Below are 72,089 nucleotides of genomic sequence, written 5' to 3'. Positions count from 1 at the left end.
ATTGGCAACAATCGGTACAGAACACTTCTGTGTGAATGCAAGTGGGGGATACTTGCCTAGACGTGCTATAATCTTTGTGGTTCTTACTTTTATTAAATTGAGGATTTTAATCTCACAATTTCATCTCCATCATAGCTTAGATGTTTTTTCCTGTAAATAAGATTAATTTAGCAGCAAACCAAACTTATCTTCTGCTGATAAGAGCTAATGAGTTTGAAAGAGCTGTACAGAAGTGGTTTTCGATTTTGATTAATTTACCCCATAAGGGGATTTTGTTGTCAGACACAGTATGGAAACAAAAACTGTGAGATATTGTGTATCTAATTTGCATCTCTTACTCAGAAATCTCTGGTGCAATAGTAACAATATATACAGACCACTTCTGTGGGAAGGCAAGTGGGTATACTTGCCTAAATGTGCTAACTGGATATGCAGTAATCTCTTTGTGTTGTTTCAATATAAAGATTCACAACTAAGTGCAAAAAAAAAACAAAAAAAAACAGTGATTATCCCTTGGGATACTTCAGGGTCTCCTACATGTGAGGTGATGAAGTCAGAGGTACATAGTATAAGTATGGGGTAGATTATATTTGAGTTAAAAATGTATCACAGAATTCTCAAAATTCTCATAGATTAAAAATGAAAATTTTGTAAGAACAATGTTGAAAAGCCCTAAAACTGGAAAGAAATATACCTCATTACAAACAGCAAAATATCTATAAAATAGATTGCATCTCACACTGCTCAGAATCAACCTACATCTGTGTTATTCTAAATAATACATGGCAAAAGAGAGAAGCGCGTATCCAGGGAATGAAGAAATACATATGAGTTTGTTTATGGCTGGTAGACATGATTTTTTTTTTTTTTTTAAACAATTAACAACAATTCTCTATTTTTTGCATTATTTTGAAATACAATAAACGAGAAGTCTCTCTAATGGGTCAAAGAACTAACAAATGCATGTGACATAACATTTTGTTTATGAACTTAAAATCTCTGCACTGAAGGCTAGAATGGCTTCAAACTTACTCTATTATATTATGTATAAGCTTTACTTTTATTCATGGCCAATCCTCAACCCATTAAAAAATATTATAATAACAATCTTTTTTTGTGCTGTTGCTGGCTTGTCACAGTAGCTATAGATACTACCTTAACTTTATTTCAATTAAAACTGCTATCCAGGTTTTCCCCTTCTGCCCTGATGGAAATATTGAGTGTATGGGTTTTCATTAACAAACAAATTATAAGCAACATCATAAAATATTTGAGGGAATGAAAGATTTTTTTGTTTTCTTGGGGCTAGTCATAACTAGGGATGGGTGAATGTGTTTATATTCGAATTCGAATGTTAGAACAAATGTTATTGTAGAAATTCAATTTACATAATCGAATGTTGACAAGAACGAATATTCTCAAAAATTCTATAATCAAATGCTATTTACAGTTTTCGAATGTCACTTTCAAATTTTCTTAATTAGATTGAATGTCCACATTCGAAATTTCAATACTACTATTACAAATATATAAATTCAATTTTTTCGAATTCGTATATTGCATAATTTGAATATTACATTTAAAGAAAGCATTAGAAATACTATTACAAATATATAAATTAAATTTTTTCGAATTCGTATATTGCATAATTTGAATATTACATTTAAAGAAAGCATTAGAAATACTACTACATATATATAAATTTGAATTTTTCGAATTCGAATATTGCATAATTCGAATACATAAAAAACGAATGTCAGAATGTTGTACATATATTCGAAATTCAAAACGAACGAACTAATGGTGTTAAAATTCTTTCATTTTTCATGACAAATAAAAAGAAAGAAAAAACACAGAGAAGATGGAATCTGTCAAGCTGGAGACCAGCATTCATGTGCTATCCAGTATTCCACTACCCTGAGTTTATTATGTTCTGATATGTAATATAATGACTGTCAGTGGAGGTTCATTAATAAAGACGGCATGGGCTCAGCCACACCTATAAAAAAAATACTACAAAGTAAAATTAATCAAATAAATTGTATTATAATATTTTAATTTAAAAAGCAAAATCTATATGTGCAGGGCAATACAAGAGATAGAAGTGGGTTAAATACAACAACATAATATATCCTACAGCTTGAGGGTTACTGCTTTTGAGTTAAAATTATTTTGTAAAATATTACGGGGAGGTTTGTTTGAGTCATGCATTAACTGAGACAACATAACATGGGCATGGGTACGTGCTGACATTTTGAGGGAACAGACTTTTCACTAGATTGTTAATTTGGATCTGCCATTTGGTGGACACATTATACAAGGTGATTTTTATTTCTCTTTTGTTCGCTCTTGCTTTTATATTTACACTGTCCATTGCACTATTTTTGTAGCACTCACCGGCCACTTTATTAGGTACACCTGTTGAATTGCTTGGTAACACAAATTGCAAATCAGCCAATATATATATAAAACAAGACAATGTTATCCGTGCTGTAACACTAACAGCAATATATGTCACTTTAAGGATACACGAATCAGTACCAACATAAAGTATAACAAATTAGAAATCACATTTATATCTGAATATGATGTACTGAGTTCATAAAGTCAGTTTCCAGAGATTTGGGCAGCAGAAACAAGTGTGGTGTGAAGATACCCAAAAACGTCAGCAAGGAAAACAGATAAAAATAAGGTTTGCGAGTCTGCGCCTTAAAGCCGAGGTATGATATAATATAATATAAAAGAAAAAAAAAAAAGGAAAAAGCACTGAAATTATGGGGTATTAGCCCCTATAGCAATGCACTTACTTCCAATTACCTCTATATAAGGTAAGTAGCCGCTGTAAGATGATAAAGCACAGCTCCGACCGGTCTCCACACTGTTCAATGTATTTAGACAATAGGTACTTAAGGATGTTCAGTCCGCTGTGCTGCTCCTAAAGTATGGTAGTATATACTTCCACTGGACATCCACACTTGTGCCTCTCAAGATGTAAAGTGTATATGTAAAAACAAATATACACTAATATAGTGAAGTACATATTTATTAGTAACACAAAACACTTAATTAAGAAAAGTTTGCACTGACAAGCATAACTTCAATCAAAATTTCACATTCATAATTTTTTTATGATTGAGGGCAAGTATTATCTCCAGAGGTGTGGCACTGCTATGGGGGCGAAATTCGCCCCTTCCTATGCTAATCTCTATATGGGATTATTGGAGCGGTGCCACGTCTTTGGAGATAACAATCCCTTTCATGAGAATATTGTTTATTTTGGCAGGTACATTTATGACTTGCTGTTAGTGTGGGATGGAGACCAACAATCTGTTTTTCGGTTTCTTGAGTATGCTAACTGCAACAAATTTAATCTTGAATTCACTATGACTGAGAATGTCAACACTATACATTTTTTGGATGTCACTTTGAATTCGTGTATTGAAACACATTCTATTGAGATTGAACTCTATAGAAAAAGTACAGCAGGCAACACTATTTTGCACTTCACGTCTTGTCACCCTAGACACACCATTGAATCAATTCCATATGGACAATTACTTAGAACCAAACAAAATTGCACAACAGAGCATAAATATCAGTTAAATGCGTCACATACTAACCAGAGATTAAAAGCGTGTGGATATAATGTCAATCTCTTGAATGAAACCAAATCCAGAGTAGACACAATGAGTAGGGAAGATCTGCTACACAAAGATAAGAATAAAAAACAATCAGGACAAAGAACAGGTATCAAGCCTACTTTTGTTACAGTAAGGATTATACGAAAATATGTGGCACTGTACGTAGTTGCTTGCCTATTCTTAAGAGTGATGCCAAACTAAACAAAATTATTGCTGAAGGCTGCCACTTTTCTGCCTGTAGAGCAAAAACTTTGAGAAGTATGTTGGCCCCTTCAATGCTACCTCAGAATAAACATCAGACGTGTCTCACTAGAAGAATAGGCTGTAATAAGTGCAATGGGAAAATTTGTAAAACTTATTGAACAAGGGACCAAATTTAAGTCAAGTACTACAAGCAAAGAATTTGACATACGCTTTAGAATTACATGTAATACAACACATGTAATCTACTTATTAACGTGTCAGGGAAGCAAAAAAGCAGTACGTAGGGCGCACAAAACGTGCCCTCCGGGACAGAGTATTACATCATCTGAGAGATATAGAGAATTCTGAGAGTACTACCCCTATAGCAAAACATTTTAGGCAGGAACACAACTCAAACGATTCCCTGTTGACTGTACAGGGCATTGATCATGTCCCTAGACACAGAAGAGGGGGAGACAGGGAGAGACGTTTAGACCAGAGGAAGGTGTTTTGGATTTCTAATCTTCAAACAAACCACCCCTCTGGTCTAAACTCAATCATAGATGTTGATTTGTTCTATTGAAAATTCTAGGTTTTTAATGTTTTATATTAAATAGAAAGTCTATATATATCTTAGTGTATGACTATGTCTCATCCCATTTTTTTCTATATTTAGCAACTTCTGGTTTCAAACAAGGATGCTTTCATCATTTTTGTACATGTATTTATATATACTATATGATCTATTGGATCAAATCTTTATTGTCTTTACTTAAAGAAATATGTCATTGGAGTCTCCTTTTGGTAAAGGGTTAATAGAGAACAGGTGTCTGCAATTATCAGATAACTAAGCCTTTAAATAGAGCTAGTAGGTGGGAACACAGGTTATGCCAGTGAACAAGGGCTGAGACTTGGCCAGAAACATGTTTGGCTGTTTGTTCTTAACCTCGTTGCAGGCCTGCAATTGAAATTTTGGATTTCTACATGTTTTTACATGACTTTTAACAAGTTTTTCCAATAAAGTTTTTTTTTTCCTTGCCTTTTTTTCTGTAGCTGCGGGATTACAGAGTGTGTTTACTCTCTCTCTCTCTCTCTCTCTCTCTCTCTCTCTCTCTATATATATATATATATATATATATATATATATATATATATATATATATAAAAGATAGCTATGTATATGAAGGGCACTCACAGGACTTGTAGAACAAGTAAAAGAATATAATCTTTATTTTCCAAAAGTAGTAATAAATCAAACATTGTCGACATTTTGGCCCGTTCAAAGGCCTTCTTCAAGACAGATTTTTATCTGCAAGATACAAAACATATAATCAGAAATAAAAACAAGAAGCCTCAAAAAAACACCAGTGACAACCCTCCACCATTAATGGCAGCATTATACCACCGCCATACCAAATAATATATATTCCGCCTTCCCGTGGACATATATTTAATAATAAAAGCCAGGGAAAAGAAGAACAAAGATAAGAAAAGAAGAAATAGAACAGGGTGCAAGAACATCAGACAAACAGGAGATGGGAAAATTAAGTAGGACATCACAGCACTACAGGGCATTAGAACAATACACTCCCTACATGAGAACCAGTAAAGGCTGATAAGAATATTCATAATCAGGGTATAATATTAAAAATTATCCAATCCTCTAAGTCACCAAGGGGTACACTGCACAGGTGGGAACCTGATCATTAATCATACTGTGACAACTCTTAGCACTTTAAACAATCAATCCAGATATGGAAAAACATAACAGGATATCACAACACGCCAGAGCATTTCATCATTAAACATACTGTGGCAACACAGCATTTTAAATAATCAATTCAGATGTGGAAAAACATAACAGGATATCTCAACATGCCAGGGCATTTAAAGCCAAATGCTCACACCCTGAGAGAAGGATACACCCCATCTTAACGTGATAATTCAAGTTATACAGTCAACAGATCACCTAAGAAAACACTGCACAGGTGGGGTCTAACCACCATACATAATAAAGCACCACTTGACAGCCAAACTCATCAATCCAGAAATGTCTCCAAGGTGTCCTACAGACTAACCGCCATATACCATAGAAATAAGTATCACCTTAAGGTGACCACTAACTGGGGGAACATTAGAAAAACTTATAAAAGCCTAAGGGGACAAAGTATACCCATAAAGAACATCCTGCAGCCCCTAATTCACGCTGCATAAAGACTAGATATACATAAGAACTATATACACAGGCATGAACCAACCAAACCTCAAAGATCCCTAGACAAAGGATGAGAGCTCTGGGCAACAGCCGGGGTGTATAAGAAACATTACTGAGAAACAATAGAACCGTGAACCGCTGAAAACACTTATCCAGGCACCAGCACATATAAGCATATCCTACTCGTGCACACCTGTGCGTTAAAACACCCGCTGTTGCGACCAGTATCGGAACAGTATAATATAGTCCACCCAGCTAGGTGGATATAGGGATTGTGGAAGTGCCGGCTGTTGCGCAAAAATTCAATATAACCATCGTACACAACCTAAAAGGCATGAAAATTCTTACCGGCATAGGTGCACGTAGCACAGAGAAATTCCTAAGGCTCCCAGTGCCTAGAAACGGAGATGCTGGAACAGGAAATCAGGAGCAGTTAAGAGGGGAACTCCCCTCGCTGCTGACCAATCCTGGGCGTGTAGTCGCACCCCCCCCCCCAAAAACAGCTGAAACACATCATGCCCAAACAGCCCGAAACGGAGCTCATATACTGTATATATATATATATATATATATACTGTCATGGCCAAAAATATTGGCACCCCTGTCAGATAATGCACAACTTCACCCAGAAAGTTGTTGAAATTACAAATGTTTAGGCATTCTCATGTTTATTTATTTTGTTTGTATTGGTATGACACAAAAAAGTAGAGAAAAAAAGGCAAATCTGACACATTCCCCACAAAACTCCAAAAATGGACTGGACAAAAATATTGGCACCCTCAATTTAATATTTGGTAACACACCCCTTGGAAAAAATAACTGAAATTAATCGCTTTCTGTAACCATTAATGAGTTTCTTACACCCCTCTACTGGAATTTTGGACCACTCTTCTTTCGCCAACTGCTCCAGGTCTCTCAAATTGGAAGGGTTCCTTTTCCCAACTGCTGTTTTGAGATCTCTCCACAGGTGCTTTATGGGATTGAGATCTGGACTCATTGCTGGCCAGTTCAGTACTCTCCAGTGCTTTGTCTTTAGCCATTTCTGGGTGCTTTTTGATGTGTGCTTTGGGTTATTGTCCTGCTGTAAGACCCATGACCAAGATCTCTGGAGATGGACTTGTAACCTTGAGATTGTCCATGCTTTTCCACAATTTGTGTTCTCAAATCCTCAGACTATTCTTTGCTGCTCTTTCTCTTCTCCATGCTCAGTGTGGCACACAGATACACACAACAAAAAGGTTGAGTCAATTTTTAACCATTTTAACTGGCTGCTGGTGTGATTTCTATATTGTCAGCACCTGTTAATTGACAAAGGTGAGTTTAATTACAAATTACAAAAGCATCACAAACTTGGAATGTGCTAATTTCTTACACTTTTGAGAAGGTGCCAATAATTTTGTCCAGTCCATTTTTGGAGTTTTGCATGGAATGTGTCAGATTTGGCGTTTTTTTTTCTCCACTTTTTTGTGTCATACCAATACAAACAAAAGAAATAAACATAAGAATGCCTAAACATTTGTAATTGCAACAATATTCTGGGCGAAGTGGTACATTACCTGACAGAAATGCAGGGGTGCTAATATTTTTGGCCATGACTGTATATATATTAAAATATATATTTGTATATATTGTATCCTAATGACACCTTTCTGCATGTTTCCTTTGATGGTGCTTTCTAAAAGATTAGGTTCAGGAGCAGCAAGAGGCTTATATATGCTGCCACCAATCAGATATTTCCGGGTAGTGCATTATTGCTCCAGAGCCTACCTAAGTATGCTCTTCAGCAAAGGATACAAAGAGAATAAAGTCAATTTGACAACAGAAGTTAATTGTAATCTAGGTGACAGAGATGCACTCAACTAGGCTTAGAACTGAAGCTGGAAATATTTCCTTGCTTAGTCTCTCCTTACTCCCATGGTACAAACTCTTTCTACACACTTTGCCTTTCACAAAGGTAAAATCTCCTGTAACATATCAGTCTGACCCTGCCAAATGACAGTCCAGCACCAAAATAACAGGCAAATCTCCTTTGAACAAGGGAAAACAAACCCCAGACATACGTTTGGCCTCTATGGGCTTCGTCAGTGAGGTGCAGTTGCATCCCTCTAAGGCATGTGTGCAAGGAGGCCATGTCTGGTTACCCCTTTTTCTCTTAGGGTGACCTAAGAGATGTACATCTGGGGTTTTGCTGTTTCTCTTGTTCAGAGAGGGATTGCCTGGTATTTCGGGCTGGACTGTACTGTGAAGTCAGGATCAGACTGATATGCTTTAGGAAAGTTCTTCTCTTTGAAAGGCACATATTGAGCAAAAAGAGGCTGCTTCTAGGGTGGTAACTAGCCATAGAACAAGCTATTATGCTATTGTTCATTCCCAGGTTGATCGCCTCTCCCTTTTTATTTATGCAAATTATGACACTTAGGGAAGTCTCCCTAAGTGTGATGCGAGAATCCAGGGGTGGACCCGTTGCTCAGTGTGCCTAGAGGAATATGGCTGCCCCTCACTGACGAGGCCCACAATAGGCTGAAACGTACATCTGGGGTTTTGCTGTTTCTCTTGCTCAGAGAGGGATTGCCTGGTATTTCGGGGATGGACTGTACTGTGAAGTCAGGATCAGACTGATATGCTTTAGGAAAGTTCTTCTCTGTGAAATGCACATATTGAGCAAAAAGAGGCTGCTTCTTGGGTGGTAACTAGCCATGGAACAAGCTATTATGCTATTGTTCGTTCCCAGGTTGAGCGCCTCTCCCTTTTTATTAATTAGTGCCTGAGCTATGGTAGTGTTGGGTATATATGCGTCCCAAATATTTTGGCTGGTGAGTTCTCCTAAAGTAAGTTTCTTGAAGATACACTTTATCAGCTTGTCATTTTGTGATGTCAGATAGCGCTTTAGAGCGCTTGTTCAGGGAATTAAAACCCTTAACATTTTTAGTCCATATAACCAGGGGTAGTGGCTGCTTAGGGGTGGTAGGGATCATTAAATATTAAGTGAGTACTAAGATATAGTTAAAGGGGTAACCTGAGAAAGTGATGGTGTTGCATGTGGGAATTCTTAACTACTTCTTCTACACTGCTTGAAAAAAAGTGTGCAATGTGAACTATTTTAACCTGAACAGAATATAATAATAACACAGTAAAAAAGTCTAGAATAAGACATATATCAGAGAAAAGTTGGGGGGGGGGGGGAGAGAAAAAACAAGAATCTCTTTATATGTCTGTATACATTGGCATCTCAGTTAGCCCATAATTTCGGCCACCAGGATGAGTGGTAAATTATTTGGGGGGTCCATGAAATGTCTTTTTAATAGCAAGATTTAACACTTATATTACCTGACGTGAGTAGGAATAGCAGGTAATCTATCTCCAGATGGAGGTCTGAGAGGGTCCTGGATCAGCCATCTTCAGAACTGGAGGAGTGAGGCGACCTGGGTTGTGGTGATCTTTTATGGTCTTTGTCCGGTCGGCATGTTGCAGTATGCTTGCATGATGATTTAGTTTGCCATCTTGTAGATTGAGAGTTCAATTTCTTGGTTGGGACTTGTTTCAGATGTTATAATTTCTTCTAGTGGTATGTCCTAGCCAAGTTCCTTGCTGAATGCTAGCATGTTCTTAGGTGATGTGCAAACAAATCTTTTGTTGTCCTGGATGACCAGGAGCTGAACAGGGAAGCCCCATCAATAGGGGTTCCTCTTGTTGCATAGGATAGTCGTTAGCGGAGCAAATTCCTTCCTGATTTGTAGTGTTCTGGACGATAGGTCCTGAAAAAACTGTACAATGTTACCCCTGAATCTCACAGGCTGTTGTCGCCTCGACTTGTTCAGTAACATTTCTTTTTCCATTACGTTTTTAAACCTGATGATAATGTCCCTAGGTGTGGCTGTATCGGGAGGTCTGGGGCGCAAGGCCCTGTTGGGCCCTAACCAGAGAATGTTGTCAGGGTAGGATGATTCTTTAATATTAGAAAATAAAGCTGGAAGATACTCCGGGAAGTCTCTTGGCAGGATAGATTCTGGAATGCCTCTGAGCTTTAAGCTCTTTCTCCTGCTTCTATTTTCTAAGTCGTCGATTTTATCCAAAAGGGAGTCCATTATTTCTTGTTGTTTTTATGTTTTGTCATCAATTCTTTGAATATCCTCTCTAATTTCTTAGTTTTCTGCTTCCCGCATATCTACTCTGGATCCAATACCTTGAATATCTTGTCTCAATTTGACTAATTCCTCCCTCAGGCAGATTTTAAAAATATCTGTGATCTCTTGCTTTGAAGCGAAGTGAGACAGCATGGAAGATAGTATTTGAGAATTGTCCTTGTCAGGAAGTGCATGTGTGAGGTCTTTAACCTGTGGGCTAGCTGGGGGCTTGCCCTTTTCGCCTTGCTTGAAAGTGGTTGGCGATTGATCGTTTGCAGCGAAATATGTAGGCATGGTGTGGGATTTAGAGGTTGCCTTTTTTTGCCAGCTTGTCTTTTTTTGGTGTTTTTTTCATTGCCATTATTATTTGAATGGACGTGGGGCTGTCCTTATAATGGGTTTTAAATGATAGTGTCACTGTTCCCTGAAGTGACTTGGTTGCACTAGCAGTACCCATGGCACATAGTTTGTATGGGTTTAAATAAGGCTTTCCATTTAAGTGTCAGAAAGTGTAATAGAAGGGTTTTAGCAGAGAGGATTTGCAGTGTAGGAGAAAAGAGAAAAGTTCCCTTGTCTGTTATTGCGTATGTTCTAGTAGTGAATTAGGAGTTTGGAGCTACAAATTGTAAAAAATTGCTTCCTGCCTGTAGATAGTGACAGCCTCTTTAATGTTATCCCTGCTGTACACGCAGTGAGTGGTTACGTGTGAAGAAAAATGATCAAAGGAGTGTACGTGTTACAGTCCAACAGTTAACACCTTGTATGAAACGGCTGTGTATGAACCATACCTTACTGTCACGGAGTGCTGCAAATGAGGTCACAGTAGTCCCAGCACCACTTAGTAGATAAGTACTGTGTTGTATGTTGCCGATGTCCGTTGGCAAAATGGTGCCTGAGGCTCCATTCTTATACCTCAGCCCTTCTGAAAATCTCTGAAGCGTATCGCTCACCGACGGTTTTTAAGTTGCTGGGGTCCAGGGCATCGTTAGGATGTGTAATCCTGCGTTCAGAAAGGATAATTGCCCCCAAAAGCGGTGTCTGAGAGATTCTCACAGCGGAACTCTGGGCTTATGTATCCATCTTGTCGGCTGCCAGCTCCGCCCCCCCCCCCCAAAATGCAGGGTTTTTTTTGCAATAAGGGTTTTTTTTTTTTTTTAAATTCATTTTTATTGGGGTATTTTTACAGTAATAAAATTAAAAAGACAAAATAAGACAATCGAAAAAAAGAACGGGATGAAAAATAAAATAACCACTTTGGTGGTAAAATCATACATGAAACATAATCGAAAATACAAATACCTTATAGGATACCATTAACCAAATGAAAACATATACATATTTTGTCAAATGAACATTACATCATATTCGATTGTCATCTCTTAGGAAGATTTACTTATACAAAAAAGAAACCCCTTCTGGGATACAGTAGAAATCAAAAATGTTAGATAAACATTGACCAAAAAATTAGAACTACCCAAAACTCCTAATACTTAGGTTGATCGTCTTAACCATCCTTCGGGGGAAAAAAAAAGGAAAAAAAAAAAAATATTAGGGGAGAGGGAATGGGGCTTCTCCTGTCGCCTCTCCCCCCCTCACCCCCATGCGTCCCCCGCTCTATCCCACCTCTCTGGCATTGGACACCCATAAGGGCGGAAACAACCCATGGAGAACTAGGTCTGCAAAGGTCTGGGAGCTCAGAAATGGCTTCAATATACTCTTTTGCACTGACAATGGGTAGGACTTGATTATAGGAAGCCATCTATGCATAAATTTACCAATGAGTTTTTCGGAGGAGAGCTGAAAATGAAAAGCTTCATAAGTTATTTGGAACTGGATTTCTCTAAGAAAAAGAGTAAAGGATGGGGCCTTATACGAACGCCAATTTTTAGTTATAAGACATCTGGCCACAAGGATAATAGTTGTATACGAGTCTACCAGAAATCTTTCTAGATGTGTATTTATTCTAAAAAAAAAATACCATGTCAGCAGTAAGACATCTAGTTAGATCGAAAGACCGATTGACCCAGTACTGGATTTTCAGCCAAAATTGCCTTATTTTTGGGCAAGACCAAAACATGTGAATTATATTAGCGTTCGGATGCGAACAACGCGGACAAGGGAAGATTTGTGAAGGGTAACAACGCGCCATTCTGGAAGGGGGGAAATAATATTTATTAGTAAGTTTAAAATGAGACTCTTTTACTGACACAGGAACCATACATTTGTATACTCTCTCCAAACTCTGCAAGATCCATTCAGGAGTGATAGCGGTGAATGTATTCTCCCAACTTTTACAGATTTTATCTACTGTTAATGCCCCTTGTTTAGCCAACATTATGTCATATGTAAGTGAAATTGAAGTGTAACCTTTTCTAAATTTATCAAAACAAGTGTTAATTTCGGTCCACCGGGACACCCAGTCCTCTGGTGGGGGATGCTTACTCACAAAATGCCTAAGTTGAAAATAAGCGAACAGATTGTCTCTGGGTAACTTATAAAGTTGAAACAACGAACCATATGGACTTATGAGTTGAGTTTCTGAAAAGACTTGAGCGACCCGTGACAAACCCTTCTCTTCCCATTTCTCAAATACCTTGTATTGTACCCCAGGCATAAACTCAGGATTGCCTCTTATAGGCAAGAATCTTGAGAAATGAGGATCAACTTCTAAAATTTTACAGAATTTCTGCCAGGCCACTATTATGTTTTTAACCGAAGATAATGATTTAATTTTAGGGGGAAGATGTTTAATTACATTATGCACGACCGCTTTTAAAGAAAACGGGGCAATGCATTGTTCTTCTAGTTCAATTGTCGAGAAGCAGTTTGAATCGGTTAGCCAATCAAATGCAAATTTAGCTAGCGTAGCAATATTATACAGTTTTAAGCTAGGAAGGGCTAGGCCAGCAGAAGATTTTTTTTGAGTCAATTTCATCAGGGATATTCGAGACTTCTTATTACCCCATATAAATTTAACTATATTTTGATCAAACTTATTTAAATCCTTTTTTGAGAGAAATAACGGTAAGTTTTGTAAGAGATACAGTATCTGGGGGAATACGATAACTTTTATTAAGTTTACTTGTGCTGAGATAGATAAGGGAAAGGAGGCCCATAATTCAAGATTACTCTTGAGCTTCTCTAACAATGGTTCAAAATTCAAATTATACCATTTCAACGGGTCTCTGTGAAAAATAATCCCAAGATATTTAAGTCTATCTACCACTTTAAAGGGGTGATTAGAGCAACTTACCCTTGACTTGGAGATCCACAATAGTTCACTTTTTCCATAAGTACCCTGAAAAAGAACTAAAATCCGTCAGAATTTGTAATACTAAGGGTATCTGCACTTTTGTTTTCTCTAGGAACAATAAGAGGTCGTCAGCATAAAGAAGGGTTCTGAGAGTGTGTGGCCCTATTGATATTCCGGATAATTTTTGCCTTAACCAAATAGCCAAAGGTTCTAGAGCAATATCGAATAGCAGGGGTGACAGCGGGCATCCCTGTCTCGTTCCCCTGCCTAATAATATCCTAGGAGATAATATGTTATTGATTAAAAGATATGATATTGGTGCCCTATATATTTTATGCACCAAGTTCATAAATTGATCGTGAAACCCAAATTGCTCTAGAACCCGAAAAAGATACTGCCAATGTAATGGAGTCAAAGGCTTTTTCTGCGTCTAACGTCAGAATAGCCATATCTGTGGGAGCTCGATTTTTTTTAATTTTCTCTTTGTTCCACATGTAGTCCAGAAGCATGACTACTTTGCGTATATTTTTAGTAGAATTGCGTCCCTGAATGAAACCCGTCTGATCTGGGTGTATAATCTCGCCTAATCCTGTCGCCAGTCTATCTGCAATGATGGAGGTTAAGATTTTATAATCGGTGTTAAGCACCGATATTGGTCTATATGATGCTGGATCTTCTCTTTCCTTATCTTTTTTAAGAATTAGGGTAATATTAGCAGCTGTAAATAGATTAGACATGGTTTTATTAGAAGAGAAGTAGGCATTGTATAGCCTTTCCAATGTGAAAATGACCTCATGAGAAAGTATTTTATAATATTCTGAGGGGAGAAAGTCAGGTCCAGCTGCCTTATTTAGTTTTGTTTTTTCTATTGCTTTAAGAATTTCTTCCCCTGTGATGTGTGCATTTAGTTCTAAGAGACGATCTTTGGACAATTGGGGAAGTTTGATCTTTGATAAGAAGTTATCCATGTTTAACAAATTAACATCTGTTTTATTGTAGAGATTTTGGTAAAAGTTATGAAAAACCTTTCTAATGTTTTCACTATCCCTGTATCTTTGGTTACCATCTTTAATAGCCATAATGAAGTTTTTACTCTTCCTATTCCTTGTTAAGTTAGCGAGATGTTTTGCTGAAATCCCGTGGTATCCTTTAAACTTTAGGTTCAATTTAAGTTCTTCTCTATGCGATCTTTGCTTGAGGAAGACCTCACGATTATTTTTGGCTTCGCAATACTTATTCCAGTTACTAGCTGACTTGGTATTGTAGACATTTTTAAGAGCGTTTTTCACATGGTGTGCTAATGGAATTTCGGTTGCCCTATTTTTTTTATTCAAAGTGTATAAATAAGATTTAATTTCCCCTCTTAATACAGCCTTAGAGGCCTCCCAGAATAGCTCGATGTCATTTAGTTGGGCAATATTAAAGGTGACATAATCCCTCCATTTTTGCTTTAGCCAGAAAACAAATCTAGGATTATTATAAAGAAACCTCGGGAATATAAAACCTTGGTTTTTGTCTTTTGGCTTGTGCAAAGATGGGAAGGCTAATGAGATAATAGCATGATCTGATATAACTATATCATTAATTTCAGGTTTAACTTTTAGAATGGAGAGAGATTCTGAAATTAAAAACATGTCAATTCTTGAAAATGTATTGTATACTTTAGACTCACAGGAAAATGTTATCGAATCTGGATTCTCAATACGCCAGATGTCTAGGAGTTTAAGTTTCTGCGAAAATTGTTTCAAACATTTTGCCCTTTTGTTATACTCTTTTGAATGTTTCTGAGTTAATCTATCTATTTCAGGGCATGCAGCGATATTAAAATCACCCCCTAGAATCAGATTCTGAGAAACGAATGGAAATAGTTTAAGTTTGATTTCCTCCCAAAATATGGGAGTATGAGCATTTGGTCCATAAATATTACAAAAAACAAAGTCAACATTGTTAATCACAATTTGTAAAATAATGAATCTAGCTTGCGGGTCACGTTCCACTTTTTTAATTGTATACTCCAGATTTTTATGTAAGAGAATAGCTACACCTGCCTTTCTATTATTGACTGGGGTGGCAATGACCTCTCCCACCCATTTTATCTTTAATTTCAGAATCTCTGAATCTTTTAGATGAGTCTCTTGTAAAAATACTACCTCTGGGTGATGTTTAGCTAATGTTTTAATAATAAGTTTACGTTTCATTGGGGAAGTTATGCCACCTACGTTCCATGAAAGTATATTAAGGTTTTGGCACATATTTAAAATCAATCAGCTTTACTGGAGCAAGACGGATAAAAGAGCCAAACACGCGACCCGTGTGGAGGGAAGAGACGAGCAGGGAGCGAGGGGAAGAGAGAGCAGAGGAAAAAAAAAAGGGGGGGGGGGGGGGGGGAAACCATATTTCTAAAATACTAAAAAGAAAAAACACCAGTACTACAACAACGTACCATTTATCTAAATTCTTATATATGCTAAGGCATTCAGACATAATATAGATGAACCACATAGGATTTTCAAAATAACTATATTCCTTTCGGGGAGTCTTTCCCTTATATTTCCTTTTCCTTTACCTCCTCCCCCTTCCTTCAAATAAAACTCCATACACGGTCAATTAGTCCCTACGATATTCCTTGCTGCCAAAAATTCCTGCGCTTCACCTATAGTATTGAGCGTGATTTGTTTGTCTTGAAATTCCAAGACAATTTTAGCCGGATATAATAGACGGGCCTTAAAGCCATTATGAATAAGCTGGGAGCAGTAAGGGGCCATTAATTTCCTCTTAGATGAGGTTTCGCTAGAGAAATCTTGAAATAATAATAGTTTGTTGTTATCTATTATAAGGGCATCCTTTTTCTTATAGGCTTTCATAATTTCCACTTTGTCCTGGAATTTCAAGTATTTAACTATACTCATCCTATTTCGGGGTGAACCATTTGAATTATTTTTGGGGGGACCTATCCTGTGGGCTCTTTCCACAGTTAGCGGTAATAGAGCAGGGGCAAAACCTAAAGCTTGTGGGAGCGTTACTGATGTAAATTTCATTAGGTCTTTATATTCTATCATTTCAGGCAAACCTATAATTCTTATATTATTTCGCCTGGAGCGATCCTCCAGATCCTCCAGGCGATTAAGTAGGGTATTAATTTGAGCTTCTTGTGCATGAATTTGCGAGTCTTGGGTGTTGGTTAAATCCTCTAAGTCTGAGATCCTATTCTCAGCCTCTGCAAATCTATTAGAAAAATGTCTCACTTCGGTGGAGAGAGCTAGGATGTTGGTAGAGATATTAGCTAGTTCCGTTTTGATATCATTGAATTGAGGCGCTATCAACTCAGATAATTGTGTTAATATAGACTGTGGGTCTGGTAAAGGGTTACCCATCTCTTGATTAACCTCTGAGCCACTAGTATCTTGAGCTTTTGTTTTTCGATCTTTTATTTTGGGGGGCATTTTTGGTGAACTGTGTTTCCCTTGTGTCATGAATTTTTCCATAGGTCAGTGAAAAAACCACTTATGAGCAACAAAAATATATATGTCTCTATATGTATCTACCTCTTTTAGGTGTGATAGTGTATGTGCATGGGCCGTTATGGGTCCAGTGAAAGTTGAAGTGTTAACGTGTAATATTACTTCTTTCTACTATGACAAAATCGATCGTGAAAAGGTGGACTATACCTACAAAATAAGAAAAAAGGGAAAAAAAAAGAAATAAAACAATATCTTTAAGTGAACGTGCGTGTGAACAAACAAAAGAAAAAAAACAAAACAAAAAAAAAAAAAACACAAAAAATAGAGTGGCCCCCCCTATAAGGAACAAGATTTGCTCTGCTCGGGATTTTAAACTTCTTTCTTTTCCTTCCTCCCTTCCTTCTGTCCTCTCTCTGCCTCCCCCTCTCTCTTCCTCTCTCAGAAAAAGAACCTCATTAATGGTAAGGGGCTAAATTTATAAATACTTCTTAGACAGCAATGATCTATTAATTGCCCTTTATAAAATAATTTTTCTTCTCTTATCTCTCTTTTCTCACTTTTCCTACTCCTTACACCCTTTTCCTGTGGGGAATTGCTCTTTCAAGAATCTCTTTTGGGCTTTACATAAGTATACTTTTACTCAAATACTGAGAATATAAACTTAAAAAACGAGCTGATTATTATGTCACAATACACCAGTCCTAACTCTCTGATGGCTGCTTTATTACTTTTAATATTATTCTTGTTTTTTTTTTTTTTTTTTTCCCCTTTTAATATAAAAATAAATTTCTGAAAAAAATACAAACAATCCACAAGAAGCTGGTTCTACTTTATAGCTGAATCTAATTTCAGCTTTGCAATTTACGAACTGAGATATTTATTCAAACACTAAGAATAGGAACCTTTTAGCAAAGAGCTAACAATATTGTGTCCAATGCGGCAGTCCTAATTCTCTAATGGCAGCCGTAATACTTTTGATACTATTCTTTCTACTTTAGCACCATGGAGAGACACATGAGGATTAATAGACTTCAGCACACTTAGGTCTTTTTAGCAATGTTCAACTTGTAAATATCTTCTCCATATATCAGAAACTTCAGGTAACCAGGTGAGTCTCTGAATAAAGTATGAGCAGATCACGAAAAGCTGATACTGCTTTATCCCTTCAGTAGTTGCACAAAAGAAAGATACTGTGAAGCTATAGATACTCCAAATAAAAAGCTAGTAGACTCTGCAACAACTATCCCAAAATTTGGTAATGATTAATGTAATTGTCACATAGTCAGCTATCAGTATAGCAGTAATGGTTGTCACCTCAACAGCAAACATACAATGTCAGGCACCCTGGGAACCAGGACTTGGTGTAATACTTGCAGTTTCTTGGGGAGTATAAGGATCCAAACCAATACCACAGCCCGAGTTTCCACTTTGAGAGATCTGAAGAGAGAGCGCGTGCCCACTTGAAGCAAGGTACTGCTTACGGCCGATGATCCGTGTCTCGTCAAACAAGAGGTGTTCTTTCGGTAGCCGGCGGGCAGAAGGTTTACTCCCAGGGGATAGGGGGTGACACTCGGATCTCTCCGTGAGTCAGCAACCCCTCTCAACCACAAGCGAGCAACTTCCGCCGCCCGGCCTGGGGCTCGTCCTTTACTTTCGACCGGACCACTGCTTCAGTATTGGATATCCCTCTGGTGGATCACTTGTGTCTGTGTGATACTTCTGTAACAGCAGCGGATTACACCGCACGTCTTTTAGGCTTCCTGCAGCTTGACGCCAGAAGGCGATTCTGTGCCCAAACAAGCCCAGGTGAGTGTAGGCCTCGGGGCTGTAAGCGTGGGGAGATGGAGCGCGGGTACTCTGTTCCAGCAACCGCTCTGGAGGATCACTGTGACGTGAAGGCTCCTCCCCAAACAGGAAGTCTAGGAGTTTCTTCAGTAGAGCCCTGTTGCTCTTTCCTTAACGACCAATTTATTAGCCTTCATGACAACAAAATGGAATAAAAAATCACTGGCCCTGTTCACATCACCAAACTTGCATCAGCAATAAGGGTTTTAATTGCAATAATAGTGGGGGTCAAGTAGGAAAGTTAGATTATATGGGGATGTGATATGGATCATGTAAAAGCTATTTTGCAGTTTATGGGGTTCACATATGAAGAAGAGAGATTTAACGGGGGTTTTGCAATGGTTAGGGGTAATTGTGCTGAGGGTTATTAAATTGCTTTGGTTCAGGACTGGCTGTTAGGGTTATTTTTTGTAAAGAAACACAGTTAGTGTTCAAGTGTGTGAGGCAGGTTACAGTTAGGGTTAAATATGTAGGTGTATAATTATGGTTAATGGGCTATAAGCACATCAACCTGCAAAGTGTAATACACTATAATACTGGTATATAGATAAAATAGGTACCATTGTTACAGTGATGTGGATCACAAACTATCTGTCGGCTGGTCATAGCAACCAGGCGTCATGAGCTATAGCAACTTGTCACTATATAATAGTGATGTGAGCATGAACTGTTAGTAAAATTGATTTACTATGAAAAATCTGGTGTGACTACATTTTTGATTGCCATTCTATTACACTGACTTACATTGCATCTAGCCCCTGCTGTCCAAAAATAATATTTTAATCTGCAAAAGATACAAAATAGATTAACAAGAGTATCGTAGAATGCAATTAAAGATGATAATAGATGTGGCAGCTTTAAGTAAATGACAGCAATTGGCATTACAATTAAATGCTGGTTTTCTACATGAAGCCCGAGCTGTCTGAAAGTTCCTTTGACAGAAATATGCGTGGGTTTGATATATAATATTTATGCACTGTTGCAACAATTAAAAAGAGAGAACACTGAATTGTAGAACAGCTTGTTCAGTGTATTGAATGGACCTGTACTTTTACATACTTAAAAAAGACTGCAAAATCCCCAAATTTCTAGCATGCTTTTAACCCCTTAGCTACCAAAATCCAAATGTTATAACATTCTTCAGATGAATTTTTTACTGAAAGTATGGAAGTGGCAACAAGATTTTAAAGAGATTATAAGTGTCGCTGCAAATCTAAATTTACCGTTAGCGAAAACACCGCTAGCAAAATGCTTTTTGCGATTCTCGGAATCCGCTGGTATTTCTCTAGCGGTAGCCCGAGAATTGCAAACATCGCTAGTGGAGTTTTTGCGTGCCTGTGCTTGTGTTCTCCCATAGAAATCAATGGGAAAAAAATACTAACAACCTACTAGCACCCTACCATAAGGCCCTAGCCTAATAACCCCTAATCCACCATCCCCCCACAATGCAAACTCTAAATAAACTGTTAAACCATAAACCGCCATCCCCCACAACGCAAACTATCTAAATAAACTGTTAACCCCATTCCACCATCCCCCCACAATGCAAACTATCTAAATAAACTGTTAACCCCTAAACCACCATCCCTCATAACACAAACGCTAAATAAAAGTATTAACCCATAAACTGCCATCCCCCACAACCCAAACTATCTAAATAAACTGTTAACCCCTAAACCGCCATCCCCCCACAACACAAACACTAAAAAAAGTATGAACCCCTAGCTACCTTAAAAAAAAAAAAAATACCTGTAAAATTAAATTAAAACCTAAGCTTACCCTAAATAAAACTAACATTACTTTTAAAAAAAATACGGCGTGGAGCGTGCAGGCGTCCGTGATGGCTGCACCTCTCTGACGCTCAGAGCGCGGACCAACTAAAACTGCCACTGGACAGGTTATTTGCCCTAAAAAAACCTCCAAACAGCTTAGGGAATATCCTGAGAACACAGTAATCAACTTGGCAGACTTGCGACTTCTGCTTGACTGCCGTGGCTCACTATATACACGCCGCCACGGCTATTATACACAAGGCCGCAACCACATCGATGTTAAGACGCTGAACACGGCTTGATGCCCTGATCTCCTACCCTACTCGGCCTATCTCCCATGCAGACACCTCACAACATACCTGGAGAAATACAGTATACTGCGCAGGCTCTGGATCCACGGCATGTCTGCCACATAAACCACTACCGCGTGGCTGTGACGCAGTCACAGATAATCTCAAAATCTCTCATACCTCTCCACTCCAAGATCCCAGTAATGATGTGACAGCAAGATGATATCTTCCTCACAGCACAATGTAAGTCTCACAGGACTCTAGCTATTCTTCTTTCTGATGACACATATATCTCTATGTGACCCTGCACCCTGGCATAAGTCATGGCTTATATGTGCACTACTGCTTGAAAATCCTGCCTGCATGATATTTTCTTTAATATCCCTCTAAACCAGAACATACTGTATGTTTTTTTACCATCCATATCCAGTATCTCTAATTAACCAGTGAAGACCAATACAACCGGTCTGTTCTATGAAACATAGAGGTTATTAATTGCATACAAATAAACGGACCTATAACTTCTTACCAGGCCTAAAGCTTTTAACTCCTCAACCAATCTCAGCTTGCCTGCAACCGCTTTTCATATAAGATGAGCGTTGTGGATAACATATACATTCTCAATAATCTCCATTCTGAGCTTAACCATGGCCCAGCGTAAAACAGCTAAAGCTGATAAAATACGTAAAGCCACACTTACAGGCCTAGACCCTGTCAACACCATTTTCAAACAAACTGATAAAAAGAAAACCACCGACTCCCCATCAACTGATTGTGGGGAGGAAATCTCAGCTGATGGCTCTGATAATACATCGCAAATAATCCTAACAGAACCTCCACAAACACACACAGATGGCCCTGTTACATTAAAAGCGATGGAAGCACTAATATCCAGACATCCCAAGTCTCCCTGAAGTTCAGGGAGTCTCCCTAATTGTAATAGCGGCTCCCTGATGCCAGCAAATGGATTGCAATCTCCCTGAAATTCCAAGTACTATGATCCAATGTGGCCCAAATCCGGAAAAGTGTTTCTTTAAGGAATGCCTTTAGTTGCTGGGACGTTATAGAACCCTCAAAGCATGCATCAGTAACCAAAAAGCCCCCACTGATTTTAATAAAATAAAACACAAATACTACCTTATTTACTGTACGTAAATAAACTTTGTATTCTAAAATATTTGAGCATTCAACAAGTGTACAATCACTGGAAAATAGGTTTGTTGTATGTGGTTGTGCAATAAATCAACTCTTTTTTTTATTGTGACTTTAGTGGGAAGCTACTTTAATGATAAGTCTCTATTTTATTTAGGGTTTCAAGGTGTCCAATATATAACTGGGAGGGGGGGGGGTTGGTGGCACAGTAACGGGAGAAGCCACCTCCCTGAAATGAGTTTTTGCAGGTTGGGATGTCTGAATATCCCAGGTTAAAATATGCATCCCAGAGGAATGTGCCAATTTAAAAAAGAGAAATGAATGAACTGGGATTCAGAGTCAAAGCCCTCTAGGCAGCCCGAGAGGAAATATTTAAAGACATAACAGACATGTCGCAAAAACTACTACAACAACAAACACAGATCTCAGACCTAGAGAGCAAATTAGATGATATTGAAAATCGGAAAAGACCTAAAAACCTCCAAATATGAGAGATACCTGAAACAATCTCAGGAGAACTTCCTCCAAGAGATATTTCAATCCTTAGCAATAGCTAATTCTGTTGTAATCTCTGAGATCCCTCTGGAAACAGCACACCGAGAGCTATGCCCCAAACCTGGTGAAGCAAACATCCTAGAGACATTGTGGTATTATCACACCTCGAATGTGCTAGCGAAAGGAGACCTGAAATTCCTGTATAATGTAAGAAGGTAATTAAATACACACCAGAAATAGTTTAGAATAAAAGGTATATTTGTATGCAGGGAAAACTGGAAAGGATTTATAAGAGAAATGACTTCCACATGTCCTCTGCAATTTAGTATTGTCAAATTTAGAGGAGTAGCTGGATTAGTATTATCCCCAAAGCAGAGGGAGGTAGAGGATACAGCTGAGAAAGTCCAAGGTTCAGTTATAGTTAAATATAGATCAGAAAAAAGATATATAAAGTAATATAGTTCATCAGCAGTAACAGTTGGTGAGAATATTTGTAATGGCTGCACAATGTTATGAAGAACGACAGCAGCAGCAGTTGTTAAGGAGGTTTTTAAAGGCAACACAATGTTATGCAGGTAATCAGCAGCAGCTGGATAGGAGGTTTCAAAATGGCTGCACACTGAGAGTATACAAATTAGAAGTGCTGGTTTAGAAACGCTGAAATAAGTGGGGGGATCTGGATACAAGGAGCTGAATGTGAGAGCAGAAGCGGTAGCGCTACCAGATAGATGATCCCAGACTGATGTAGGCAGACAGGGACAATCTGGATAAGGAAATGCAAGAGGAATTCCAAATTAAAACAGCAAGAGGATTAGCAACAGGCTTCTGGGAGAACAAACACACACAAGCTTGAATGATAACCAAGCACCTCCCAGATGGAACAGGTGCCTTTTATAGGATGCTGACATCATAGAGAGAAAGAGAAGGAGACTAGTTAAAGGTACAGGCATAATAACCATATGTGTGACATGACTCCCCCCTCAAGGAAGTCCTCCCGGGCTGACCCGGGTTTATTTGGATGAAGGCAGTGAAAAATCTGCAACAAGCAGGGAGCATGAATCTGTTAAGAAGAAATCCAAGAATCCTCGGAAGAGTCATAGCCCTTCCAGTGGACAAGATACTGGAGCTGACGTCTATGATACCTGGAGTAAAGGATTCGATCAATCTCATATTCCTCTTCTCCATCAATCACTACTGGTTGAGGAGGCTGTTAAAGCGGTTGTGGGAATGGATTAGATTCAAATGGTTTAAGCAAGGAGATGTGAAACGTGGGATGTATACTGAGGTTACGGGGAAGCTGCAAGGTGACAGCATTGGGATTGTTCATTTTCAGCACAGGGTAAGGACCGATGAACAACTTGCTTAATTTCTTAGAGGCTGTGCAGAGCTTCAAGTTTTTTGTGGACAACCACACCAATTGACCAACTTGATATACAGGAGGGTGACGTTTATGTCGATCATAATAAAACTTCTGACATTGTTGAGCGGACTTGATGTTAGTCCGAATCTTGTTAATAGTGTCCTGAATGGTGGATAAGGTCTGTCCAACTGCTATATTGCAAGAGGAGCGAGTTGCAAGGTTATGGAATAAGGGATGGAACATGTAATTTGCGAAGAATTGTGTATGCTTTGTAGATGAGTTAAAGTTATTGTTGAAGGCAAATTCAGCTAAGGAAAGTAGAGAATACCAGTCGTCCTGCAAATGAGTGGTTAATCGTCATATGTACTGCTCTAGCCATTAATTTGTCCTTGCAGTCAAGCCATTCGTTTGTGAGTGATACGCACTGCTGAATTTATATTCAATTGATAAAGTCTTACATAACTCCCTCCAGAACTTGGAAGTGAATTGGACACCTCTATCGGAGATGATGCTGGTTGGTAATCCATGTAATGTCACGATATTACTAATGAAAGCTTGAGCAGTCTGCGGAACAGTAGGCAGTGCTGTGAGAGGGATGAAGTGAGCCATCTTAGTTAACTGGTCCACCACAACGAATATGGTGTTATGATTTTGAAAAAGGAGGCAACTCCACAATGAAGTCCATTGAAATTGATTCCCATGGTTGCTGCGGTATGGGTAGGCTGATTAGTAATACGTAAGGAGAACTTGTGTTAGGTTTGGAAGTAGCACATACTAAACAAGGCATAATCAGGAACCTGATCCTGCATTTTAGGCCACCAAAAGTCCAGTTGAAGAAGTTCCAAAGTCCTTTGTGTACCTGGATGACCAGATAAAGGGTTATCATGAATTCTTTGCAGTACCTCAATACGGAGAGAAGGTGGAATATATAGGCGTTGGTCTCTGTAATAGGTTGTCAGATAATTCTTGTAACTGGTATATGGGTATGGTAACATCAGTAAGAAGATTGTTTTTTAACTTAGTAGAGAAATCAGTAACCATACCAATGATACGGTCTTGTGAAATAATGGTAGTGGGTGTATTAAGTTTTGTGTTTGGATACATTCAAAAAACAAAGAGTCCACCTTATCATTCAAGGAACCGGGTCTGTAGGTGATCTGGAAGTTGAATCTCTCAAAAAAATGGCTCCATCGGACTGAAGATAGTGTTTTACTTTCCTTAAGGAACTGAAGATTTCTATGATCTGTGTATATTATAATGGGTTGCTCAGTACCTTCTAGAAGGTGTCTCCACGTTTCAAGAGCAACTTTTATAGATAGCAGTTCCTTCTCACCTACTGGATAATAAATCTCTGCTTCAAAGAGGGTTCGAGAATGGTAAGCAACTGGCTGTATTATTCTGGTCTCTGGTTGTTTCTGTGATAGAATGGCACCTAATGCATATTCACATGCATCCACCTCCAATATGTATAAGTAAAAAAAAAAACTTTATTAATAGCAATATGATCCATTACATGCATGACAAGGTAAAGCAATTTCATGTTGTATATATCAAGATTAATGGAATGCACATTACAAGAAATATGATACAGATATCTGAGAATATGCATACTTGTACTTGCCACGCAGAGGCAAGGATCAGACTTTTAACCTTATATAACAAACAAAAAAACAACAATTAAATGCTAAGATCCAGACCATACATGACAGAGTATAGGTAAATACATCACTGTTGTGCTGTATATATAGGGTTGTAAACAGTGTGCTGTACAAGAAACGTGATCTAGGTACCTGAGGATATGTATGTCAGCATCTGCCACGCAATGGCCAGGATCAACTTTTCATTAAATAAAACATAAATAAGACAACAACGCATAAATAAACTTACCCAGAGTGTCTCCAGATCACCCCCCACAGACCAATACCTATGTGAAGTGGGAAGAAACAGAGAAGAGGGAGAAGGGGGGCAGGGGAGGAGTGACGCTCATCCAGCGAGTAATGTGCATTAGAGGCATGTTCATGAATGATTGTCTGAGACGCACCAGTTACCCATTAGGCTCTCACTTAAAACATACAGACTATTTCTAAATGGGTGGATGATCCTGTCTCTAACAATAGCCGGCAAGTATTTAAGGTCAGCTTCCCATTTATTAAGAAAACGTTTGATTCGCCTTTCTGGGTCTCCCCTTACGTCCACTTTTTCAACCAGCATTTGTGTATGTATATTATTAAAGTAAAAGCTTTTTTAATTAAATCGAAAGCCAATTGGGTCTCATCTGTCCAAGTGTAGGTAGTGGCACCAGTCAACCGGGTAAGTGGTTTAACAATAGTGGAGAAGTTGTGGATAAAGTTCCTATAGAAGTTGGTGAATCCGAGAAATTGTTGTAAATATTTTTTATTCCTAGGTACAGGCCATTGTAGGATGGTATCAATTTTATCCTCTTCCATATGGATTCCACCCGGAGTGAGTTTGTATCCAAGAAAAGTGATCTCTGTGACGTAGAAGATACATTTCTCAAGTTTTGCATGTAGTTGGTGTGTGTGAAGTCTAGATAGCACCCAACGTACATGTTTCTTGTGTTCAGGTTCTGAACTAGAGTATATTAAAATATCATCTAAATAGATGACTACACAAACATCGAGAAGATCCCATAAAACATCATTAACAAAAAACTGAAAGGTGGTGGGCGCATTACAAAGACCGAATGGCATGACAAGATATTCATATAAGCCATATCGGGTGCGGAATGCAATCTTCCATTCATCATCCTCTTTGATGCATACTAAATTATAGGCTCCTCTAAGATCCAGCTTGGTGAATATTTTTGACCTTTGAAGCCTTTCAATCAACTCAGGGATCAAAGGTAGAGTTTTTTATAGTTTTTTTGTTGAGTAAGTGGTAGTCTATTATTGGTCAAAGACTTTTGTCCTTCTTCTTTACAAAGAACATGTCAGCACCTGCAGGAGACGTGGAGGGCCTTATGAAGCCTTTTCGTAAGTTATCTTCTAGATATATCTTTAGTTCTTGGAGTTCTGGCTCAGAAAGAGGATATATATGCCCGAATGGAATGATTTCCCCAGGCTCTAGGTCAATAGGGCAATTATAAGGCCTATGGGGTAGTAAGGTCTCTGCATCTTTTTTTGCTGACGACATCTTGAAAATCAACATAATCAGATGGTAAAGATGGAGTTGTTGCCTGCATAATAATTCCATGTTGTAAACAGGTTTTGTTGCAATAGGAGGACTGGAAATCCAATTTGGAGTCATGCCAGGATATAGTTGGTGAATGGAGCCGTAACCAGGTGATTCCAAGTATTACGAGGTAGAGAGGAGAAGGTATGATATCAAATACAATATGTTCTCTGTGACCAGAAGTAGTAGTCATCAGTATGGGTATTGTATGGTGGGTGATGGGTCCATTGACAATGCAAGATCCATCAATCACTCTGATTGATATAGAATTTGATTTTTTTATAGTAGGTATTTTGTTCCTTCTAACGAGTTCTGAATCAATTAAATTTCCGCAGGCTCCGAAATCAAGGATAGGGTTAAGTTGTAGATTGTTTTGATCCCACTGAAAAGATGCGGAAAGCGTAAGGTAAATAGGAGAAGTAGTATGCACAGAGAAACAATGAGCTTTCAGTTAGTTCTTACAAGAGTGCGTCCTTTTCAAGGAAGGTCAAGTCCCAACATCGTGTTCTTTGGAAGCACAGTAGAGACAAAGTTTTTTACTCCTTCTGTGTTGCTTTTCTTCAAAGGATAGGGGTCCTCTTAAGAATCCTATATCAATAGGTTCAGGGTTAGTGGATCTGGATGGAATAGCAACCTGAGTAGTAGAGAAGCGTCTGTATTTTTTACCTGTATGACAACGTTCAGATCTCCTCTCACAAAGTCTTCTGTCTATAGAAGTAGCTAAGGTCATGAGTTCTTCAAGTGTGCCTGGTAGTTACACTCTGGATAGTTCATCTTTTAAACTTTCAGTAAGACTGAGATGGAACTGGTTACGAAGACTGATGTTATTCCATTGCAAATCTCTCGACCACCTCTTAAACTCCACAATGAAGTCTTCAACCGGCCTTTTCCCCTGTTTTATGCTTCTTAGAGCGGTTTCCGCTGTGATTTGGGTGTCTTGGTCTGCATACAGGGAAGACATCATAGCAAAGAATTAGTCCAGGGAGTTTAGGATAGGGTCATTGGACTCAAAAAAGGTATTGGCCCAAATCCTGGGCTCCCCCTAAGGTAGGAAATGACAGTACACACCTTAATCCGGTCAGTACTGTAAGTCTTCGGTTTAAGCATAAAGAGGAGTTTACAGAAATGTTTAAATACACGATACTGTGACCTGTCGCTGAAAAATCTTTCAGGGGGACTGACCAACGGCTGGTTCTGGGTTGTCAGGGGGTACATGACATGCAGTCGACAGGTTAGCCACTGCAGCTTTAAGATTCTGATTCTCTGTGTATAAATCTTGTAACCGCTGAGTGAGGATATCAACTCTTTGAGTGAGGTTCACTAAATGTGATGCCATCTCTGAATGCTGTATATTATTTTATATATATATATATATATATATATATATATATATATAAAATTTAATTATTATTTTTTTTAATAGATATATATATACACACACACTCAAAAATGGGACTTGGTTATCTATCACACCTCAATTGTGCTAGCGAAAGGAGACCTGAAATTCCTGTATAATGTAAGAAGGTAATTAAATACACACCAGAAATAGTTTAGAATAAAAGTTATATTTGTAGGCAGGGAAAACTGGAAAGGATTTATAGGAGAAATTACTTTCACATTTCCTCTGCAATTTAGTATTGTCAAATTTAGAGGAGTAGCTGGATTAGTATTATCCCCAAAGCAGAGGAAGGTAGAGGACACAGTTGAGAAAGTCCCAGGTTCAGTTATAGTTAAATATATATAAGAAAAAAGATATATAAAGTAATATAGTTCATCAGCAGTAAGAGTTGGTGAGAATATTTGTAATGGCTGCACAATGTTATGCAGAACGTCAGCAGCAGCAGTTGGTAAGGAGGTTTTTAAAGGCAACACAATGTTATGCAGGTAATCAGTAGCAGCTGGATAGGAGTTTTAAAAATGGCTGCACACTGAGAGTATACAAATTAGAAGTGCTGGTTTAGAAATACTGAAATAAGTGGGAGAATCCGGATACAAGGAGCTGAATGTGAGATCAGAAGCGGTAGCGCTACCAGATAGATGATCCCAGACTGATGTAGGCAGACAGCGACAATCTGGATAAGGAAATGCAAGAGGAATTCCAAATTAAAACAGCAAGAGGATTGAATGATAACCAAGCACCTCCCAGATGGAACAGGTGCCTTTTATAGGATGCTGACATCATAGAGAGGAAGAGAAGGAGACTAGTTAAATGTACAGGCATAATTACCATATGTGTGACAGGTATGCTTCCAAAGCTTCAGAGACAAAAATAAAAAAATGCAACACACCTTCTCCTACCTCGGTTCACAGATCCAGTTCTTTCAGGATCTCTCAACCAAGAAAAGAAGAGACTTTACAACCTTAACCACCCACCTAAGATCCTTGAAAATCCCTTACTGGTGGGGCTTCACAGTATCACTCCAAATAATCTCTCTGCCTGACAACCCCTCTACTGAAACCAACCAAACGGATGAGGTTCGCCCTGCCTAAACCTCAAAGAAGTACCTGGTCAGAGGTTGCTGGCAAGCTCAACAAAAAGAAACGCCTTTCTGAGACTCACATTCCCTCAGAAATCACCTGAACTCCTGTCATATGACAAAATAAAATTTTCTCACCAACCCTCACAATTCCTAATCCTTCGGGTCCATGAGTTTTGAAAAAACAACAACAATATATCACTGTCTTACTTTCAGACAAAGCAGTATTGTTTAATTATTAATGGTTTCTTATTATAAGTTTGCACTTTTAGAGTTTGTTATTATAACTGTTACATTTGTTATGCACTAATCTCTGTAATAGACCCACTAGACAAGTTAGTTCTCTTGTCTTCATAGAGTAATCTTGTTGTACTTACAGGTATTGCTGGATATGTATGCTTCTTTTGCTGCTTTATTTAATGTATGCTTACTGTTTCTTTACACCAGTGGTGGGTTTTATCAAACCGTGCTTAGCTCCCACAACTACAGTACAGTAGATACTTGGACTTGGCCCCTATCCGGCCACAGACTACTGTTCCTTTCACTTCTCCTTCTCTCCCTCCATCCCTAACTATTTAGCTGGTTACTTACAGACAGGTAGATTACGCCTTTTAACGCTGAAACAATGGTAATTTCATCGTTAAAACAGCAACGCAGCCATTACGCAGCCAAGTCTTGTCGATATAGCTGTACCGCAAGCCTTTTAGTCTGTAAAGCAACGTCAGTCCCGCACTCGTAAAAATTACGTTTTTTCATGGGACTTCCATAGCGCTGCCATTACGAGTTTTGCGGTGAGGCCAAAAAGCTTGCGTTAAACCCTATAACAACAAGATCCGTACCGCCACCTGAAAGCAGTAGTTATGAGTTTTATGCAACAAAACTGTTACATAAAACTCATAACTAGAGTGTTACAAAGTACACTAAACACCCATAAACTACCTATTAACCCCTAAACCGAGGCCCTCCCGCAAACACTATATTAAATTTATTAACCCCTAATCTGCCGCTCCCGACATCGCCGTCACTAATAAAATGTATTAACCCCTATTCCGCCACCCCCCGACATTGTCACCACTATAATAAAGTTATTAACCCCTAAACCGCTGCCCTTCCACATCGTAAACACTATTTAAATATTAATATCGAAAAAGGTGGTAGTGATCACAGCGCCAAAAAGGCTAAAAAGGTAATTACACACAAGTGGGATTGGATTTAAAATTATATTTATTTAGTGTAGTATAAAACAATGTTGGTTAAAATAATCTCCTAGGAAGATTAAACCAGATAAAATAGACTAGTTATTTTAAAATTTTTGCTGCGTTAGCAACAATGTTACCATTACAAAACATAAAGTAACTCAAAATGATATTGAATGTAATAATGTAAAACTCAAAGGTAGCTTTCTATTAGACCCTGTCCCAAAGCACATGGGTTGGAATAGGGTATAATTAACCTCCCTAAACACGGTAGGAATAACTAAAAGTACAAATCTTGATGGTACTGTTCTATAGGCTAAGGGACTGATAAATAAGGTGCTAAGAGTCAGAGCACGGTATATATCAGTGGAGCTATGGATCCATAACAGTGTAGCAACCGCAGTATAGGATTCAGAAGAGGGAGTGCTTGACAAACGCCGCACTCGATTGAGAATCTTTAACACATTATCCTTTATTAAATATTAATATCCCCTAATCTGCCGTCCGGCCACATCGCCTCCACTATATTAAAGTTATTAACCCTGATTCTGCCACTCCCCGACACTGCCGCCATTATAATAAACCTATTAACCCCTAAACTGCAAGTCCCCCACAACAAAATATACTAAATGAAACTATTAACCCCTAAACCGAAAGTCCCCCACATTGCAATAAACTAATTTGCACTAGTAACCCCTAAATGTAAAAGCCCCCTAACGTTATATTAAAATTACAAATGCCCTATCTTAAATTAAATTAAAACTTACCAGTCAAATAAAAAAAAAACAAGTTTAAACTAACAATTAAACTAATATAACTATTAAACTAAAATTAAACTAACTACCAATTAAAGAAAACTTAAATACACATTAAAAAAATCCTAACACTACTATAAAAATTACAAAGTATCTAATTACAAAATATAAAAAATCCTAAATTTAAAAAAATAACAAACACTAAATTACGAAAAATAACAAAAGAAATGATCAAAAATAAAAAAAGAATTACACCTAATAGCCCTATACTAATAAAAAAGCCCACCCAAAATAAAAAAAACCCTAGCCTACAATAAACTACCAATAGACATTAAAAGGGCCTTTTGAAGGGCATTGTCCTAAGTTAAACAGCTGTTTTGCCTGTAAAAAACCCCCACAAAGACCCTCCAAACAGTAAAACCAACCACCCAACCAACCTGCCAAAATAATAAACCTAACTCTAACAAAAACCTAAGCTACCCATTGCCCTGAAAAGTGCATTTGTATGGGCATTGCCCTTAAAAGGGCGTTCAGCTCTTTTGCTTGCCCTGAAAAGGGCATTCAGCTCTTTTAAGAAAAGCCGAAACCCTAAACTAAAAAAAACCCATCCCAAAAAAGTTTAAAAATTCCTAACACTAACCCCCGAAGATCCACTTACAGTTCCTGAAGCCCGGACATCCAGGCAGCGAGAGGTCTTCATCCAGGCGGTGAGGTCTTTATCCATCCAGACGGCGTCTTCTATCTTTAACCCGGCGGCGCAGAGCGGGTCCATCCTGAAGACATCCGGCGCGGAGCATCCTCTTCATATGGTCGCCGCCGTATACTGAATCTTCAATGCAAGGGAGCCTTTTCAAAATGGCGTCCCTTGCATTCCTATTGGCCAATAGGATGAGAGCTACTGAAATTCTATTGGCTGATTGGAATAGCCAATGTCTATGTCTTCAGGATGGACCCGCTCCACGCCGCTGGGATGAAGATAGAAGATGCCGTCTGGATGGATGAAGACCTCGCTGCCTGGATGAAGACCTCTCGCCGCCTGGGTGTCCGGACTTCAGGAACTGTAAGTGGATCTTCAGGGGTTAGTGTTAGGATTTTTTAAACTTTTTTGGGTTTTTTAGTTTAGGTTTTGGGCTTTTCTTAAAAGAGCTGAATGCCCTTTTAAGGGCAATGCCCATACAAATGCACATTTCAGGGCAATGGGTAGCTTAGGTTTTTGTTAGAGTTAGGTTTATTATTTTGGGGGGTTGGTTGGGTGGTGGGTTTTACTGTTGGGGGGTCTTTGTGTTTTTTTTTTTACAGGTAAAGGAGCCGTTTAACTTAGGGCAATGCCCTACAAAAGGTAATTTAAAGGGTTATTGGTAGATTATTGTATGCTAGGGTTTTTTTTATTTTGGGTGGGATTTTTTATTTTTATAGGGCTATTAGATTAGGTGTAATTCTTTTTTATTTTTGATAATCTCGTTTGTTATTTTTTGTAATTTAGTGTTTGTTATTTTTTGTAATTTAGTATTTTTTATTTTTTGTAATTAGTAGTGTTAGGATTTTTAATGTGTATTTTAGTTTTCTTTAATTGGTAGTTAGTTTAATTTTAGTTTAATAGTTATATTAGTTCAATTGTTAGTTTAAACTTAGTTTTTTTAATTTGACAGATAAGTTTTTATTTAATTTAAGATAGGGAAATTGTAATTTTAATCTAAAATTAGGGGGGCGTTAGGTTTAGGTATTGCGATGTGGGGGGCTTGTGCTTTACGGGTTAATAGATTAATTTAGTATATTTCGTTGTGGGGGGCTTGCAGTTTAGGGGCTTATAGGTTTATTATAGTGGTGGCAGTGAATTTTCAAAGTGGCGGCGATGTCGTGAGCGGCAGATTAGGAGTTAATAACATTTGTAGGTGTCAGCGATGTCGGGGGCGGCAGATTAGGGGTTAACAACATTATGTAGGTGTCAGCGATGTCGGGGGCAGCAGATTAGGGGTGTTTAAATGTGGTTTTTATGTTAGGGTGTTAGGTTTAAACGTAACTTTTTTTCCCTCATAGACATCAATAGGGCTGGGTTACGGAGCTTTTCAATCCGCGATCGCAGGTGTTTTTTTTCTAACACACTCTCCCCATTGATGTCTATTCGGAAAGCATGCACGAGCACGTCAAAACAGCATTTGTATGTTGTGCGGTATGGAGCTCAATGCAACCATATCGCACGCACAAGCCGGCTGTTTGAAAACTTGTAATGTTTCGTAGTTGAGACACTTGCCACCCGCATCAGAAATAGCCTACATATTATAGGAATAAAATTCATTCCCATAGATCAGAAATGCCTACTATATGCGGATGAAATCATCTTCACTATCCGTTCCCCCCTTAGGTCTATTCCTTCCCTCTTAAAGGAAATCGATACATATAAAACTGTCTCTAACATTTCCATTAATATGGACAAATTGGTTCTTCTAACCATAAACCTGTCTGAGGATGAAGTCACGTTCATAAACCAAAATACCAGCTTCTCGATTGCGAACTCTATACCTTGGCATAAACATCACACCCAACACATCAGATTTCTTTTACCTTAATTATCTTCCCTTACAAGTTGAGTCCCACAAACTCTTATATTCATGGCACAAACAAAGCCAACTGTCTTGGATCGGACGTGTGAATGCTGTCGAAATAACACTACTCCCAAAATATTTATATTTTTCTAGGTCCTTCTCTTAGACCTACCTTCTCAATATTTAATAACACAACAAAAAATTATAGAAACCTTCATATGGTCTCATGCAAAACAGACATCACCAGACCTTACACTCCATTTGAGTCTCTTTGCACCACACCAATACTAAATAAATCTTATTTATTCCCCACACATAAACCCTCATACATAGTTAAATGGGAGAAGAAATTTCATGAGTCATTTACACATAAGCAATGGAGCATTTTTTTTTAATTGATTAAGAAAGCATCCACCTCACCGGTCATTGTAGAATTGAACTATAAAATTCTCTTGAGGTGGTACCGCACCTAGCAGAGACTTCACAGCATTTTTGCAGAAGCCTCTTGACTATGCTGGAGACACTGTGGAGAAATTGGTACTCTCTCCCACATCTGGTGGCACTGCCCCCTAATAAAACCTTTTTGGGAAACCATCAACACACACATCAATTCTATAACAGGAATACCATTAGAATTACACCCCTCAACGATTCTCCTAAAAAAACAATCCCAAAGATCCCTTGTCTATACCGTAGGAAACTGTTCCAATGCATGATAAATTTTGCCAAACGACTAATCCCAAGATTCTGGAAAAAAGCAACAGTCCCTAGACTGTCCCTAGAAGACTATGTCCTTTTCCTAGAAAAAAATGCACCATAGCTTCAATGAATTTTCAAAGTGGCGGCGATGTCGGAAGCGGCAGATTAGGAGTTAATAGCATTTGTAGGTGTTGGCGATGTCGGGGGTGGCAGATTAGGGGTTAATAACATTATGTAGGTGTCGGCGATGTCAGGGGCAGCAGATTAGGGGTGTTTTTTCTAACACGCTCTCCCCATTGATGTCTATGGGGAAAGCGTGCACGAGCACGTCAAAACAGCGCTTGTATTTTGTGCGGTATGGAGCTCAATGCAACCATATCGCACGCACAAGCCGGCTGTTTGAAAACTTGTAATGGCAGCCCTATGGAGGGTGAAATAACGCAACTTTTGTTGTGTTCGTTAAATACCCTCTAACACGCATAACTTGCAATCTACCTGAAAATTACCTGTACCCACTTCACCGACCACCTATCTTAGTTTTCACTAACCAATCACAAACTCCTCGAAGCTTTACCCTATATACAACCACCATAAGCAATTCTACACCAATAAACACCTTTACCAAAGCCACACAAAACATCAATGACTTTCTTTACCCAGAAAAATGATCCACTGCCTTTCATGATTTTTATAAAAAGCATGTTGATTTCCTTCTTACTCAGGAAACACATTTTAAAAAATTCAACAAGCCCAAACTACCTACATTCTATTTTGACCAACATTCCATTTGCTCAGGCCCAGACAAGAAAAGTGGTGTGAGTATCTCCATTACAAAAGGCAACCCTTTTGAACTCTTACATAAATATCTAGACACTGAAGATAGTCTACCAATCGCCCCACTCCCTCATTCTTTCGTAAAACCCTCAACCAATTGATTGATATTGCTAAAGGTCCAATTTATGTTGGAGATGATTTTAACTTCCCTGTTAACCCAACTGACACCTCCACAGGGAAATCATACATGGGTAAAAAAACAAATTAGAGCCAACTGGCAAGCACTATAGACCCTTCCACTATTCGACACGTGGCGCATCACGTACCCTACTGTTAGGGACTACACATTTTTTCCCCACCCACAACACTACTACACCCGCCTTGACTATATACTATGTGACCAATTCCCCTGCACACCTTAGCAGACTCCAAGATAGGTCATACAGAGTGGTCCGATCACAGCGCAGTAGTTAGCTCCTTCAAATGGTCATCTAAACCGCCCAATTGTCCGAACTGGAGGCTAAATGACCTCATCTTCTCGGACCCACAAATGGTCACTGACATTACAAAGAATCAAACAAATTCTTCACTTTTAACATATCGTCTGACACATCTGTGTCCAATAATTGGGAAGGCTATAAGTGCTACCTAAGAGGGGAACTCATAAAACATACCAAAAGACAATGCCAACAAAGAACGACACACCATAACACCCTCATCACCAAACACACAATCTGAACTCACTCATAAACAAAATTCTAAATCTTCTCTACATTATACAGAGCTACAACAAGCCAGGGATGATCTGAACAAATACCTTGTTAAAAACATGCACCTATGTTCCCTTACCCTATGGGCCAAATTCTTCACCAAAAGCAATAAGATGGGACGAATGATAGCTAGATCCTTTAAAAAAGAAAATGTAAAACTTTCATAAAGAATATCAAGGGACCCTCAGGCGACACCTCCTCTGACAGCAAAACCATTATCCACGACTTTACCAAATATTATACATCCCTATACAACCTACAATCACCTGACACTAGTTCCAGAATAATCTTTATTAATGATTACCTTACCCATATTCACCTGTCGTCTTTGACAGCAGAGGACTCCTCAATCCTAGATCAACCATTCCACATACAAGAAGTCCTAACAGCCATTAAAGCTCTACCAATAGGCAAAGCCCCAGGCCCAGAAGGCTTCACCCCAAAATACTACCACTTGTTTACAACACAATTATGGCCACACCTCCTTTAACTATACCAACCGATTGATCAAACTGGTGGTTTCTCCCAACACCTCCTTAAGGCATCAATTTCTGTTATCCCAAAACCTGGCAAATCCCAAGACCAGGTTAAGAACTATCGGCCAATCTCCTTATTAAACATTGACGTCAAGTTATACACTAAGATATTAGTCACATGCCTAAATAGAGTGCTACCATATCTCATTCACACAGACCAGGTAGGCTTCATTCCAGGAAGTCGTGATCCTTGGTGCAAATCTTAGGTAAGTGCTCAGTAGTAAAAACGGTCCCAGTTTCACCTGTATTCCGTGCTGAATTGTTTGTACCTTCACAGCACTGCACGGTGTCTACTCCTCAGCGCTCCCCAAGGGAGCTGTAGTGTGTTACTTAGTTCCGGTCCGGTCTGGTGCCCAGGATACACAGGGAACTTCACCAAATCCCCCAAACACTAAACAATCTTCAACCAGATCCTCGCACTCTGTCAGTAAGATAGGTCTGGGTGGAAAAACAAGGCGCCACTTCTTGCTTTAAAATTGAAGTTTTTATTTTCAAAACACATAAAAGGAAACTCTTTCCATCAAGGAATATAGGTCAAATGCGTTTCGTTAGTTATTCACTTTCTCAATGACCCTTAAATTTCCACTGACACACTCCCTTAATAAAGGGTGTAAACACACCTCTTTTTGTTGCGTGTCACTAGAAAATTAATGTAATTGGATATCACACTTCCTCAAAGTAGAACTCTATAATGAACTCTTATAGAAGGTAACTATAAATTCACTGAATGCATATATAACTCTAATGGACACATTTTCATTATATATATGAATGAATGATTTAGGATATACCACACTTTCTTATTTTTCTTATCTCTGAATTTCAATTTCAAAATTTTACATCTATATAGTCTATGAATCTGGAGGGGATAAATGGTTGTTGGACCTTAGAAACACATCCTCATATGTAAATGTACGAAAAAATATTGTGCCCTTTAATACAATGCATTATGTTATTTTATTTTGTTTTGCTGCCCTATGGATCGCCTGAGTGTTATATTCTTAGTGTAATTTCCATACCCTTAGTTGAATTGCTACAAATGTAACAGTTCATCATAAACCCAATTTTAGACAGGGCTAATCCTAAACAATGGACAATGAAAAAATACATAAGACAAAATATATGGTGTGTATAATATTATAAAGCATAACAATCCACATATAGCTTGATGTCCCAATCTAAATTAAACCTCTGGGGACCCTTGTGTTTAGTTGAAAAATCCAATAAACTTATTTTTGACTTAGAAGCTTAAGTCTGTTTCCACCCCTTATGTGTCTCTTGACATGTTGTATGACTTGGAAAGACAGTAGCCTACTGTCTCCATCATCCATATTCTGAAAATGTGAGGCAACTGGGGTGTCTGATTTCTCATCCCCTATAGATCTGAGATGTTCAAGAAATCTCTTCTTCAGGGGTCTAGTTGTCTAACCAACATACTTTATGTTACAGGATTTACATGTAAGTAAATATATTACATAAGAAGTGTTGCAATTAATGTAATCTCTAATTTTAAAGATTTCTCATCGTCTGTGGACTTGAAGGTGTCCCCCAGAATGGCATGTGTGCAGGATATGCATCTTCTATTGCCACAGTTAAAGAAGCCCTTCTTTGGGGTTAACCAATTATCAGAGTTTTTAGTGGGTAACATAGACGGAGAGAGTATAGGGTGGCTTTAAAACAATTGAAAACCAATCAGATGATTGTGATACGGAACTCTGATAAGGGGGGTAATGTGGTCGTCTTTAATAAGGACGACTACATGTGAGAAGCATACAGGCAATTACACGATGAAGAGATATATGAAAAATTAACTATTAATCCGACTTCCCCCCCGGGCCGCCCAATTGTGGCGGGTATTGGTTCATTAACTGAGCCACTCTGTACCATGATAGATACTTTTTTACAACCTATTGTCCTGGGCTTAAAGAACTATATCAGGAATACCACAGATCTTATTAGACAAATAGAACAGGTGAGGTGAAGTGGTTGGATGACTGCTGTATAGTCACCATTGATGTGGTATCCCTGTAGACCTCAATTCCCCACGACAAGGGTATCTTGGCCATACAATCATGTTTGGAGTTGTACACTGAGTATGATGTGAATCTAAGGGAATTTATCTTGAAATCTATTGAATTTGTACTAACTCACAACTTTTTCTTGTTTGAGGGGGGTTACTATCGCCAAAGACAGGGGACAGCAGGGGACAGCCATGGGGGCGAAATTCACCCACACATATGCCAACCTTTATCTTGGTTGGTGGGAGCTGTCCTGGGTCTTTGGTAATGGTAACCGTTTCAGGGAAAATATCATACATTACGGTCGATATATTGACAATTTGGTTTTTATATTCAGAGGAGAAGACCTGACTATTAAGAATTTCTTCAATTATATATCTTAGAATCAACAGAACTTGAATTTTACTATGGAAAAGAGCAGAGTACAGATGCCCTTCCTTGAGGTATTACTAAAACCAAATACAGAAAGGCAAAGAATAGAAGTAGAACTGTACAGGAAGGAGAGTGCAGGAAATACCCTCCTCATGGCTAATTCCAGTCATCCAAAACATGTAATCAAGGCCATTCCAAAGGGCAAATACATGAGGACGAAACGGAACTATAGCACGATGGAGGCTTATGAGATACACTCTGAAAAAAACACCGAGCGTTTCTTGGAAAGAGGGTATAAACTACAACACTTGAATCAGGCCAAAGAACAAGTTGACTCTATGAAAAGAGAGGATATGATGAAACAGAAGATTAGAGCTAAAGAGAATTTTCATCAGAAACCAGTATTTGTTACGGCATATAGCAAAGAACACAGTGCAATCTGTGACATCATTAAAAGATTTCTTCCCATCCTTAGAGTAGACAAAATTTGGATAAAATAGTGGAGAGAGGTTGTAAATTTGTAACCAGAAAGTCAAGGACTCTGTCGAATATCCTCTCTCCGTCTATGTTACCCACTAAAAACTCTGATAATTGGTAAACCCCAAAGAAGGGCTTCTTTAACTGTGGCAGTAGAAGATGTATATCTTGCACAAATGCCATTCTTGGGGACACCTTCAAGTCCACGGACGATGATAAATCTTTTAAAATTAGAAATTACATTAACCCCTTAGTGACCAGAGCACTTTTCCATTTTCTGTCCGTTTGGGACTAAGGCTATTTTTACATTTCTGCGGTGTTTGTGTTTAGCTGAAATTTTCCTCTTACTCATTTACTGTACCCACACATATTATATACCATTTTTCTCGCCATTAAATGGAATTTTTAAAAATACCATTATTTTCATCATATCTTATCATTTACTATAAAATAATTTATAAAATATGAGGAAAAATTTAAAAAAAAACACTTTTTCTAACTTTGAACCCCAAAATCTGTTACATATCTACAACCACCAAAAAACACCCATGCTAAATAGTTTCTAAATTTTGTCCTGAGTTTAGAAATACCCAATGTTTACATCTTCTTTGCTTTTTTTGTTACTTATAGGGCCATAAATACAAGTAGCACTTTGCTATTTTCAAACCATTTTTTTTCAAAATTAGCGCTAGTTACATTGGGACACTGATATCTTTCAGGAATCCCTGAATATCCATTGACATGTATATATTTTTTTTTAGAAGACATCCCAAAGTATTGATCTAGGCCCATTTTGGTATATTTCATGCCATCATTTCACCGCCAAATGCGATCAAATACAAAAAATCGTTCACTTTTTCACAAATTTTTTCACAAACTTTCAGTTTCTCACTGAAATTATTTACAAACTGCTTGTGCAATTATGGCATAAATGGTTGTAAATTCTTCTCTGGGATCCCCTTTGTTCAGAAATAGCAGACATATATGGCTTTGGCATTGCTTTTTGGTAATTAGAAGGCCGCTAAATGCCACTGCGCACCACACGTGTATTATGCCCAGCAGTGAAGGGGTTAATTAGGAAGCATGTAAGGAGCTTTTTGGGGTATTTTTAGCTTTAGTGTAGTGTAGTAGACAACCCCAAGTATTGATCTAGGCCCATTTTGGTATATTTCATGCCACCATTTCACCGCCAAATGCGATCAAATTAAAAAAAAACGTTAAATTTTTCACAATTTTAGGTTTCTCACTGAAATCATTTACAAACAGCTTGTGCAATTATGGCACAAATGGTTGTAAATGCTTCTCTGGGATCCCCTTTGTTCAGAAATAGCAGACATATATGACTTTGGCGTTGCTTTTTGGTAATTAGAATGCTGCTAAATGGCGCTGCGCATCACACGTGTATTATGGCTAGCAGTGAAGGGGTTAATTAGGTAGCTTGTAGGGAGCTTGCAGGGTTAATTTTAGCTTTAGTGTAGAGATCAGCCTCCCACCTGAAACATCAGACCCCCTGATCCCTCCCAAACATCTCTCTTCCCTCCCCTACCCCACAAATGTCCCCGCCATCTTAAGTACTGGCAGAAACTCTGCCAGTACTAAAATAAAAGGAAATTTTTTGGCTTTTTTGTGCATTTTTTTAGCATATTTACATATGCTTATGTGTAGGATCCCCCTTAGCCCCCAACCTCACTGATCCCCCACCAAACAGCTCTCTAACCCTCCCCCTCTGACTTAATGTGCGCCATCTTGGGTACTGGCAGCTGTCTGCCAGTACCCATTTTAGTGAAAAATATTCTGTTATTATTAAAAAAATGTCCCTTTTCTGTAGTGTAGCTTCCCCCCCCCCCCCAATACCAACCCCCCACCCTTCCTGATCCCTTAGATGCTTTTAAAAAAATAAGTTTATTTTCATTTTTTTTACAATTTACTTGTAACTTTTTTCTGTAGTGTAGCGGTTCCCACCCGCTCCCGCCCCGTGCACGCGCCCGCCCGCCACCCCCCGTGCACGCGCGCGCCCCCGTGCGCGCCCCCGGCGATACCGCCCCCGATCCCGCCCCCCTCTCTGACTAAGAAGCCATCGATGGCCGCCCACCCACCTCCCACTTCAGCTCCCACCCACCAACGAATGCAGCCATCGATGTCCGGTGCAGAGAGGGCCACAGAGTGGCTCTCTCTGCACTGGAGGGGTAAAAAATGTTATTGCAGGATGCCTCAATATCGAGGCATCCTGCAATAACCGGAAAACAGCTGGAAGTGATCAGGATCGCTTCCAGCTGCTTTCCAAACCGAGGACGTGCAGGGTACGTCCTTGGTCGTTAAGTGACTTTTTTAAGAGGACGTACCCTGCACGTCCTCGGTCATTAAGGGGTTAATTAATTTGTCTTATGCATTTTTTCATTGTCCATTGTTTAGGATTAGCCCTGTCTAAAATTGGGTTTATGATGAACTGTTACATCTGTAGCAATATAACTAAGGGTATAAAAATTAAACTAAGAATATAACACTCAGGCGATCCATAGGGCAACAAAACAAAATAAAATAACAATGCATTGCAGTAAAGGGCACAATATTTGTTTGTACATTTACATATGAGGGTGTGTTTCTAAGGGCCAGCAACCATTTATACACTCCAGATTCATAGACTATATACATGTAAACTTTTGAAATTGAAATTCAGAGTAAGATAAGAAAAATAAGAAAGTGTGGTATATGCTAAATCATTCATTAATATATATATAATGAGAATGTGTCCATTAGAGTTATATATGCATTCAGTGAATTTATAGTTACCTTCTATAAGAGTTAATTATAGAGTTGTACTTTGAGGAAGTGTGATATCCAATTACATTAATTTTCTAGTGACATGCAACAAAAAGAAGTATGTTTACACCCTTTATTAAGGGAGTGTGGTAGTGGAAATTTAAGGGTCATTGAGAAAGTGAATAACTAACGAAACGTGTTTGACCTATATTCCTTGATGGAAAGAGTTTCCTTTTATGTGTTTTGAAAATAAAAGCTTTAATCTTAAAGCAAGAAGTGGCGCCTTGTCTTTCCACCCAGACCTACCTTAATGACAGAGTGCGAGGATCTGGTTGAAGTTCATTCCAGGAATAGAGGCTAAAGATAATTCTATCTGGGTACTCCAAACCCTTCATACTGCCACTAGCAAACATTTTACGATATTTTTTATCTCTACTGATGCCGAGAAGGCTTTCAACAGTGTAGACTGGGAGTTCATATGGTCGGCCCTTTTGAAGTTCGGCTTTTCTCCTGTACTACTTACAAGGATAAAAGCCCTCTACACTGCCACAGTACATGCTAATGAAACATCCTCTGGTAAATTTCCTATTAAAAATGGCCCCTGAAAGGGCTGCCACCTATCACCCTTGTTGTTTGCTCTCACAGTTGAGACACTTGCCACCTGCATCAGAAATAGCCTACATATTATAGGAATAAAATTAATTCCCAAAGATCAGAAATGCCTACTATATGCGGACGATATCATCTTCACTATCCAATCCCCCCTTACGTCTATTCCTTCCCACTTAAAGGAACTCGATACATATAAAACGGTCTCTACCATTAACATGGACAAATTGGTTCTCCTACCCTTAAACCTGCCTAAGGATGAAGTCACGTTCATAACCCAAAATACCAACTTCTCGATTGCGAACTCTATACCCTACCTTGGCATAAACATCACACCCAACACATCAGATTTATTTTACCTTAATTATCTTCCCTTACAAGTTGAGTTCCACAAAATCTTAGATTCATAGCACAAACAATGCCATCTGTCTTGGATCAGCCGTGTGAATGCTGTCGAAATAACACTGCTCCCGAAATATTTATATTTTTTCCAGGTCCTTCTCTTAGACCCACCTTCTCAATATTTAATAACACAACAAAAAATGATAGAAACCTTCATATGGTCTTATGCAAAACATACATCACCAGACCTTACACTCCATTTGAGTCTCTTTGTACCACACCAATACTAAATAAATCTCATATTTAACTAATCTATAGAATGGTTAGAGGCTCCTTCCCCACACATAAACCCTTATACATAGCTAAATGGGAGAAGGAATTAATAAGTCATTTACATATAAGCAATGGAGCAAATTTTTTTAATTGATTAAGAAAGCATCCACCTCACCGGTCATTGTGGAATTGAACTAAAAATTCTCTTGAGGTGGTACCGCACCTAGCAGAGACTTCACAGCATTTTTGCAGAAGCCTCTTCACTATGCTGGAGACACTGTGGAGAAATTGGTACTCTCTCCCACATCTGGTGGCACTGCTCCCTAATAAAACCTTTTTGGGAAACCATCAACACACACATCAATTCTATAACAGGAATACCGTTAGAATTACACCCCTCAACGATTCTCCTAAAAAACATCCCAAAGATCCCTTGTCTATACCGTAGGGAACTGTTCCAATGCATGATACATTTTGCCAAACGACTAATCCGAAGATTCTGGAAAAAACAACAGTCTCTACCCCTCAGATGTGGCTACGAGAAGTAGACTATGTCCTTTTCCTAGAAAAAAATCCACTATAGCTTCCTGGGTAAATCAGACTTTATTTAAGATATTATATTTATATGGAAACAGAAAACAATAAACTAAACAAGAACTCCTAAGATAGACACATCCACAGTATAGCTTCCATAATATTTACAAAGTTAATCAGCTCTCATACCAATCCCATCCCCTTTCTATCCCTTCCTGCCCTTCCACTCTGTTCTCTCTCCCTTTTCCACCTACCTCCTACCTTTTTGGCTTATTTCCCTTATAAATATAATCATACATTTCTATTGATTGTACTAAGTATCTGCATTACAAAAAGAGCTAAACGGCATAATGGGTTGGATTGTTCCTAACCCAGACATTTTGTTACAAAATTGTCTTTTCAGGTTATCTTTTACAAAAGTGACTCTTACCTTCCGACACTTATGTCCTATTCTAGGGGAGTATAACTGTTACTTGTGTTTACCTATATCATCCACTCATGCTATTGCTATTGTTAAATTGTAACCTTTGAAAACTTAATAAAAATATTTAAATGAAAAAAAAAATACATTACAAAAAATAAAAAAACCTAACACTGCCAAAAAAACAAAACCTAACATTTACACACAAAAAATACTTACCGTTACAATAAATAACAAACGAAATTACCAAAAATAAAAAAAATATTCCTATTCTAATACCCCCCCAAAAAAAACTATTATAAAAAGCCTTTATTCTACAAATAAATTACCAATAGCCCTTATAGGAGGAAGAAGTTCAAGAAGAAGACACCGGCCGTTAAGAGTAATTCAACAGCACCCTCCTCATATAACATACTTGCCTGGGGAGTTCAAGAGCACCCAACCTTTATACAGTTGTGCTCATAAGTTTACATACCCTGGCAGAATTTATGATTTCTTGGTCATTTTTCAGAGAATATGAATAACACAAAAACTTTTCTTTCACTTATGGTTAGTGTTTGGCTGAAGCCATTTATAAACCCCTCATTTTCCACTTCTTGATTAGAGTTTTAACACTGCTGATTTGCATTCTTAATTCCTTGGATATCTTTTGCTTTCCCCACGACTCAGAATCCAGAAACGTCAGTGCAGCACTGGATGAAAGATGCAAGGGTCTGTCAGGAGTCCAGAAACTTTTATACACATACACTAATTACAAGCAAACAGATCACAGGTGAGGATGGTTACCTTTAATAGCCATTCAACCCCCTTTGTGTCAATTTGTGTGGATGTTATCAGGCCAAAATCACCAGGTTATGTAAACTTTTGATCAGGGTCATTTGGGTAGTTTCTGTTGCCATTATGATTTAAAAGGAGTAATCACAGTTGATTGATAATAAATGGTTTCAACCAAACACTAACCATGAGTGAAAGAAAAGTGTTTGTGTTATCATTCATATTCTGTGAAAAATAGCCACGAAATCATAAATTCTGCCAGGGTATGTAAACTTATGGACACAACTGTAAGGTGGACATAAAAAAAAACATATCATATCAGGCTTTTCTCTGGGTTTTGCAGTCTTTTATCAGGTTTCCACGAACCTATTACAATACCATACAAAAACTATATTTCCTTATTGATTGTAATGCATCAACTTTGATATCCTTGTGAAAGGCAGTGGATTGAATTAATTAGTAACCTGCATTTAAACACAGTCATCAATATTGAATCAATGAATCAATTAGTAATTAGTAATGTTTTTCTTCTGCATTGTGTGTATTCAGTGTTTTATACAGACCTGCACAGTTGTAAAATACTGAATAAACAGTCAATGCAGAAGAAAGACATGACTAATTGAGTCATTGATTCAATATTGTTTCAATATTGATGATGACTGTGTTTGAATTCAAGTTACTAATTCATCCAACCCATTGCCTTTCGCAATTGGGGGTATCAAATTTGATGCATTACTATCCATAAGGAAATATACGGCTAGATTACAAGTTTTTGTCGGTAAGGCTTGCGGGGCTAACAAGCCTTTTTTTCCCACCGCTCCCTTAAGACAACGCTGGTATTACAGGGTTTTTTTAAACCCGGCGTTAGCCACAAAAAGATGAGCGTAGAGCAAAATTTAGCTCCACATCTCACCTCAATACCAGCGTTGCTTACAGTAGTGGTAAGATGGCTAAACGTGCTAGTGCACAATTTCCCCATAGGAGAAAAAACCTAACACCTGCAAAAAAGCGCCGTCCAGCTTCTAACGCAGCCCCATTGTTTCCTATGGGGAAAATAAATCTATGTCTACAACTAACACCCTAACATGAACCTCAAGTCTAAACACCCCTAATCGTACACTTATTAACCCCTAATCTGCCGCCCCGCTATCGCTGACACCTACATTATATTATTAACCCCTAATCAGCCAATCTGAATTAAGGTAGGAAAAATTGGAACAGCCAATAGAATGCGAGCTCAATCCTATTGGCTGATCCAATTTATTATTTTGGGGGGATTTTTTATTTTATTAGGGGGATTAGATTAGGTGTAATTAGTTTAAAATTCTTGTAATTTAGTGTTTGTTTATTTTCGTAATTTAGTTTATTTAATTTAATTGTATTTAATTGTAGGTAGTTTAGGTAATTTATTTAATTATAGTGTAGTGTTAGGTGTAATTGTAATGTAGGTTAGCATTTATTTTACAGGTAATTGTGTACTTATTTTAGCTAGGTAGTTACAATGTAACTATTAGTTATATTGTAGCTAGCTTAGGGTTTATTTTATCGGTAAGTATTTAGTTTTAAATAGGATTAATTTATTTAATTGTAGTAATTTTATTTTGTTTAATTTAAATTATATTTAAGTTAGGGGGGGTTAGGGTTAGGTTTAGATTTAGGTTTAGGGGTTAATAAATTTAATATAGTAGCGGCGACGTTGGGTGTGGCAGATTAGGGGTTAATAAATGTAAGTAGTTGTCGGCGATGTTAGGGACGGCAGATTAGGGGTTAATAAAATGTAACTAGTGTTTGCGAGGCAGGAGTGCGGCAGTTTAGGGGTTAATATATTTATTACAGTGGTGGCGATGTCCGGTCGGCAGATTAGGGGTTAATATATTTATTTAAGTGTTTCCTGTGTGGGGGGGGGGAGCTCGGGTTAGGGGTTAATAGGTAGTTTATGGGTGTTAATGTACTTTTTAGCACTTTAGTTAAGAGTTTTATGTTCCGGCGTTAGCCCATAAAACTCTTAACTACTGAATTTTAAATGCGGTAGAAGTCTTGACAGGAGAGGGTCTACCGCTCACTTCTTCCAAGACTTGTAATACCAGCATTAGGCAAATCCCATTAAAAAGATAGGATACGCAATTGACGTAAGGGGATTTGCGGTAGCCTCGAGTCGCAGAAGAAAAGTGAGCGGTGAGCCTGTACCTGTCAGACTCGTAATACCAGCATTAGGAAAAAAGCAGCGTTGGGACCTCTCAACACTGCTTTTTAAGGCTAACGCCAAACTCGTAATCTAGGCGATAGTTTTTGTATGGTATTCTAATAGTTTTTTAATCATATATGAGGTATCTCCACCAATATAATGTATTGAGAGAATTGAACAGCAGTATTCAATTTTATCAGAAAACTGTTTTAGCGTGGATGGGTTTCTCTAAAACATCCTTTAACACTTGAAAATATTTCACTTTTAAAATTTCATATATTGGTTATTTGTAAGGTTCTTTTTAAATGTTTACATTCATGAACAGTCCCCATTCACATCTATATATTTATATAACTGTTTGCTTGTCTTTAAAAAATATATATATATAAAATAATTAGGGACTTCTAAATCATTTGAGTGGATAATTTATTTTCACATACGTTGGCTTTAGAAAATTTTTACAACTGTTTTTACATGTTGGCATTTTATTGGGATGGTAGAAAAAAGTGTAACATATATCTGGTATACCATCCTTTAGCTATCAATACTGAAGTATCCACCAGACGCAGTTTAACCCAATAAAATTATATATTTCCTAAAAGTGCATATCATGAGTAATATAGAATTCTACAAAATAATGAGCATAAAAATAAATGTCCCCTCCAGATGAAATTAAGGTGGAATTGGAAATATATATATAATAGATAAATAGATAGATAGATAAATAGATATGTGCCATAGAATTATTGTATATCTATTTGCTAATTTTCTTTACAATAATTATATTGCTCTTACTTTTATGAAATAGAGGATTTTAATCTCATGCTTTTATCTTCACCATAACTCAAATGAGTATATACAGTATATATATATATATATATATATATATATATATATATATATATATATATATATATATATACAGGGAGTGCAGAATTATTAGGCAAATGAGTATTTTGACCACATCATCCCCTTTATGCATGTTGTCTTACTCCAAGCTGTATAGGCTCGAAAGCCTACTACCAATTAAGGATATTAGGTGATGTGCATCTCTGTAATGAGAAGGGGTGTGGTCTAATGACATCAACACCCTATATCAGGTGTGCATAATTATTAGGCAACTTCCTTTCCTTTGGCAAAATGGGTCAAAAGAAGGACTTGACAGGCTCAGAAAAGTCAAAAATAGTGAGATATCTTGCAGAGGGATGCAGCACTCTTAAAATTGCAAAGCTTCTGAAGCGTGATCATCGAACAATCAAGCGTTTCATTCAAAATAGTCAACAGGGTCGCAAGAAGCGTGTGGAAAAACCAAGGCTCAAAATAACTGCCCATGAACTGAGAAAAGTCAAGCGTGCAGCTGCCAAGATGCCACTTGCCACCAGTTTGGCCATATTTCAGAGCTGCAACATCACTGGAGTGCCCAAAAGCACAAGGTGTGCAATACTCAGAGACATGGCCAAGGTAAGAAAGGCTGAAAGACGACCACCACTGAACAAGACACACAAGCTGAAACGTCAAGACTGGGCCAAGAAATATCTCAAGACTGATTTTTCTAAGGTTTTATGGACTGATGAAATGAGAGTGAGTCTTGATGGGCCAGATGGATGGGCCCGTGGCTGGATTGGTAAAGGGCAGAGAGCTCCAGTCCCACTCAGACGCCAGCAAGGTGGAGGTGGAGTACTGGTTTGGGCTGGTATCATCAAAGATGAGCTTGTGGGGCCTTTTCGGGTTGAGGATGGAGTCAAGCTCAACTCCCAGTCCTACTGCCAGTTTCTGGAAGACACCTTCTTCAAGCAGTGGTACAGGAAGAAGTCTGCATCCTTCAAGAAAAACATGATTTTCATGCAGGACAATGCTCCATCACACGCGTCCAAGTACTCCACAGCGTGGCTGGCAAGAAAGGGTATAAAAGAAGAAAATCTAATGACATGGCCTCCTTGTTCACCTGATCTGAACCCCATTGAGAACCTGTGGTCCATCATCAAATGTGAGATTTACAAGGAGGGAAAACAGTACACCTCTCTGAACAGTGTCTGGGAGGCTGTGGTTGCTGCTGCACGCAATGTTGATGGTGAACAGATCAAAACACTGACAGAATCCATGGATGGCAGGCTTTTGAGTGTCCTTGCAAAGAAAGGTGGCTATATTGGTCACTGATTTGTTTTTGTTTTGTTTTTGAATGTCAGAAATGTATATTTGTGAATGTTGAGCTGTTATATTGGTTTCACTGGTAAAAATAAATAATTGAAATGGGTATATATTTGTTTTTTGTTAAGTTGCCTAATAATTATGCACAGTAATAGTCACTTGCACACACAGATATCCCCCTAAAATAGCTATAACTAAAAACAAACTAAAAACTACTTCCAAAACTATTCAGCTTTGATATTAATGAGTTTTTTGGGTTCATTGAGAACATGGTTGTTGTTCAATAATAAAATTAATCCTCAAAAATACAACTTGCCTAATAATTCTGCACTCCCTGTATATATATATATATATATATATATATATATATATATATATATATATACACACATAATCAAAGAACAAACCGGCATGATTCCTTGGTGCTGTTAAAACTGAGCTTTATTTAACCAATTTAAAAGTTTGGCCAGAAGTGTCTATATAGACACTTCTGGCCAAACTTTTAACCCCTTAATGACCGAGGACGTGCAGGGTACGTCCTCAAAAAAAAGGCAGTTAACGCCTGAGGACGTACCCTGCACGTCCTCGGTGTGGAAAGCAGCTGAAAGCGATCCTGCTCGCCTTCCAGCTGCTTTCTGGTTATTGCAGTGATGCCTTGATATCGAGGCATCCTGCAATAACCATTTTTAGCCATCCGGTGCAGAGAGAGCCACTCTGTGGCCCTCTCTGCACCGGACATTAACGGCTACGTTCGTTGGTGGGTGGGAGCCGGTGTGGGAGGTGGGTGGCGGCCATCGATGGCCTTTGTGATGCGGAGGGGGGCGGGATCGGGGGCGGGGACGACCGGGGGGGACGCGCACGGACGCGCGCACGTGCACGGGGAGGCTGGGCGGGCGCGTGCACGGGGAGGGAGCGGGTGGGAACCACTACGCTACAGAAAGTTTTTTGTTAGAAGTGGGGATCAAAGGGGTTAATATATTTATTTGGTGATCGGTTTGGCTGGTGGGGTATTGGACTGTGGGGGGGAAGCTACACTACAGAAACAAATAAAAAAAAAATAATAAAAAAAAAACATTTTTATTTGCAAACTGGGTACTGGCAGACAGCTGCCAGTACCCAAGATGGCCCCAATAAGGCAGAGGGGGAGGGTTAGGGAGCTATTTTGGGGGGATCAGGGAGGTTGGGGGCTAAGGGGGGACCCTACATAGCAGCATATGTAAATATGCTAAAAAAATATATATTTTTTTAATACCTTTTATTTTAGTACTGGCAGACTTTCTGCCAGTACTTAAGATGGCGGGGACAATTGTGGGGTGGGGGAGGGAAGAGAGCTGTTTGGGAGGGATCAGGGGGTGGGATGTGTCAGGTGGGAGTCTGATCTCTACACTAAAGCTAAAATTAAACCTGCAATCTCCCTACAAACTACCTAATTAACCCCTTCACTGCTGGCCATAATACACATGTGATGCGCAGCAGCATTTAGCAGCCTTATAATTACCAAAAAGCAACGCCAAAGCCATATATGTCTGCTATTTCTGAACAAAGAGGATCCCAGAGAAGCATTTAAAACCATTTGTGCCATAATTGCACAAGCTGTTTGTAAATAATTTTAGTGAGAAACCTAAAGTTTGAAAAAGTGAACAATTTTTTTTTATTTGATTGTTTTTGGCGGTGAAATGGTGGCATGAAATATACCAAAATCGGCCTAGATCAATACTTGGGGTTTTCTACTACACTACACTAGAGCTAAAATTAATCATAGAAGCTCCCTACATGCTCCCTAATTAACCCATTCACTGCTGGGCATAATACACGTGTGGTGCGCAGTGGCATTTAGCAGCCTTCTAATTACCAAAAAGCAAAGCCAAAGCCATATATGTCTGCTATTTATGAACAAAGGGTATCCCAGAGAAGCATTTACAACCATTTATTCCATAATTTCATGAGTTGTTTGTAAATAATTTCAGTGAGAAACCTAAAGTTTGTGAAAAAATTTGTGAAAAAGTAAAAAATTTTTTTATTTGATCGCATTCGGCGGTGAAATGGTGGCATGAAATATACCAAAATGGGCCTAGATCAATACTTTGGGATGTCTTCTAAAAAAAATATACACATGTCAATGGATATTCAGAGATTCCTGAAAGATATTAGTGTCCCAATGTAACTAGCGCTAATTTTGAAAAAAAGTGGTTTGGAAATGGCAAAGTGCTACTTGTATTTATGGCCCTATAACTTGCAAAAAAAGCAAAGAACGTGTAAACATTGGGTATTTCTAAACTCAGGACAAAATTTAGAAACTATTTAGCATGGGTGTTTTTTGGTGGTTGTAGATGTGTAACAGATTTTGGGGGTCAAAGTTAGAAAAAGTGTGTTTTTTTCCATTTTTGTCCTCATATTTTATAATATTTTTTATAGTAAATTATAAGATATGATGAAAATAATGGTATATTTTGAAAGTCCATTTATTGGCGAGAAAAATGGTATATAATATGTGTGGGTACAGTAAATGAGTAAGAGGAAAATTACAGCTAAACACAAACACCGCAAAAATGTAAAAATAGCCTTGGTCCCAAACGGACAGAAAATGGAAAAGTGCTGTGGTCATTAAGGGGTTAAATTGGTTAAATAAAGCTCCGTTTGCTGGTTTGTTCTTTGATTATGTTTAAAACTTATCCTCATACACTGGGCGTTTTCCTTTCCTGCTGAATTGGGCTGGAGTTTGTTTGATGCAGGTACTTAGCGGTCAGGTGAGCTGGCTGTTTTTGAGAGAAGCTGTTACTGGTCTGAATACACAGCATACTACAGTGGATATGGATCATCAGTTTTGCTGCTGAAAAGAGGAAGCATTTTAGCCTGTATAACTATTGCACTGGCAAAATGGCGGACAAATTCATGGCGGACCTGCATAGCTCCCTGGGGACCGGTGATCATCTGGACTCTGGGGAGCAAAGTGTGTTCCATTTATTGTTTGAGGCAGTGTATGCTACACCCCGTAGCTGGAAGGTAGGAGCCCTGAACAGGGCAGGCTTCATGTGAGATAACACAACACATCCTAGGCAGCTATTTGGTGAAAATTTCCACTAACATTCTAAAACTGCAGACAAACAGTATTTCTCCATTTTTTGCTTGCCACTGATATACTTAACTGTCATGTTTTACTGTGTTTTGAGCATATTTAATCATCTACATACATTTTTTTTTTTTTTATTTATTTTTTTTTTTTTAATTTTTTCTTTATTGAGAACCAAAAGTACATACAGTCAGTTAACCAAGGAAAGAAATTACTTTCCACAAATACATCAAAACAAGTACATAGTTTTAACATATAACAATTAGGCGTATTGCAGAGTTATATACATCCATATACATTATAAGCAATATTTGTGCTTCTATTCAATCAATGTGAAGTGTCTACCATGTATCTAGAGGTCTCGGATAGCGGAGTATAACTCCAGTGTCGTAATAATAAGGTTGTAAGTGACAATTATAACCACGTTTCTCAATTAACATGTCGGTCTCTGGTTTAACATGGTCATTCGGTGGTGTTGTGAGTGAGGGATAGGTTATAGGGTAGGTAGGGAAGGAGTCATCTCGTGGGAGGGGGTGGGGAAGTTCAGGTGAGAAGTGAGGGGAGGGGGTTAGGAGAAAGAGCGCGTTAGTGGTGCTGGAGACATAAAAGAAAGGGAATGGGGAGAGAGGGGAAGAAAAAAAAAAAAAAAAAAGGGGGGTTAGACTACCTGTGCGCAATGTCCCCTGGCCCAACTGCCTAGGAGGAGGGACAGCGGCATGTAAGTCCATGTGGGTCTACTGAATCTGAATCCAGTCATCCCAAATTGCCCAGTAAACCTCCATTCGCTCTAGCGAGCTATATGCAAATTTTTCCATGTTGGCCAAGTATTACCTCACAGACTTCCGAAATTGTGGGTGAGGTAACCTGTTTCCAGGCTCTGGCAATACAGAGTTTGGTGGCTGCCATCACATAGATCACCAGTTGCTTGCTACATTTGGGGAGAGTTTTATCCATGATGTGGAAAAGGGCCACCCTTGGCGTCAGCTGTATAGTCAGATTCATAGAATGCAAGAGTGTCTCAACATCTTTCCATAGATCTTTTATCTTTGGGCATGACCACCACACATGAGAGTTGGAGCCTTCCCTTCCGCATAATCTCCAGCAACCTGGAGACACATTAGGAAACATTCTCGACAGTTTGGTGGGTACTCTGTACCATTGTAGTATTAGTTTCATATAGCTTTCGAAGATCGTTATGCAATGAATCGTTTTTTTTGTCAGTTCGATCGCCGCTTTCAGTTCCATATCTGATATATTTAAGGCCAACTCCTTGCACCACATTTTGATTTGACTCGGGAGGCCCTCTGAGTGATCCTGTAGCATGGCTTTGTAGTGGAATGTGAGGGGCTTCAGCGTCCCCATCTCAAGCAGCCATCTTTCTTCCCATTTAGAATGGGGTCTGAGAGTCTGAGTGCCAAATTTCCAGGAGCGAAGTAAGCTGAGTACCCTGCAGCATTCAAAGTAGAGCCATAAAGGAGAACCACTTAGTGAGTCGAGTACTTGATGGACTGTCATAAGCTTACCATTTGAAAACATATGCTCCACCATGTCCATATTGTGTTGTATCCAGAATTCGAGATGGATACTCGGTAGATCCCAGAGAAGACCCCTCATCTGGTGAATCGGTGAGGGGTGTGGGGCAATCTCCGTATGATGCCTAAGTTCATGCCACATTTTAACATTTTGTTGTACTATGGGGTTAGGAACCCTATCTACCAGCTGCTTGTGTTTATGGACCCAGAGATCACTTGGTAAGTCCAGGCCTTCAGGTAGGTGTAGTTCCTCTATTTTGAACCATTTCGGTTTCTCTCTAGTCGGGCCCCAGGCCGTGATCTGTGATAGTCTAGCGGCCTCATAGTAAAGGAATATATTTGGAAAAGCTACTCTGCCTTTAGAGAATTCTCTCTGCATGGTTTTGTGGCCAATCCTAGGCATCTTTTTCCCCCATACATATTTAGAGAAAATTCGGTGAATTTGTTGTAATGTGCCATGCGGGATGTTCAGTGGGATACATCGGAATAGGTACAGCGCTTTAGGGAGCAATGACATTTTCACCGTGGCAATACGTCCCATCCAAGAGATTTCTCTGAAATCCCATCTGTGTGTTAAAGACTGTAACTCAATGATGAGGGCATCAAAATTTAGGGAGAGGATGGCATCTAGGTCTGCGCTTAAGTGAACACCTAGATGTTTGATGGACGTTGTGGACCAATGGAAGTCATACGTTTCACGTAGGCTCAGGAGTTGGTCATCGGGCAAGTTGATACTGTATGCCTCTGTTTTTGAGACGTTTATCTTGTAGTAGCTAAGAAGGCTAAACTGTTCTAAGGCAGTGAAAACTGCCGGGACTGAACTTAGGGGGTTTGTGAGAAAGAGAGTAACGTCATCTGCATACAGTGCAATCTTTTCCTGACTAGAGTTTACCGGTAATCCCTCAATAGCAGGCGACATCCGAATCAGTTCTGCCAATGGTTCCATGACCAGGGCAAATAGCAAGGGGGATAATGGACAGCCTTGCCTGGTTCCATTAGAAATATTGAAGGGAGGAGAGCAAAAGCCCAACCCTCTTACTCTGGCACTTGGATTAGAGTACAAAACTTTAATCATGGTTATGGCTTCGGGTGGGAAACCAAATGTGTCCAAGACTCTCCACATATACTCCCATCTGACCCTGTCAAACGCTTTTTCAGCGTCTAATGACAGGGCCAGAAGGGGGACAGCTTGTCTCTTCGCCTCAGAAAAGACAGATATTAGTCGTCTCGTATTGTCCGGTCCCTGCCTGCCGTTCACAAATCCAACCTGGTCTGTATTGATTAACCCCGGCAGCAGGGGAGACAGTCTTTCCGCGAGAATTTTAGAGTATAATTTTGTGTCTACATTAATAAGTGAAATGGGACGGAAATTGCCACAGAGGGACGGGTCTTTACCCGGCTTTGGAATCGCAACTATAGTTGCTTCAAGATATTCTTTTAGTATCTGTCCTTCAGATCTGATTTCGTTATACGCGTGGCAGAGTACGGGTTTGAGTTGTGCCTGTAATTTTTTGTATAGTTGCCCCGGGAACCCATCCGGGCCCGGGGCTTTATCGGTCTTTAACTGTTTAATTGCCATTCCAAGTTCCATCTCAGTGATAGGTTCAGTTAGCTTACCCTTGTCCTCCTCTGAGAGTTTGGGTAGGCCTAGTTTCTGTAAGAAGGAGGAGATGTCCGGAGGAGACGTCGCTTTAGGTATCTCGTGAGAGTTAATGTTGTACAGGCGTTCATAAAAGTCGGCAAAAGCCTTCCCTATGTCTTCAGGGGCATGTACTTTTTGTCCCTCAAGGACGAGGTATGGTATTCGGGAGCTAGCTAGTCTCTGTTTCAGTTTGTTTGCAAGCATCGAGCCTGCTTTATTGCTTTTTGAGTACATAACCATTTTGAATCTCGAAAGGGCTCGCTTGAATTTTTCCACTTCCAGGTTTTTAATCTGTGATTTTAAATTCAAAATCTCAGTGGATAGGCTAGCTGTAGGTATTAGCTTATTTTGTCTTCCTTTCGCCCTTAGGTCGCAAGTAAGCTTGCCCAATGGGGCCCCCCATTTTTTTTTAATATTCGATGCCTTTGCAATGCAGAATCCCCTGATGTACGCCTTTAATGCTGCCCACCTGATTTGATGCGAAGTCTGGTTGGGTCTGTTAGTGTCTAAGAATTCCTCAACCTTGTCAACCAATTCTGTGACAAATGAGGTGTCCTCCCACAGAAACCTCGGGAGCCTCCATGACGGCCTAGCCAATACAGATCTCTCAATGTCGATAGACATTGTAACAGCGTCATGATCTGACCATGGACAGCTGCATATACTGGAGTTTGTGATGTTGTTCATAGACCAGGAGTCAACAAAGAAGTAGTCCAATCTCGAGTATGACCGGTGAGGGGGAGAGAAATACGTGTAATCTCGTGATTCTGGGTGGCATGCCCTCCACACATCATAGAGCTCAGACTGGTATATCTAAAACTTTATCTTTCGGGATTTTTTTGTCCACATAGGGGTCCCAGACTAGATTAAAATCTCCTCCTAAAATTAATGTGCCTTGTTTCAGGCCATCAATAAGATGCAGCATTGTGCGGAGGAAGGCTATCTGACCCTGGTTAGGGGCATACAAGTTTACTAGAGTGCAGAGGTGTGAATTAAGTCTGCAAACCACTAAAAGAAACCTCCCTTCCGGGTCCATTTCTATATGCTGTGGTTGAAATGCAACTCTTGCACTGATACAGATTGAGACACCTCTGGTTTTTTCATGGTAGGTCGAGTTAAGGACCACCGGGAAGTGTTTAGATTTCAGTACTGGAGTGTTAGTTGAAGCCCAATGCGTCTCCTGAAGGAAGGAAACATCACACTGGAGCTTCCTCAAGTAAGTTTGTACCATGCTTCGCTTCTCTGGCGAGTTAAGTCCCTTCGTATTAAGGGAGACAAATTTGAGACCAGGGTTCATCGCGCAAAAAAAAAAAAAAAGGGGTGGTCAAAGGGATGAGGGGAGAGGAAGAGGGGGGTTAAACAGCCGTAGTTAGTGGTCTAAGAGTTGTAGTGAGTGTGGGTTGGTGGTTGTTGTCTGCTTATAAGTTATGAAGATATGGATAATAGGTCACTTAGTGAGTGCGATTGAATCTGTGTTCTTGTGCTTACTTTCGGTAAGCTATGGTGTTACCCTTGGGGGGGGGGGTGGAGAAATACAGTCCTACGACCGTATTAACTGGTGTCCAAAGGAAAAAGAAAAAAGAAGGGAAAAAAAACGGAAAACCAGGGAAAGGAGAAAGGAGATGGGGTCCGGGCCGAGGCAAAGTCTGTGAGCAGGGGGGAGGTGGGTAGGGGAAACAGTAATGTGCTTCACGTCCCTAATAGGCAGGGTCTATTCTATGTATGTTTGTCGAGGTGTAACTATATAGATTAGTATCATTATACGAGTCATGAGGAAAGAAGGAAAGGTGGTTTTGCTTAGGATTTAACTGTAAATGATTAAAATTGTAAATGTCAAAGAGAGAGAGATTAGATGTTGATAGATCAGTCTGCTGTCCTAATGGTCATGTAAAAACTTTATCTGTTCAAAACAATTTCTTTCAAACATAAATGCGAGAGAAGTTGGTGTAACATCACGGTAATCACAATAGCTTCACTCTATATAACAAAAACATGCCAACTACATTTTAGCGTATAATGGTATCTTAATTGCCTAGGTCTGATGTTTCTGTTCTGATCTAATATCTTGTATGTGGATATCTATTGACATTTAGGCTAATCTATACTCACAAGTGCAAAAACCAGTATATCTAATTAATAATTAACTAATATAAAAAATAGAAAACTAAAGAGGAGTTAGTGGGGCCCTTTTGTCAAACATGTTCAGGACTTGTCTCCTAGCAGGCACTCTAGGACCTAGTAAGTTATGACTTTTCATTTATCTAGCTATGTTGTTCTGTTAAGCGCTACTGATCTCAGTTCTGGAGGAGTTAACGATAATAAATGAACTCATTCTTCCTGGATGAGGCCCAGCAAGACTCTTTGACTGAGGCTAACAGTTTCTAGTCATGTAGTGAAACGTTTCCTTCCTATCTCAGCTACACTAACATACCCATTCTCATGTTCAATTACTTATGTGTCTCCGTTAGTATCTAGTGAGTGTATGCTAGGTTTGAATATGTCTGCAGGGTGCTGTGGGCTGAGATCTATTAAAGCAAAAATAAATGTCTAGGGGGCAGGGTGTGTCAGTTGAGGTCCTGGGATATGACAAGTATTCTGGAACAAAGTAAGTGATATCTTGTCTCCTGCAGAAACTGTGAGGTTGGTCAGGAATTACCTGTTTCAAATCTCTAGACATATATAACTACATACATTTTTTATTTACTATATATAGATATATACATACACATATACAGATACACATATACTGCATATACACACACATAAATACGTAAACATTTGTACATACCTTATCACAATTTAAACACTGAGAAATACTGAACAAAAGTGTTTAGCTCTGGCTAATATAAATGCTTACAGTCTTTTATCACCTTCAAAAAAAATTTTATTTTTATTTTTCCTGGTCATCATTTTGCAATATCTTGATGATCCTGTTATCCTAATTTGTTTTTACATTATTTTGTGTTTGCTTGTCTGCACCAAGTACAATATGCTTTTGCTTTTAGTCCTTTGATATCACATCTTTCAGCAACATTTCTAAATCCACCAACCTTTGCAGCAGTAAGGTTGTGTTTTTTTCTGCATGTCCTTGTTTTTATTAAAGGGACACTGACTGAACCCAATTTTTTTCTTTTGTGATTCAGATAGAGCATGCAATTTTTTTTTTATATCGTTTATTTTATTACCAGCAATGAGTACAGGTTCCATGAAAACCAAGAATCACAATATTATTATTCATAGACAAACAAAAAAAGAAGACAAAAAAAAAAAAAAAAAAATCCAGGGAGAAAAGAGCCTTTAACAATCAAAAAAACAAAAATTGCATATTTCCCGTCATATACCTAATCGGCTAAAGCTAAGTCATCTGTCTATCCTCTCTTTACTCATTGTTGGAGTGTTTTATTTATATTTAAAAGAAGGAAAAGAAGAAAAAAAGAAAAGAAAAGAGAGAGGAAAAAAAAAAAAAAAATTCATAATTTTTCTTCCCTTTTTTTATTCCAAGGGGAAAAGGAACAATGAAGAAATAACGGGAGAGATAGGGAATGAGGGAAAGTCCTGGTTCTCTCAAGATACCTTTAAATCACCAGATACCCAATAATATTATTTCCGAATTCTTAAAAGGGGAAATCAGATAATCGATTTCTCTCTCAGGGAAAATCTTAATGAATGGCGCCCATTTATCAAAAAATTTCTTTATATCAAGTTCATTATCTATATTGGTATTTTTCTGTTCTAAGACGCATTGTTTCTTTAAATGATCTCTAATTTCAGTAATAGTTGGTACCGACCTCAACTTCCATTTCTTGCATACCAGGTATCTGGTAGCTAGGATAGATAGATTAACTAACTTCTCATTAGGCTGTTGCCCATCTTCAGGTTTTAGACAAAATATGATCTGGAACAATGAAAGAACTGTTCGCTCAATTTTGAGTTTATTCTTGAGCCAATATTCCAACTTGCTCCATAAATTTCTCAGTTTAGGACATTGCCAAAACATATGAATTAGATCAGCGGCTAAAAACGAACATTTAGGGCATTTGTTAAATTCATTATTTCGAACTCTGAGGCCTTTTTCCGGGGTGAAGTATGCCCTATGTAAAAGTTTCAGGTGAGCATCGCGCCAATTAGAAGAGAGTGTCGTTTTTATTACTCTGTTCACTGAGAGTTGAATAGTTTCAGAATCAATATTGCTATGCGGAATTAAACTATTCCAGGTCATGGCCAGTTTCTCTAACATAGGAGAGGCCCTGTTAAGGCTCAGTGTGTAATAACACGGAGCAATGGACATGGAAGAATTCTTAGTTATTGTTAACCAGGTTTCTAAGCTACCCAAAGTCCAGTTCCATCCAAACTTATGGGTGAGGTCCTCAATGTAATGTCTTATCTGTAAGTATGCATAAAAATCTTTGTTTGGCAAATTGAATTCAGACCGCATCTCCTCAAAAGATTTAACACATTTTCTTTCCTGGCTAATTAAATGAATAACTCTATCCAACCCATTGTTGTGCCATCTATTAAAAACAACTGAGTCCAGCCCTGGTTGAAAATTCGGGTTTCTGATTAAAGGGAGGTATTTTGAAACCATAGAGCATATTGAAAGAGATTTGGATAGTTTGAACCATGCTTTAAGCGGGTTCAGAATGAATTTAAGTTCCTTTATGCCTGTTGGAAGGTCTCTGAGTTCCATGTGAGCCAGGGCTATTAGAGAGTATGGTTCACAGACATTGAGTTCAAGATCATTGTTTAGAACATAGTTCTTAGTAGAGAACCAATCTGCTAATATGCAGGCTAAAAAGCAGAGATTATAACATCTTAAATTTGGCAAAGCTAATCCCCCCAATTCTCTTGGGGCTGTTAATTTGAAAAAAGCTATCTTAGGTTTTTTCCCCTGCCATATAAATTGCCCAATTGATGAATTCATTGACCGTATATCTTTCTCAAATAGGATCAGTGGGACATTTTGTAAAATGTATAGCAACTTGGGGAGGAGTACCATTTTAAATAAGGCTATTCTGCCAGATATTGAAAGTGGTAAATTTTGCCAAATCTTAAGCCTTTCTTTAATATACCCTAATATTGGGGTTATATTCGCCTTATAGAGATCTTTTAAATTAATTGGTATTTTAATTCCTAAGTATTTCATTGAGTCTGAGACTACTCTGAAAGGTAAATCTGTCTTGCTAGTCGTATTTTTCCTAAGCCAAATTAGTTCGGATTTTGCAGCATTTACTTTATACCCCGAGAAAACCCCAAATTGGTCAGTAATCTGCAAGAGCTTTGGAATGTTTTGTGCTGTATTAGATAAATATATCAGTAAGTCATCCGCATATAATCCGACTTTCATTACATGGTTTCTGATTTTTATACCCTCCAATGAGCTCCTGATCCTAATTGCTAAAGGCTCTATGGCTAAGTCAAAAAGAAGGGGAGAGAGAGGACAGCCCTGCCGAGTACCCCTTTTTAATGCAATTGGGGGAGAGATGTTGTTATTAACAATCAAGCTTGTGGACGAGTTATTATATAAGTTCTCCACAAATTTAGGGAAATTACCTTTAATCCCAAACCTTGCTAAGGAAAGGATTAAATGTTTATGGATTACTAAATCGAAAGCTTTTTCCGCGTCTATTGACAGAATGGCCAAATCCAGGGGGTCTTCCTCCCCCGCCCCCTGTGCAGACTTTTCCTGAATATATTCCATAGTGACCAGTAATTCTCTAATCTTGGCTGACGAGTTGCGATTATTAAGAAATCCAGCTTGGTCCGGATGGATTACTGTAGATAGAATGGACTGAAGCCTTGTTGCTAAGATAGAGGAAAGGATTTTATAATCTGAGTTTAATAATGCAATTGGTCTGTAGGACTCTTTGCACGTAGAATCTTTTCCTTCTTTTAAGATCAGCGTAGTGAGTGAAGACGCAAAAGAGGGCGTAGGCTGTTTGTGGTGAATAAATATATCATTATATAAATTAGCTAAATAAGAGACAATCTCTGATGATAAGATTTTATAAAGTTCATTGGGCAATCCATCCGGTCCAGCTGCCTTATTTAGGGAAAGTTTAGTGATTATTTTTTCAATCTCTTCCGTTGTAATGGGAGCATTAAGTCTATCAACCTCCTCAGGGGTAGCCATAGGAAAAATGGTTTTACTATAAAATTCAGTCGCTTTGTCTATGTTAAATTCCGAATTAGTATAAAGTTGTTGATAGTATTGATGAAACGTACTTGTAATTTCTTCGGACTTAGCTAAGAATTTCCCGTTGTGTTGTATTTTGTCAATATTGGATTTTTTATTCTCATTCTTAATTAATTTAGTTAACATTTTACCCGATTTATTACCAAATTTGTGCATTTTAGCTTGCAGTCTAAGCTCACTAAATGTTTCCTGAGTTAGATAGAAGGTATCTCTCGCGGCTTTAGCTCGGATATATCTAGCCCAATTTAGGGGAGTTCTTTCCAGTAAATAGAGATTATAAGAATTAATCAATGAATTATAGACTTCCTTTTCCCTTGCTTTTCTTCTCCTGTTTTGAATAGCGGAGTATGCAATGATTTCCCCTCTGAGTACTGCTTTAGCAGTTTCCCAGAAGATGTCTGAACGATCCACGTAGTTAATATTAAATTGAGCATATTCCGTAAATTTATTCCTGAGCCACTGCTTGAACTTCAAGTCAGTGAAAAGATGACAAGGAAAGAAGAATCGCAAGGTCTTGGATCTAGATTGGGCCAGATTAAATTCAAGAGATATAGGCCCGTGATCTGATAAAAAAATTGGCATTATCTCAGATTTGATCATTGTGGAGTTCAAATGATCACTAATTAAAAACAAGTCAATCCTCGACAAGGTTTTATGAGCCTTAGATAGGCAAGTGAAATCCTGAGTATCAGGGTTCTGGTATCTCCAGATGTCTCGTAAAGAAAGGACCTGTTTGATATTCCTAATTATTTTAAAATCAAGATTGTCCTTCTTCTGTTTCAGGAACTTAGAGTCTTTTCTAAGTCTGTCTATAGGACATTGAGGGGACATGTTGAAGTCCCCCCCCAAAATTAGGTGGCCTTCCGCGGTAGATAAAAGTCTAACTTGTAATGATTCCCAAAATTCAGAATCAGTTTTGTTCGGGCCATAAACATTACAGATTGTGTATTTTTCCTGACCTATTTTCGCTTTAACTAAGACATACCTCCCCCCGGGGTCAGCCTCAGAGTGTAGAATCTCCATTTGGATTCTTTTACCTATGAGTAATGAAACTCCCCTTTTTTTCCCTACACTCGGAGCCGCATAGACTTCTTTTACCCAAGTAGATTTTAATTTTAATGACTCCTCTAAATTTAAATGAGTTTCCTGTATTAACCCGATGTCTGTCTGAGCTTTCCGCAGGTGTGATAAAATTGCCTTACGTTTAATGGGGGAAGAGATTCCCCCTACATTCCAGGATACAATTTTAAAGTTATTAGATTTATGCATCATACAACTCTAAATATGGGAGCGGGGTAAGTAAAATTGGGAAAAATAAATGGGAGGAGAGAACCGGGCAGGAAAAAAAGAAAGAAGAGAGAGGAAGAGAGAAGGAAAAAAAAAAAAAAAAAAGGGGGGGGGGAAGGGAGGGGACTCCAATTCCCCATTTTTATATCTGTCATCACCATAATATTGCTTTCAGAGAATGCTACGCTATGGACTATGTTTATGTGTCTAGGGTTTTAAAGAGATTTTCAGCTACTTGAGCATCTTCAGTAATATGTGTTATCCCCTTTATTACCACTTTCAATATTGAGGGATATGTCAGGGCTGCCCTATATCCCTGTTGTATGAATTTGGAGCAGATCGGAGCCAGCTCCCTTCTCTTTGATGCTGTGTCTGCCGAAAAGTCCTGAAAGATCATAATTCTATTATCCTCTATCGTAATTGGTTGGTTCTTGCGAAAATATTGCAGTAAAAGATCTTTATCTTTATAATTAAGAAATCTTGCAATTATGGGTCGAGGTCTGCTGGTATTATTACTGTCTGAGCGTGGAGCGCCTATTCTGTGGACTCTTTCAATTATAATTGATGGGTGGGTAGAAGGAATTTTTAGCGCTTTAGTGAGGTTATCAATTATAAAGGTATCAAGATTTTCAAATTTCTTACTTTCAGGAAGGTCAATTATTCTTAGATTATTCCGTCTTGAACGGTTTTCAAGGTCCTCTATCCTATCCAGCATTTTTTGTAGTTTTTTAGTTGCGGTCTCAATTTTAGTACTATGTATAGTAGCTTGATCTTCTAGGTCCGAGACCCTCTGTTCTACTTCTTGCAGTCTGCTCGAGAACTGCCTCACCTCATGTGTTAAAGAGGAGATGTCCTGCTTAATTTCAGTTTTAAGTAATTCAAATTTAGGAGCAAGTGCCTCCGAAATATTGGCCACTAATATCTGCATATTAAGATTTTCAGATAATGCTATCGCATTAATGGGATTTGTTTGCTCAGCAAGTGGGTCTAGTGTGTTTTTAAGTTTCTTATCTCTATGTTTTCCTGTCATATTTGGGGAAGGGATTTTAGGGGAGTTAGAAAGGAATTTATCCATGTACTGCGTGCGTGAATTTAAGTGCTGCACAATTGGGGGAGAAAAAAAAAAAAAAAAGGGGGGGGGGGAGGAAGGGAAGGTGAGTGTGAGTGAAAATTTAGTTGTAAAGGAAGGTGAGGTTGTGCCAGTGAGGGAGAAGTGAGGGAGTACAGGGATTGTCTAGGGGCTCAAGGAGCCCGAAAGTGCAAGGAGCTCAAGGCCCGTTAGGAATGTGACTTGTGCTAAATAAGTCAATTGGTTAGGCTATAGGTTATGTGATACACGGGGGAAAAAAAAAAAAAAAAAGAAAAGAAAAAAAAAAAAGAAGTTAGTGAAAGTGAAAAAAATGTATTGCAGCAACATGGGGTTGTTCCTCTCCAATTCCCCTGGGTCCAGGCCGCACTTCTACCAGTATCTAGATTACTATACTGTTGATCCTCTATTAGAAAAAGTCCTAGTTTTTACCAGAGCAGGTAATTATTCTTTCGAAAAAGGAAAGTGCCCCAACTATTTTTAGATACCTATCCTTCAGAGTCTCAGATGTGTACTATATACTTATAGTATGCCTAATAATATTTCTGTAGAGGTTTCAGCCTTTTAGTGTAGATGCTTCAAAGGATACGCCTTTCTCTGATGTGTAAGAAGAAAGAGTCAGTGTGAAATGGAATCTACTTCTTTTTTTTTCCCTTTTCTTCCTCTCCTCTCTCTCTTTCCTTTCCCCCTTTTTTTTTATTTTTTATTATGGGATATTAATTTTAAACCCTAGTAAACCTGCATAGTAATGTATCCCATTGTTCTATCTTTAAAGGTGATAACAGGTTAGTTAAAAAAAAAATTTAGTTGTAGAAAACTATATCTCTAAGGCAGCCAACTTATCTTCAGATTTTCAAATTTGGCCACAGGCAAAGTGAGTACAAGGAAAAAAGGATCAGAATGCAAAAATGAGTCAAGGTTCTTACAATTTTGCTAACAGTAAAAGGAAGACAAGTTAATAACTCTGAGTTTTACCCAGGTTAATAATAGATTTCTTTGACAAATGTCTTGGTTTTGGAGCAATTATATCTGTAAGTTAAACTAGAAAATAAGTTTACTTATTTAGGGAAATATGTGTCATACAAGGAAAGACTCTGTGTGTAGCTTCCTGAGACTATTTGAGTGTTTGCAGCTTTAATTTTTAATTAAGGCACCTAGTCTCAATAATGGCTACACCCACTTATATTCCCCTAAAAATACTTTAATAATTTCTTCTATATTGTTCTAATTGCCTAATTAAAGTTAAAGCATAGGCAGAACCCAAAAAAGAAAGAAAAAAAAAAAAGGGAAAAGACAACAAAATTAGTTCTGGATCACTACTAAAGTTCTGAGAATATGCCCCAATACACTTTTAAACATGTATTCTGAGTTTTTATCTTTAAATCTGCGCAGATCTCTTCTATAGAGTCAAGGAACCCAAAACATTAGGCTCAATATACAGATATCAATAAACCAGCAATTATGTAACTAAATAGTTATTAGCAGATCTGTGAACTTTACAACAAAGGCAACAGTGTTAAATTCATAACAGTCCAGAACAAAAAGTCCTAGGCGAGGATGCTGTAACTTATGAATCCACTGTTCAGGTGTCTTTAGCCCATTCAATGCTTTTAGTGTTAATCTTAGGACTTCAGGATTTATAAGCCCTTTTTTAGAACCAAAGATAGACACAAGGATCTTTTATATAGGCATATTGTGGGGGAGATTGCATTAGCCAGGAGTGAGGAAAACAAAGAGATCTCACAAAACAATGTAGCAGCTAAGAATCCAATGTATTCAGAAAGTAGCGTTCTTGTTTTTATTTTCCTTTTTTTTTTTTCTCTCTCTCCCCCTTCACCTTTTCCTGGAAAAGGGTTGCTCAGTTGCTATAGTCCCAACTTCGGTCTTTAACAAAAAGTTTATACCAACATAAGATCCTTTAGTAGTGAAGAAGCATTTTTTCAACATTGCTAACGCTTTTTAATTATGATATAAAGTTAATCAATCAAAAGAAAAATGTACTCTTATTTTTCTCAGGAGCCCCTGGTGAATAACACTGTTAAATTCCACCCCTCCTGTGCGAATCTAGTGGCGAGACTCCAGGGCGGCAATTACCAGACCTTCAATCCTAGGGTTCCTAGCTTAATCTCCCGCTCAGAGGTTCAAGTCTCTACTTTTCCCTTTTGCCATATATCAGTTTAAACAACAATTGAAGTGGCATGACTCACCCCTACTCCCGTAGTCTGGCCGCCCGCTGCTCCCACTGTCTTGGTCCGGATCCCCACCGGAGGGGGGTAAATCTCAAAGGCAGTCTCTTCAGGAGCTCCTGCTCCACGACGCTGTATAACAGTCAAGGTGCAGCTCACCTCACGCAGCAGCGGTGGGAGGGGAGAGAACAGCACCACACCGGGAACTCACAGCGGCAAAAGAAAAGCTTCCAGCAGCCGGCCGACAATCCAGGTCCAAGCCCGTCTCCCTCTCACGCAGCACCGGTGGGGGAGGGGGCGGGGCAGCCACCGAACAGCAGAGACAGCCAGCCGGGGAATCACCACTCCCGGACAGCACGGCAGGTAAGGCTGTAAAGGGTCCTAACAGCTTTGGAGCCTGAGAGTGTCTAAGCTGGGGGAGCGGGAGGCAGACCCGGGGAAGGGAAGCCAATCTAAGGAGCCAGTCAGCTCAGGGGCAACCGGGAAAGTGTCCTGTAAACCGGGAGAGCATGCAGCTTAATCTTCACTTTGTTTAGGTAAATTGACCTGTAGGTATATTTAAGGTGAGTCCAAGCAGGTGATAACAAATATACCCAGTGGGATGGAAGACCACTGGTGAGGGTTCCAGAGGCGTTTTAATTGTCTGTCCAGAGAAGCAGCCTCAGTAGCTGTGGGACTGGAGGTGTGAGCTGAGCTACACCTGTCTAGCTCCTCCTCCACCGGAACCTCTCAGAGCATGCAATTTTAAGCAACTTTCTAATTTACTCCTATTATCAAATTTTCTTCATTCTCTTGGTATCTTTATTTGAAAAGCAAGAATGTAAGTTTAGATGCCGGCCCATTTTTGGTGAACAACCTGGCTTGATCTTGCTGATTGGTGGATAAATTCTTCCACCAATAAAAAAGGGCTGTCCAGTGTACTGAACCAAAAATTGTCTGCCTCCTTAGCTTAGATGCCTTCTTTTTCAAATAAAGATAGCAAGAGAACGAAGAAAAATTAATAATAGGAGTAAATTAGAAAGTTGCTTAAAATTGCATGCTCTATCTGAATCACAAAAGAAAAAATTGGGTTCCGTGTCCCTTTAAGTCAGCTGTGTTTTAAAGGGACACTGAACCCAAATTTTTTCTTTCATGATTCAGACAGAGCATGCAACTTTCTAATTTACTCCTATTATCAAATTTTATTCATTCTCTTGGTATCTTTATTTGAAATGCAAGAATGTAAGTTTAGATGCAGGCCCATTTTTGGTGAACACACTGTGTTGTTCTTGCTGATTGGTGGATAAATTCACCCACCAATAAACAAGTGCTTTCCATGGTCCTGAGCCAAAAAAAATAGCTTAGATGCCTTCTTTTTCAAATAAAGAAAGCAAGAGAATAAAGAAAAATTGATAATAGGAGTAAATTAGAAAGTTGCTTAAATTTGCATGCTCTATCTCAATCACAAATGAAAAAAATTGGGTTCAGTGTCCCTTTAAGTCAGCTGTGTTTTAAACATCACGCTTCTTATTATTTCCCCAGTGTTAATCACATTTTTAATGAACCCTAGAAGTTTGTTCTGAGTCATTGCTGTTATCTAAAGTACAACCCTCTAATCTACTAACCTAAAGCACAAGCTAGAGAATGTTCCTGCATATGCATTTGCAGGTGTACTCTACAGTACTCATGCACATTGTTTTGCAGACCATATTGCACTGTGATGTTCCCTTTGTTTATTTGTATCTTTGCAGTGAATGTTACGGTTTATCTTAAAGGACTATTAAATGCAGTAGATTTTCATAGGCAACAAGTGCATAATAAAAAGACAACACAATAGCACATTCTCTTAATTTTAAAGGGACACAAAACCCCAAATTTTCTTTCATGATTCAGAAAGAGCATTTGATTTTAAACATGTTTCCAATTTATTTCTATTATCAAATTTGCTTTATCCCCTTGGTATCCTTTGTTGAAAGATCAACTATGCGCTCCTGGGAGGTAACTGAACACGTATGGTTAACCAATGAAAAGAGGCTTTTGTGTGCAGCCACCAATGAGCTGCTAGCTCCCAGTAATGCATTGCTGCTCCTGAGCCTATCTAAGTATCCTGTTCAACTAGGGATACCAAGAGAATGAAGCAAAATAGGTAATGGAAGTAAACTGGTAAGTTGTTTAAAATCACACACTGAATCATGAAAGAGAATAATTTGTTTTTTTTTTATGTCCCTTTAAATCAGCAGTAGATTTTTCTGACAAATTTCAAAATTGACTTCAATTTGCTGGCCCCGTGTTTTATGTGACAGCAATCAGTCAATCGCAGACTTATATACATATACACTGTGAACTCTTGCACATGTTAAGTAGTATTTGGTACCTTAGAAAATGGTTCTTCAAACCACGGGTTGGGACCCATTACTCGGTCACAAAATCATGTTTACTGGGTCGTGACTTGTGTATGTTGTATGACAGTGTGTGTGTGTGTTGTATGAGTGTGTGTTGTATGAGTGTGTATGTTGTATGAGAGTGTGCGTAGTGTGTATGTGTTGTATTAGTGTGTGTTGTATGAGTGTGTGTGTTGCATAATACTGTGTGTTGAATGAGAGTGTGTGGTGTGCTTGTGTATTGTATGAGAGCGTGTGTGTATGTTGTATGAGAATGTGTGTTTTATGATAGTGTGTGTGGTGTGTATTGTATGAGAGTGTGTGTGGTGTGTGTTTGTGTGTAGTAAGATAGTGTTAGTGGGTGTTGTATGAGAGAGTGTGTGGTGTGTGTTGTATGAGAGCGTGTGGTGTGCTTGTGTTTTATATGAGAGTGTGTGTGTATGTTGTATGAGAGTGTGTGGTTTAAGTGTTATATGAGAGTGTATGTGGTGTGTTTGTGGATTGTATGAGAGTGTGTGTGTGTTGTATGATAGTGTGCGTGGTGTGTGTTGTATGAGATTGTGTGTGTTGTATGGGAGTGTGTGTGGAGTTATGTGTGCGTGTGTGTGTAGTATGAGAGAGGGTGTTGTATGAGAGTGTGTGGTGTAGTGTGTGTGATGTATGAGAGTGTGTGGTGTGTGTTGTATGAGCGTGTGTGTGTTGTATGAGAGATGAGAGTGTGGTGTGTGTGGTGAGAGTGTGTGTGTGATGTATAAGAGTGCGTGGTGTGCTTGTGTATTGTGTGTGTATGTTGTATGAGAGTGTGTGTTTTATGATAGTGTGTGTGGTGTGTGCTTGTGGGTTGTAAGATAGTGTGGGTGGGTGTTATATGAGAGAGTGTGTGTGTTGTATGAGAGCGTGTGGTGTGCTTGTGTTTTGTATGAGAGTGTGTTTGTATGTTGTATGAGAGTGTGTGGTTTAAGTGTTATATGATAGTGTATGTGGTGTGTTTGTGGGTTGTATGAGAGTTTGCATCTGTTGTATGAAAGTGTGTGTTGTATGATAGTGTCCGTGGTGTGTGTGTTGTATGAGATTGTGTGTGTGGAGTGATGTGTGCATGTGTGTTGTATGAGAGTGTGTTGTGTGTGTTGTATGAGAGTGTGTGGTGTGGTGTGTGTGATGTATGAGAGTGTGTGTGGTGTGTGTTGTATGAGAGTGTGTGTGTTGTGTGTTGTATGAGAGTGTGTGTGTTGTATGAGAGTGTGTGTTGTATGAGAGTATGTGTAGTGTGTTTGTGTTATTACATGCTACAAGACTTTCAAGTTTGACTACTGTCACTGTGGTTATAGCAATCACTTAGCAAAAAAACATAATTTATGTAATAACTTACCTGATAAATTAATTCATTTCATAGTGGCAAGGGTCCATGAGCTAGTGACGTATGGGATATACATTCCTACCTGGAGGGGGCAAAGTTTCCCAAACCTTAAAATGCCTATAAATACACCTCCTACCTCACTCATAATTCAGTTTAACGTATAGCCAAGAAGTGAGGTGTAAAAAAGGAGTAAAAAGCATAAAAAAGAGGAACTGGAAAAAATATTGTGCTTTATACAAAAAAAATCATAACCACAAAAAATAGGGTGGGTCTCATGGACTCTTGCCAATATGAAAGAATTGAATTAAGCAGGTAAGTCCTTACATAAATTATGTTTTCTTTCATGTAAGTGGCAAGAGTCCATGAGCTAGTGACGTATGGGATATAATACCCAAGATGTGGAAGTCTACGAGTCACTAGAGAGGGAGGGATTAAATAAAAACAGCTAAATCCGCTGAGAAATTAAATCCAAAAAAATAATTACGTTTTCTTAAAAATGTCAGAAAAACTCAAATCAAAAGGCATTAGAATCAAAATGAGACAACTGCCTGAAGAACCTTTCTACCAAAGGCTGCTTCCGAAGAAGCAAACACATCAAAATGGTAAAATTTAGTAAAAGTATGCAAAGAAGACCAAGTTGCTGCTTTGCTAATTTGATCAACTGAAGCTTCATTTTTAAGAGCCCAAGAAGTGGCAACTGGTCTAGTAGAATGAGCTGTAATTCTCTGATGCAGAGACTGCCCCACCTCCAAATGAGCTTTGTGAATCAAAAAATCTCAACCAAAAAGCCAGAGAAATAACAGAGGCTTACTGACCTGAAATCTTAAGTAGCCTCAACATAATATTTCAAAGCTCTTACCACATACAAAGAATGAAAAGACCCTTCAAGAGTATTCTTAGGATTAGGACACAAAGAAGGAACAACAATTTCCTTATTGATGTTGTTAAAATTCACAACTTTAAGCAAAAATTTAAATGAAGTCTGCAAAACAGCTTTATCTTGATGGAAAATCAGAACACAAGTTATGAAGCAGCAGTCTAAAGACCGCTGCTCCATAACCTGTCCGCCTGCTCTGAGGCGGCGGACAGACATCGCTGAAAATCAAACCGATTTCCAAGGAGGAGAAATAGATTTAAAAACAGGTTTAATATTTTTTTTCTTTCCTCTTCTCTCTCCTTCTCCACCCCCCCTTTACCCCCCTCTCTTTCACCCCACTACCACTTCTTCACCCCTGCACACATCTGAGTGCAATCATCAGGATTTCAGATATACCCAGCTCTGTGTAAAATTTCTGCTGGGAATCTTCAGTGACATTAAAACGAGAATACCTGATGTATAAATTGTTAGTATATAACTTGTTTGTATTGCTGGATGTTTTGTTTTTTCTTTTTTCTTTTATTTATTTTTAGCAGCTCACTTTAATTAGTGAGAGAACAAGCTCAAAATCAATGGACCAAAGTAATACACTCGCTGACAAGAGTGATACCTTCAATAAAAATACTCAAAGACTGCCACCCTTCACCCTAACCCCATATGACCACAGCAGAATGTAATGACTTTCGGGGAGGGTTGGAACTTTCACAACATATTTTAAATTATATTGATCTGGCATAACCACTTTGTACTGTTCAACTCTGTATAACTCATACCAATGAATAAAGCTTGTTTGAAAAGAAAAAAAAACAAAAAACAAAAAAAAACAGGTTTAATATGAATCAAAGCCTGAAC

The sequence above is a fragment of the Bombina bombina genome, chromosome 4, assembly GCF_027579735.1.
Source record: "Bombina bombina isolate aBomBom1 chromosome 4, aBomBom1.pri, whole genome shotgun sequence".
Lineage (NCBI taxonomy): Eukaryota > Metazoa > Chordata > Amphibia > Anura > Bombinatoridae > Bombina > Bombina bombina.
Note: the sequence above shows the minus strand (reverse complement) of the source record.